The sequence below is a fragment of the Erpetoichthys calabaricus genome, chromosome 4 (assembly GCF_900747795.2).
Source record: "Erpetoichthys calabaricus chromosome 4, fErpCal1.3, whole genome shotgun sequence".
NCBI lineage: Eukaryota > Metazoa > Chordata > Cladistia > Polypteriformes > Polypteridae > Erpetoichthys > Erpetoichthys calabaricus.
In genome coordinates this window covers 37,882,379-37,954,467 of record NC_041397.2, presented here as the reverse complement: position 1 = coordinate 37,954,467, position 72,089 = coordinate 37,882,379, and the positions used below count along the sequence as shown (strand labels likewise).

The following is a 72,089-nucleotide window of genomic DNA, read 5'->3' as shown; positions in this document are numbered from 1 at the left end:
GCCTGGGTCAATTTCCACATCCTCAGACTAAAGGCAGGAACTCATTCAAGTCAATATTAGAGTTGTGTAATAATCTAACATGGATGTCTTTGTCAAATTAATCTTTCATTGAATTTATTAAAAGCATGTAACGTTCCATACAATCAAGTCAAACTAAACAAAAGAAAATTAATTTCAACACCTACCCATGAGAAAGAGAGGAAGGCCAACAGCCAAAGTAAAACATTGTGAGTAGTAAAAAGGGAAATAAGTCATTTTTCCCAATATAAATGCTTATTCTAAAATGTTTTTTTTTTTCCAATTTCAAATAGTATATAACATTAGTTACCCACTGACTTAAAAGAGGTGGGCTAGGATTCTTCCATTTGAGCAAGATAAGTCCACGTGCGAATAGTGAAGTAAAGGCAATTACAATTTGTTTGTCCTTCTCCACTTTAAGCCCACCTGGGAGTACACCAAACACAGCTGTTAGTGGGTTAGGAGTGTTTGTGACACCAAGGCTGTATGATAGACATTTAAAGATTTTGGTCCAGTATGATGGTAATTTGATACATGCCCAAAACATATGACCCAGTGAGGCTGGAGCTCGATTGCAACATTTGCAGGTTGGATCTTGCCCTGGAAACATTTTGGACAATTTAAAATGAGATAGATGTGCTTCATAAAAGGTTTTAAATTGAATAATTGAATGCTTTGCGCATATGGATCTAGAGTGAATTTTGTGCATGACTTCCTTCCACTCCTTTTCTGTAATGTTGAAAGAGAGATCCTTTTCCCACCGTTCTCTGGGATCTTTGAAAGGAAGGGGCTTTAAAATGTTTTTATATATTATAGAAATGCTGTCTGAGTCTTCAAGACTGATCAATATTTCTTCTGGAATAGAAATAGGAGGGAGGTGAGGAAAACTGGAAAGATTTTGTTTAACAAAGATTCTAATTTGGAGATAGGGGAAAAATTGTGTTGATGGGAAGCTAAATTTGGAGTGCAATTGTTCGTAGGATGCAAAGACATTATTTATTTACCAATCTCTAAATGATTTAATCCCACACATTTTCAAAACATTAAAAACTGTGTAAGTTTGAGAGGGTGGAAAAAGGTGGTTATCATGTAGCGGTGCCACAGATAAAATATTCTCTAACTTGAAGTGCTTCCTACATTGGCTTCATATTCTGAGTGAATGAAAGACAATTGGGTTGTTAGTATATTGACGATACCTTGTATTTATTGGTGTACAAAATAAGGAATATAAAGAATTGCTGCAGGATTTCATTTCTATTGCGGACCAAGCTAGTGTGTGTTTATCTGTTTGTGTCAGTGTGCAGGTTTTTATAGCTTGTATATTCACTGCCCTGTAATGAAACTGAAAATTAGGGAGAGCCATGCCACCTTCTGATTTAGATCATTGTAGGGTTGCCCTTCATTTATTCCAAATAAATGAAGTTATGATTGAATGTAATTTCTTAAAAATGATTTGTTAATGTATATGGGGATGTTTTGAAATAGAAACAGAAGCTTAGGGACGATATTCATCTTGACAGTGTTAGTTCTCCCTGCTAAAGTAAGATGGAGGGTAGACTATCTATGCACATCTTGTTTTCCCAAGCAGACAGCATAACCTACACGCAATTCTAGTCTGTATCTTTTTTATTAAATGTTCTTGAATGACAAAAATATGTTCAAACCTTTCACAGATTTACAAATACAAAAAAAGTAAAAGAAAAATGCATAGTCAATTCAACATTTACATACATAAGTAAAGAATGTCTGTGCTAGGCTTCCTTAGACTTATGACTTATGTGCAGTAGGACCCAGTTAGCAAACTACTGTAATACTCTTAAGAGAAAAACATGCCAAGAAAATGGTATGTCTTGTCTATATATTTTAAATTTTTGAAGCATGCCAAGCAACTGCACAAGTTTGAAAATTATTTACTATGTACGTCAACCTGGCAACCACTGCCAAGAGCCAATAGGTAGCATACATTACAATCTCCCATTGCCAATAGAGACACCAGGCATAGCAGAATTCCAGAAATCATGCTAAATGCAGTAAAGGTAACTGGCCACCGCGAAAATAGGAAAATCCTGAGGTAGGCTGCTGCTTATGCTGATTCACAATATTTAATTGACCAGACAAAGAACAAGCATTTGTATCATAGTTCAAGAAAGAACTTCAAAACGGGGTAATAACGGAGGCACTGATTAATTGATTTTTTTAAAAACAATTTAAACTAGTAACACCAATATACTACAGTACACAGTAAATAGTATCACTGCACAGTAGAAGACCATACTACAAAAATCTGCAATATAAACAAAACAGAAATGTTGCAGCTAATGGTGGGATTTAACATATTTGAGTGTCTTTTTGAACATTTTTTTGAAGATATACAGAAATAGGTTAGAAATAGTGCTTACAACTAAGTAAGGACCTTGATTTCCTAGTTTCTGAACCATTCATCATCTCTTCTTATCATTTAAAACAGCTTGTTCTGGTGAGAGTCAGGGTGGCAGCATGCCAAGCAGACAATCCCAGACTTCACAGTACCTACCCATAGATTCTATTTTTTTACTGGGGCAGTCTCAGGCATTCCCAAGCCAGTCAAGATATAATCCCTCCAGCATATCCTGGTACTGCTCATTTGGACATGCCGGGAGGCATCCTTACAGCTTGCCCAAAGTGTGTCAACTGGCTCCTCTCAATCCAGAAGGAGTACCAACTCTGTTCTGAATCTCTCCAATGAGCTTTCCTCCCTGTTTTCGTCTCATGTAATTTGTTCAGCTTGTACTTGGAATCTCATCCTTTTGGTCATTACCTATACAATGTTAGCTCCTGACCATAGGGGATATACATCGCCCGGTAAGTTGTGAGATTTGTCTTTAGAATATCTGGTCTCGTCTGTTGTGAGAGATGGACGTCTGAAGTGGAGCTCCGTTAGCAGCGGTGTTATTTTTTAATATTATTTTTTTTGTTATCCTGAGATATGCTGTATTTATCCAACCCGAGGGTTCTATTACAGTATATACAAGCATATATAAACATGGCATGGCAAGGAGATATCACCTGCTGGCTGATCCACTAGTAATGATACGGGTATTATAATTATACATTCTTTAAATTACTTGGACACTTTCTGTTTATGTCTTAATTAAGGTTATAGACATGTGTGTGGAAGCAATTTTTTTTTCTTTTTACTACCCTAAAGGGGACTGTTTACCATCATTCCCTTGGTTTATTGTTATTGTTATTACTGCATTAGGATTTACTATGCATATCCAGGACCACTTTCTAACACCATTCCCTGGGTTTATCGTCTTAATACTTTAAGATTGCTGAAGAGATTATATTTTAGGCATATAGTATTTAGACTATATTGGCAATAGATATCTCTACTTTCTAATCCTGAAACGCCGCTGCGTAGGGGCTTGTCTTGCTTTGGACATGATCTGTCTCTAGGTATGTCAGAGGACCGGGATTTTGTGAAGTGGGGTCCAGCCTCACGTAGTGAGGCAAAATGGGTAGGTGGGGGGATAAGGGAGGGAGAGAAAGAGAGCAAGCTATATCTAATCTATCCTTTTAATCCATATAATTATAACTACCAACGTAACAATAGGCTGCATGGCAATTACCCGTGAGGAAATAGGAAATTAAGGTTAAAGCTGTCTCACTTCCAGTTAAGACTATAAAATGACATCAAAAATTCAGAATCAATGTCTCCATGATGGGACAGTTAACTTTGTGAGCTGGAATGTTAAAGTCCTGAATCACGAATTAAAGAGAAAGAAAGTATTCTCTCACCTAACAGGTTTAAATGCTAAAGTAGTATTTTTACAGGAGACGCACTTACTAAGCAAGGATCAGTTCCAGCTGCAAAAAGACTGGACTGGCCAAATGTTCCACTCTAACTTTACAAAGAAAACTAGAGGTGTGGGAATCCTCATACATAGAACAGTCTCATTTGTAGCATCAGATGATAGTATCTGATCCTGAAGGGAGATATGTGATGGTCATGAGTAACTTATTTAACTGTAAAATGATTTGATAAATGTTTATGCACCGAATGTTGATGATAAGGAATTCATGCAAAATGTATTTACATGCATTCCCAAAGTGAACACTCATAAAATTATAATGGCTGGGGACTTTAATTGTGTTTTAAATCCACTCTTAGATAGGACTCCTGTCACAGGGGGGATGACATCTAACACTGCAAAGACAGTTATACAGTTTGTAACTGACCACAACTTATCAGACCCCTGGAGGTTTATAAACCCAAACTCAAGAACATAGTCTTTCTACTCACCAGTACATCATTGCTACTCAAGAATTGATTATTTCTTTATAGATAATAATTTCTTGCCTACAATGAAATCTTGCAAGTACGATGCTATTGTTATTTCCGACCATGCACCTCTGATCTTGGAGCTAAAGTCACTATGCCCCACACACTCACCTCGCACATGGCGCCTTAACCCGCTTCTATTAGCAGACGAGAACTTTACTGAATTTATATCCAAACAAATCAGTTTTTTCCTAGAGACAAATACATCTTCAGAGGTTACTTTAGGAATACTCTGGGAAACTTTAAAGGCCTTCTTAAGAGGACAGATTATTTCATATCTTTCCCACAGGAATAAATTAGAAACCAAGAAAGTATCAGAACTAAAAAACAAAATTACTAGAGTAGACGAAGAACATGCCAGGCTTCCAAGCAATGCTCTACATAGAAAAAGACACACTCTGCATTCAGAACTCAACTTCTTGACAACTAAAGAAACTGAACAACTAATTTATAAATCCAGGCATCATTACTATGAACATGGAGAGAAAGTTAATAAGCTTTTAGCTCAACAAATCCACAAGCAAGAAGTTTGCAATGCAATCCCAGTAATCACCAACACGAACGGAGATGAAATCATTGACCATAAAAATATAATGCACACATTTAGAGACTACTTTAAATCCTTATATTCTACTGAGTTTAAAAAAGACAATACACAATCTAATGTATTTCTGGATACATTACATATGCCACAAATAGGTACTTTTAGTGCGGAGGAACTGGATAAACCTTTGGCGCTATCAGAATTACTAGATGCTATAAAGTCACTTCAAGGTGGGAAAGCAGAAGGCCCTGATGGCTACCCTGCAGAATTTTATAAGAAATTCTCCACTCAGCTAGCTCCCTTCCTATTAGCAACATTTACAGAAGCTAAAGACAATCAAATTCTACCTCAAAGTTTTCGCCAAGCATTAGTCACCATCTTTCCTAAACAAAATAAGGACTTATCACAAAGTGCATCATGTAGACCAGTTTCACTTCTGAATAATGATGTTAAGATACTCTCTAAAATCATAGCTAGAAGGATGGAGAAAGTGCTGCCTTCGGTAATATCACAAGATCAAACTGAATTTATCAAGGGTCGACACTTATCTTCCAATCTTCAACGCCTGTTTAATGTAATATACTCACCAACAAAGTCAAACAGGCCAGAAATATTATTATCATTGGTTGCAGAAAAAGCATTTGACAATGGAAATACCTTTTCACTACATTAGAGAAATTTGGGTTTGGCCCGAACATTTGTGCATGGATCAAACTACTATATACCAATCCAGAAGCTTCAGTTTGTATTAACAACATTTGTTCAGACTAATTTAAACTAGAACGTGGTACCAGACAAGGTTGCCCCTTGTTACCACTGCTATTTGCAGTCGCCATTGGACCACTGGCGGTCCACTGTCGAAATTCTTATCAGATAAACGGGATTTTCAGAGAAGGACTGGAACAGAAAATTTCTCTGTATGCAGATGATATGGTACTGTATATATCAGATCCACAAAATTCTGTGCCTGCAGTCTTAACAGCACTTAAAGAATTTCAAAAGATCTGTGGTCTCAGAATTAATTTGAATAAAAGTGTGATCTTTCCAGTGAATTCTCAAGCACACAATGTTAGATTGGACACCTTCCCTTTTATCATCGTAGATCAGTTTAAATACCTAGGGGTAAACATCACAAGTAAACATTAAGCTCTTTATCAACAAAATTTCGCCATCTGTATGGAAAAAATTAAGCAAGACTTGCATAGATGGTCAACCCTTCATCTCACTCTAGCTGGAAGAATTAACATTATTAAGATGAATATTCTTCCTAAGCTATTTTTTAATTTCAAAACATTCCAATATACATTAATAAATCATTTTTTAAGCAATTAGATTCAATAATAACCTAATTTATTTGGAACTCAAAACACCCACGTATCCAAAGAGTGACCCTACAAAGATCTAAGGCAGAAGGTGGCATGGCTCTACCCAACTTTCAGTTTTATTACTGGGCAGCAAACATACAAGCTATAAAAACCTGGAAGCAAATAGATGAACATACACAGGCTTGGTCCGCAATGGAAGTAAAAGCGTGCAGTACTTCTTTATATTCCCTGCTTTGTGCCCCAATAAATGCAAGTTATCACCAATATACTAATAACCCAATTGTACTTCACTCACTCAGAACATGGAACCAATGTAGAAAACATTTTAAGATGGAGAATTTTTTATCTGTGGCACCTCCGCAAGAGAACCACCTCTTTCAACCCTCGCAAACATATGCAGTTTTTAGTATCTTGAAAAGATTTAGGATTAAATTGCTTAGAGATCTTTATATAGACAACATCTTTGCATCTTATGAACAATGATATTCCAAATTTAACTTTCCAGCCACACATTTCTTTCGCTATCTTCAAATTAGGAACTTTGTTAAACAGAACCTGCCCGATTTTCCTCATTTTGCACCCTCCTCCATGCAATTATCTTGTAGTCCCTCCCTTTTAAAGATCCAAGAGGACAATGGGAAAAAGATCTCTTAATCAATATATCAGAAAAGGAGTGGAAAATAGCAATGCAGAGACTTCACTCGAGCTCCATATGTACAAAGCATACAATTATTCAACTCAAAATTACATATCGAGCACATCTGTCTCGCCTAAAACTGTCCAAAATGTTTCCAGGGCAAGATCCAACCTGCGAACGCTGCAATCAAGTCCCAGCCTCACTGGGTCACATTTTTTGGACCTGCACCAAATTAACATCATTTTGGACCAAAATTTTTAAGTGCCTTTCAGACAGCCTTGGTGTCACAATCCTTCCTAACCCATTAACAGCTATGTTTGGTGTTCTTCCAGATGGGTTTAAAGTGGACAAGGACAAACAGACTTGTATTTACTACACTTTTGGCACACAGACTTATTTTGCTAAACTGGAAGAATCCTAACTATCCTCTTTTAAGTCAGTGGGAAACCGATGCTTTATTCTATTTGAAATTGGAAAAAATCAAATATTCAGTTAGAAGATCTGTACAGAGTTTTTTCAAAACCTGGCAAGATCTAATCAATAATATCTTAGAATAAGCTTTTAATGCACCAAGGAAGCAATTATCTCCACATTTCTTTTTCTTCTCCATTTATCTCTATTGCCCTATTAAACTCATAAAGCCTTAAGTTTTACTCTGTTGGCCATGCTCTTTCTCTCAGGGGTGGGGGGAGACTTGTTTTCAATCCTATCTTTTGTAAAAATTGATCTATTTGTATGGAATGATTACAATAAAATTAATATAATTAAAAAAAAAGAAAAAAAGAACATCTGTTTGTCAATCCGTGTTTCTTTCTTCCATTATGCATGGATAGGATCCCAAGATACTAGGACTCCACCACTAAGAGCAGTTGTTCACCTCTCACTTACAGAAAGCAATCCACTCTTTCCCAAGACAGGACCATGACCTTAAACTTATAGGTGCTGGTCCTCATCCCCACCACTCTGCAATGATTCACTCAAGTGGATGCTGAAGGTCTCAGTTCAATGAGTCAAAGAAGACAACATCATCTGCATAAAGTAACAATGCTACCCTCAGCCTCCCAAACTGGACTCCCTCACATCCTTGGTTGTGCCATAATATCCTGCCGATGAAAACCACAAACAGAAGTGGTGACAAGACACATCAACAATAACAACAATGTAGCTCAAAGTGATATATAAGATGTCAAAAGGGAAGTTACTGGAAAAGAAAAAACAAAGATTAGGTAAGAAAATAATAAGTAATAAAGAAAAAAAACCATATCATCTTATAAAATATCTTATATATAATTCATCAGCCTATTCACTCACTCACTCAACGTCTGTCCGAAGCTGAATGTGCAGTCGCCTTCTGCACAGCAGCCCGAAAAACCTTACGAGACCAACATCGCGGCAGGCAGAGGATTTACGGCCGCAAAAATTCAAAGAGAAAGGCGACTTCGATTAAAGCTCTAGAGGCCTGAAAGGCAATTTCGACTACAGCTCGAGGCCTAATTACACATTCATTCAATACACCTATATCAGGTTTGTGGTGTTTATACTTATTACTATTCCATATTGTACTGGAACATTCATCATTCAATATTATACTATAGGCCTGGAAAATTCATCAACTAACAGTACAAGCATGTACAGTAATGAGTAAAGCGGACTACAATCATTACAAAACAACTTCTTCGTTACTTATCATTTGTTCTTCATACACTGCTGACACAAACTCATGCCCGTTTCATCTTATGTTGTCGAAACGGGCTCTTTGTCTAATAGATATATAATTAGTAGAGGAGTAGCATCCTTATACTGTATACAATATCATATTGTAAGTCCCTAAAGATGAGTCCGGGAGTTAGGTCATATGGCTGGGAGAACAGATAAAAAAAAATCTCCAGTTAAGCTGGAGACAAAATAAAAATCTTCAGGGGTTCCAAGGCCAAAAAATCACCCAGTCCCCACTGGGTATTCTGCCTATCATACATTACAGGTGGCTGCAAAGTGCCATGCTCAGGTGGTGGTGGAGCAAAATATCACCACAAAAGATCAGGAAAAGAAAGCAGAGAAAAGTAGAGACTAGTAAAGATTGCAGATACCTGAAGAATATGATAATTCGATGCCTAGACAGATAGATTGACTGACTGAAACTTATCAGGAATACAATGTTTTTTCAAGTAATCATTTAACTGCATAAAACTGCTTTTTCTAGAATTTGACTTAATAAAGGCAGGTTAGTAATTTGTCTAAAGTTAAAAAAGACAGAGGAGTCAAAGTTATTTTTTCTTGAGCAGGAATTTAACAACAGTCAGTCTGGGAAGACCCCCATATCTAATGATGAGTTCTCTATGTCAAGTACAGTAGTAATTTGGATATTTGAGATTTCTTTGAAAAAGCTTATTTATACTTGGTCAAAGATGCAATTGGAAGGTTTCAGTTGAGAAATTAGTCTCAACAGCTCAGATTGACTCATTTCAGTGAAGGAATTTAACTCGCTTAAAAGAGCATGCTGGAGTTCAAAACGATTAACTTTGGGGGGATGTACTATTATTTCTAAAATCAAGTCATTTTGTTTTTAAAAAAATATGTCAAAAGCCTTGCAAATTTTGCTAGTAGTTTTCAGGAAGCATTCCATTGAATGAGTTGGGTTTAGAAGACAATCAATAGTTGACAATAAAACTCCTGCATTTTCAGCATCATCATTTAAAATTTTAGAGAAAAAGGACTTCCTCTCAAGACTACTATCCATCCATCCATCCATTATCCAACCCGCTGAATCCGAACACAGGGTCACGGGGGTCTGCTGGAGCCAATCCCAGCCAACACAGGGCACAAGACAGGAACCAATCCCGGGCAGGGTGCCAACCCACTGCAGGACACACACAAACACCAAGCACACACTAGGGCCAATTTAGAATTGCCAATCCACCTAACCTGCATGTCTTTGGACCGTGGGAGGAAACCGGGGCACCCGGAGGAAACCCACGCAGACACGGGGAGAACATGCAAACTCCACGCAGGGAGGACCCGGGTAGCGAACCCAGGTCTCCTTACTGCGAGGCAGCAGTGCTACCACTGTGCCACCGTGCCGCCCCAAGACTACTATATTTAGTTATTTCTTCCTACAATACCTAATAGTAGATTGTTAGTTAAGTTTTTCTCCATTTATGCTGTTCTCTCTGGCATATTCTCTTTAGATCAGACACACTTTGGGTCTTCCAAGGTATGATAGTGTTGGTAGATTTCAGCTGCATTGCTTACCTTAGCATTCAAATTTTCCACCTTACTGGTTACATTAATAGGTTAATTAAGGCAAGAACTACATTCAGACTGATTGTTCAGAATTAGTAAAGCTTGAGGCAGCACGTGAATCAAAGTAACATTTTTTAGTAATACGTTCATTAGTTGTAGTAACCAGTATTTCTACATCAAATGATATGCAGAAATGGTCAGATATACCAATATCTATGACCTGCCTCGCGTCCACTTGTAATGCTTTTGAAGTGACTAAATCCGGCATGTGTCCTCCCTTATGTCTGGGCTGGCTGACATGTTGACTAAAATCAAGAAGGCAGTAAGTTCAGGAATTCTCTTGCTTTAAGTCATACTGGTTATCCACGTTACAAGTGAAAACTGAAATTGCCAACAATTTAGAAACTGTAATGTTTATTATTATAGATACTGTACTAGGTCTGAGAATACCTCAGTAAAAGATACATTATACTTTGGAGGTCTATAAAAGGTGAAAATGTGAAACTGTGATGCTCCTTGAATAACTACTTCAAGATACTTGAAAGACAAGAAAGTACCAAAACTAGCATCTTTACAGTTTGACTGCCTTGTAAAAATACTTGCTAAACCACCTCCTTTTAAACCGTGGTCAATCGAATGAATAAAATTGTACAGTAATTCGGAGGTGCAGCTTCAATTAACACTTCTGTACAATCAGAGCTGAGCCATATTTCACTCAGTGTAAGAGAGTCTATTTTCCTATACTGATAAGATTGTTAATGTAAAGGTTTTATTGGTTAAAGCTCTAATATTTAGAAAAGCCACATTTAAGGTCTTGGAAGAGCACAGCTGAATCAGAGTGTTACAACAGATTGAAATGGTAATAAAGTTAATTCAACTTACTGGCAAGTATCCGTGACTCTCAGTGCATTCATATAGAGAATCAATAGCATGCAAGAGTAACAGCACTTCCAAATATACAAAACACATGTAGACTGGGTTATCATACTCCCATATTCCAAATACATCTGGCATGCTGAGATTTCTACAGAGTTGGTGGGTCATTATTTGACTGTGACCTGTAATTGACTGACACCCCATGAAACAACAACAACAACATTTATTTATATAGCACATTATCATACAAAAAAGTAGCTCAAAGTGCTTTACATAATGAAGAAAAGAAAAATAAAAGACAAAATAAGAAATTAAAGTAAGACAACATTATTTAACATAGAAAAAGAGTAAGGTCCGATGGCCAGGGGTAACAGAAAAAACAAAAAAAAACTCCAGACGGCTGGAGAAAAAATTAAAATCTGCAGGGGTTCCAGGCCACGAGACCGCCCAGTCCCCTCTGGGCATTCTACTGAACATAAATGAAATAGTCCTCTTTGTATTTAGGGTTCTCACGGAAGGACTTGATGATGACGGTCATGCAAACTTCTGGCTTTTAATCCATCACTGTTGGAACATCACAGAGCTTTGAGTAGATGGTGGTGGCGCAAGCCACCACCAATAGGACACCGGAAAAGGAAACAGAAGAGAGAGTAGGGGTTAGTACAGATTTTAGAGCCACCACGAATAGTTATTATAATGAATTGGATATACAGAGTATCAGGATTAAATTGCAGTGAAGTTATGAGAAGGCCATGTTAAAATAATGTGTTTTCAGCAGTTTTTTGAAGTGCTCCACTGTATTAGCCTGGCGAATTCCTATTGGCAGGCTATTCTATATTTTAGGTGCATAACAGCAGAAGGCCGCCTCACCACTTCTTTTAAGTTTTGCTGTTGGAATTCTAAGGAGACACTCATTTGAGGATCTGAGGTTATAATTTGGAATATAAAATGTCAGACATTCCGATATATAGGATGGGGCGAGATTATTTAAGGCTTTATAAACCATAAACAGAATTTTAAAGTCAATCCTGAATGACACAGGTAACCAGTGTAGTGACATCAAAACTGGAGAGATCTGCTTGGATTTTCTTTTCCTGGTTAGGATTCTAGCAGCTGCATTCTGCACTAGTTGCAAATGATTTATGTCTTTTTTGGGTATTCCTGAGAGGATTGCATGAACTAATTTCTCAGCATCTTTCAATGATATAAGAGGTCTAATTGCCAATCACTAAGATTTCAGTTTTCTCTTTATTTAGCTTGAGAAAGTTACTACTCATCCATTCATAAATACAAGTCAGACATTGTTTAGTGATAAATACAGCTGTGTGTCATCAACTGTGTGTCATCAGCATAGCTGTGGTAACTCACGTTGTGCCCTGAGATAATCTGACCTAACGGAAGCATGTAGATTGAGAAAAGCAGCGGACCCAGGATAGAGCCTTGTGGAACACCATGTAGGATATCATGTGTCTTTGAGTTTTAATTATCACAATTAACAAAGAATTTTCTCCCTGCCAGGTAGAATTCAAACCAATTTAAGACACTGCCAGAGAGGCCCACCCATTGACTAAGGCGATTTCTAAGAATATTATGATCAATGGTGTCAAATGCGGCACTCAGATCTAAGAGGATGAGAACAGATAAATGGCCTCTGTCTGCATTTACCCGCAAGTCATTTACTACTTTAATGAGTGCAGTTTCTGTGCTGTGATTTGCTCTAAAACCTGACTGAAATTTATCAAGAATAGTATGTTAATTGTGGTGGTCATTTAACTGCATAATGACTGCCTTCTCTAGAATTTTACTTAAGAAAGGCAGGTTAGAGATGGGTCTAAAATTTTCAAGAGGAGAGGGGTCAAGATTATTTTTCTTAAGTAGGTGTTTAACTACAGCAGTCTTAAGACAGTCTGGGAAGGCCCCCGTATCTAATGACAAATTTACTATGTCAAGAATATTATCGATTAGCACGCCTGATACTTCTTTGAAAAAATTTGTTGGTATTGGGTCAAGGACGCAGGTGGAGGGTTTCAGTTGAGAAATTATTTTATGTAAATCAGGTAAATCTATCCTAGTGAAAGAGTTTAATTTGTTTATAATGGAATACTGGGGTTTAGGAGGATCCTTGGTGTTGGGGAGATATACTATGTTATTTCTAATATTAATTTTTTGATTGAAAAATACAGCAATAGCCTCACAGGTTTTACTGGAAGTACTTAGGAGGCATTCCTTTGAATTACCTGGGTTTAGCAGACGATCAATCGTTGAGAATAAGACTCTGGGATTACTAGCATTGTTATTTATAATCTTAGAGAAACAGCAGCGCCTCTCAAGATGGAATGTGTTATTGTATTCTGTTATTTTAACTTTTAATATTTCATGGTGGATAGTTAGTTTAGTCTTCCTCCATTTACGCTCAGCTCTACGGCATGTTCTCTTTAAATCAGACACTCTTTGGGTCTTCCATGGTATAACAATGCTAGAAGATTTTTAACTGTCTTTACAGGTGCAACTATGTCAACAGCAGCTCTCACTTTAGTATTAAATCTTTCCACCTTATTATTTACATTATCCTCACTATTATAGTTGGCACTATAAACTGACTGATTGGTTAGAATGTTTGTAAGTTTTAAAGCTGGTGATGAGTCAAAGAAGCGTTTTTTAACAATATGCTTCTCATGAGTGTTTTCTATCATTATTTCTATATTAAAAAGTAGAAGAAAATGGTCTGATAGACCCGTATCAATGACCTGCTTTATAGCAACTTTTAGTCCTTTAGTAATCACTAAGTCTAACGTATGACCTGCTTTATGTGTAGGCTGATTAACGAGCTGTCTCAGATCAAAAGAGTCCAGGAGGTTCATAAATTCTTTTACATTTTGGTCACACTGATTATCTATATGAAAATTAAAGTCGCCGACTATTAAGAGTGTGTCATAGTTCGTAATTAAAATTGACATTAAGTCAGAGAATTCCTCAAAGAAAGACGCGTTGAATTTAGGAGGTCTATACACGGATAATACTAGAACGTGAGAATCTCCATGAATAACAACGGCGAGATACTCAAAGGACTTGAATTTACCAAAACTGACATCTTTACATTTTAACCGGCTTGAGTAAATGTTTGCTAATCCGCCACCTCTCTTTCCTTGGCGATCCGCACGAGTAAAACTGTAATCCGGAGGCGCAGATTCAATGAAATGTTGGTTTACCTCATTAAGCACAGTAATGCTGAAATAGGTTCTGGATTTCACTTACCTCAGGGTCAAAGGCCTTGGTATTTGTTCAAGAGATGAGTTAATACAAAGGCTTTTTGGCAGTAAAAAGAGAGACCAGGATTTAGAGACTAACAGAAGAAAATGTTTGTTATACTACTTGAGAAAAGGGCAAGTTGGTGAGTTATCTTACTGGAAGATGTTTGTTCAAAACCTACACCCTGTAGAAGAAGGCCCAGAGTGGTAATAGGGTTAATTTTCTGAAAAGAAAAAAAATACATTCCCAGAATTGAGGGCAGATGGGTGGACTTTCAGAGGGCATGTACTTGGAAATAGAAGCTAACACAATTTATTCGTTTTAATAAAGTATGAATAAAAATGTATCTGAATTTTACATTTTGATGTTCTGAATGTATTTGTCATTTTAGCACTTACAGTCTTTATCAAACAAAGTGATTTTATAAGCATTCTTGATCCAAATGTATGGACCCCTTGGAGGGCAAGATAATAACTACATTGTATCCATTAGTGTTTCAGAATTTTTTATCAATCATTCAGCAAAAATTAAATACTGTATATTTTAATTAAGGCAGGACTTGATAACACAAATAATCTAGGTACTTTTTCAGTTTAAACCACTTTCCTGATTTCGTTTCATACTATCTCAAGCAAGTCACATTTATTTATTATCCTTTTAAGGAACCAATTAAAAATTTTTAGTATTTAATAGAATATTGATATAACGTTAAATAAAGAGTTTTACCATTGTGTATTGCAAAACCAAAATGGGAATGTCTGTGATCTTCAATCAGAAATACTATAATTGTAAAATATTTGCACAAGAAAACATCAATTAACTTTGACATCTTATATCTTGGGATTAGAACAGCCCTTTGTAAACATAAATGTCAAAGCAAATCTTAATTATACTCATTTCTTTTGTATAACTAATGAAAACCCTAGAGGCACCTTTGTGATGTGATTCAATTTTGCAGTTAAATATATACAGTCTGCTTGATATAAAAATACTTAACACACAAAAAAATGCAACTGGAAAAACTGATTATTGGATGTGATTCAAAAGTGGTAAATTAAGTTTCTGAAAAAAATGTTTTGGGAGTAAAAAATATAAAAAGAAAAAATAATTTTAAAATATGAACTGGAAATAATCAAACATTATGAATGATGTTATGCTAAAGCACAATGTATATTTACAAAGTATTTAAAAATGTAACATGTTTTAGCATACAATTTAATTGTTGCTTTGTTGTACAGTATATATTATAATTTAAGACTTTCCAAATACCCACTTACATCCTTTAAGATTATTTACAACTATTACCTGTAATAACATTGATTTAGACAGTATGTATAAGTTCTATCTGTCTAGTTTGAAATTTTTATAATTTTTTGTTCTTTTCAGTTTGCAGATTATAAAGAGTTCTGATCATGGATGCTCCCAATGGCAACATTAACAACAGCTCATTAACAGGAGGATTTCTTCTCACAGCTGCTGGTACACTTGGAATAAAGACTTATCAAGCAATACTCTTTTCTTTAATTTATGTAATTACCCTACTGGGCAATTTTACAGTCTTATTAGTAGTTTTCTTTGATAAAACTCTGCATACTCCCAAACATTTTTCCATTTGTAACCTAGCAATAGTGGACATTGGCTTAAATACTGTTATAATCCCTCAAGTAGTTTCTGTCCTAATCTTTACAGTGAATTTTATTTCATTTGATGGCTGTTTCTCTCAGATGTTCTTTATACACTTTTTTGGTGACATGGGATCCTTCTCCCTTGCTGTTTTGGCTTATGATCGCCTCATTGCTATTTGTTTTCCACTTCACTATTCCACTTTAAATACAAACATTCGTATGATGCTCATTATTGCAGGAACTTGGGCTGTGGTTTTCTGCTTGGATATGTATCAGGTATGGCAGGCTGCAAAACTGCCTTATTGTGGTTCAAGGATTATCAGAGGTTTTTTCTGCGAACATGGATTTGTATATGTGTTAGCATGCATGGATACCTCTTTTAACAGAAAGCTTGGAACTGGTAAAACACTTGTTGCTTTGCTTTTTCCATTATTTTTCATTTTAAGTACATATATGATTATTTTGTTTATTGTTCTAAAAATTGCCTCCACTGAGCAGCGCCAAAAAGCCTTTCAAACTTGTTTATCTCATTTGCTGTGTGCATTTGTTTATTATATTCCCATTATATTAACATATATTCTAGCAAATCTACGTTTAATAACATCACTTGATGTGTTGACATCATTGCTTATAACCTCTGTCATTTTACCACCCATGTTAAATCCAGTAATCTATTGGTTTAACACTGAAGAACTGAAAGTAAAATTACTACATTTTTTTAAAAGAAATAAAACATTTCCTAGGTAAGTGAAATGTCATTCATTACAAAAATTAAAAACAACAGTCATTTTATGTAATGTATATTTCCTTTTTCAGATCTGTATATTTGTTCAGGTTTTTCAAAAGACCTTTTTTGGAAAATAATAATTTTAAATCTAAAGTTAAATTATAAGATGATATAGATGTTTATTTTAAAATCCACTTCACAATTACCTGGAAATAATGTAATTGTTTATAAGAATAGATTCATTGTGATATATTTGAAAATTAAGATTTAATTCAGTATTTGTGTAATTCATTAAGGATATGAAGCATTAGTTTATTTTTTAAATGACAGTCTTTGGAAATGACTTGTAATAACATGTATTAATATTTCAAAAAGTATTTTTTTACATCTTACCTTAAAATGTCATATTTGCAGACATGCAGTATACAGAGTGTGTTACATGGACATGCAGTGGCAACTGCATTCAAATTGTAGCCAATCATCATTTGTGCCAAGCACCAACGTGTTTATGTGGATTTTAGCTGTCTGGTTTTCTTTTTGTATTGCAAAGTTGTGTGTAATCAAATGAGTAGTAATCCTGAAATTAAACTTCATTGAAAGAACATTAAAGTGTTGTGTGTTCCCTGAATGGGCTGGTATCCACTTGGGTGTTAGCTGTTGCCTTGCATCCACTCCTTTCGAAAGGAGCTTTTGCTCTCCTAGCCCTTAAAACTAGATTAAACATGCTCAGTGAACAAACTAATGGATTTAGCAGTTAGAAGAAATTGACTATTCCCATTGTTATTTTACTTTTCAAAAATACCCTGGTAAAACACATAGCTAAATGGATAATATTTGCATGATATTTTAATTTTTCATTATTTTTTCATCTTAATATATACAATATACAGTTGCACTTTTTATTTATGTATATGAAATGTTAGTAACAATTAACTAATTGTTCATTTTTCAAAAATATTCTAATACAGGGTTACAGGTAGCAAGAATGCATTTCTGCAAAACGTTGTATTAGGTAAGTACCAACCCTGGATGAGGCGCCATTCCATTGCAAGGCATACACACTCACAAAGGGGTAATGGAGAGTTGTATATTGGCAAAAGTCACATCTTCTGCTCATAGAGTGCACTGCTCAGCACTGCCACATTGTACCTTCAGGGACCCGGAATAGTATGTGTATAAATAACCAATAAATATTCTATTCTACAATTATTGCTTTATAGATGTAAGCATACTCTGCCCTATCACATATACACATTTACAAATATATTTAGTGAACAATTATACACATGCATCAGTGGCTGAAGTGGAAAAATTGAACTGGCAGAACTATCTGTTGTTTTGGGTTCTTCATCTTTCTCCCATTGAAATAATGTTCTAGACACATTGCCAATATTACATTTTCTTCAGAGACCACGGGTAGAGGTGGGTCCCTGTTGGAGGACAGACAACGTGCTAAATTACAGAAAATAATAATAATAATAATAATGATAATAATAAGTTTTATTTATGTAGCACCTTTCATAAACTGAAGGACACTTTACAATTCAATACACACATTAACAAGACAGTAGAAATTACATACACAAAAAAGAATAATACTCATTGAAAAGATGTGTTTTTAAAAGAAGTTTGAAATTAATAATAGATTTTTCCTCGCAAAGACTGAGAGGGAGAGAATTCCAAATTTTAGGGGCTATCACTCTGAAAGCTCTGCCACCCATAGTTACTAACCTGTATTTAGATAAAAATAAATACTTGGAGGGCATTGTTTTTCCCTCAGAAGTGCAACACCTAGCTGAAAGGAGATTTTTTTTTTGTAAATACGTGTATAAGTTGGTAGTGGGGCATGCACTGTGAAAAGTGCTGGACAACTTCAAGCACTGTCATGGGCGGCACAGATGCAGAGGTGAGTGATCCTGCATCATGGACCAGTTTCCTGAGTCTCAGTTGTGCCTGTAGGCATTGTATATAAATTTCATGCTTTCCCCATGCTTCGGTTTTTCACCAAGTACACATACATTAACCTGATTGGAGATTCTAAAATTGGCACAGTGGTTTTGTGCACGAGAGGGCCTTGTAATGGAATGACGCCCTGTGTTAGATTGCTTCCTGCCTTACAACCAATGTTGACAGGTTTGGCGTTAGCTTCCTCAGATGCAATGTTGCATTATGTAACCATTTGTCCTGAACTTACAACAATTTTTCAATTAAAGACAGAAGAAAAAGATGCTGAAAGTGTATATGGTATACTGTACATCATTATTGGAACAATCTTTACAAACACCATTTGATTAAGGCGATTGAAAAAGCTGCTACCTAAACCTGCTCTTGTGGCTCCTGCTATAGTTTTAGATGTTTATAATTTCATGTAGAATTATCAAGCCATTAACTCTTGAAGATCTTTCCTCTGAACTGAGTCCCTGGGAGTTGGTCAAAGAACCAAAAACATAGCAACAGTGCCTAATGAGACGTTTGTGTTTCTGTCACCCATTTTAGTGTATGAGAACATGTGGAAGAATGGGACTTTTAGTACAAGTCTTCTTCTTTCAGCTGCTCCCATTTAGGGGTCGCCACGCTGGGTCATACGTCTCCATCCATCCCTGTCTTTTACATAATTTTTTACTGCACCAAATGCCTTCATGTCCTTCCTTGCCACATCCATCAACCTCCTGTCTGACCTTCCTCTTTTTCTCTTGACTGGTGGTCCCATATTCAACATTCCTTTCCCGTCTCAATCTAGCCTCTCTCACTTGATCACTGAATTGTAGTACCTGTGTTGTCTCTCTAATATACTCATTCTTACTCCTGTCTTCCATCATTACTCCGAGCAAAATTCATTGCATCTTCATCTCTGCCACTTCCAGCACTGCATCCTGTCTTTTGACGGTGCTACAGCCTCCAAACCATACAACATAGCTGGTCTCACCACCATTCCATAAACCTTCCCTTTCATTCTTGCAGGTACTCTTCTATTACAAATCACTCCTGCCACTCTTCTCCGCAAAGTCCACCCTGCTGCACTCTCTTCTTCACCTTGCAAGTACAAGTATTAGATTAATTTCTGAGGGAATGCTCTGCAGAATACTCCTGGTTTGGTTCTTAGCCTGGTCACCATTACTTTCAGGTGTATACCTCAATATACCCAGGAATAAACTGGTACTCCATTCTCAAGTAAGTTGTTCCCACCTTTCAAGAATGAGAAGATCTTATTTAGTTGAAGAATGGCTTGATAAGCATTATGTTCTCTTCTCCTGAGTAAAGCAGATGTCTAATAAGAGTGTATTTTCTTGACATTGATCCTACCCCTAACTGTAGTTCACGAAATCCGTTCTGGGCAATATTTCTTATATGATGTGTCATTTTAGGGAAGTCACAAATATAATGCTACATAAAAGATGAAAAGAGTCAACACAAAAATACAATGTTATTAACTGCTAATAATGTCAATAAAGACTAACTTTATCTGTGCAATGCTTTTTTGCTGTTCATGTTTAGTGAAGGAATTAAACAATGCTTTTAATTATTACATTTGTGTGATTAGTGTAAAACAATTATTTAATTTTAACAGTCACTAGAATGCCTTAGGATTTGACTGTATATATGTAATATTTAATTCTTTTAGGCTTTAAAATTATTATTTTTGGGCTAAGTCTTAAGTAAGAGAAAACTTTGTCAGGATTCCATTAATGCTGAGGATGTGTTTACTATGCACTATCTAGCAGGCACCAACATTCAGAGGTTGCACCTTCTATCTTGACATTAAAAATAGATGTTGTCCATGTAACATTCTGGATTGAACGTAACTATAATGACAAGGGGCCTCATGTATAAACGGTGCGTACGCACAGAAATGTTGCGTACGAACGTTTCCACGGTCAAATCGCGATGTATAAAACCTAAACTTGGCGTAAAGCCACGCACATTTCCACGGTACCTCATACCCTGGCGTATGCAATTTCTCCGCTCGGTTTTGCAGACTGGCGGCACCCAGCGTCAAAGCAGTGCTACTGTTCCTGTGTGGTCACCCTTTCTTTCTTAGATCCACATTCCTGACGCGGCTTTATTGTTTATTAGTGTAATGCATCTGATTGTAATTAACCTGCAGCAATATAATGGTCCAGGGAATAGCCATAGTAGTCCAAATGCCATAACTGCTTTAGTGTTGTTACTCTCACTGCATCTTCTTCTTCTTTCAGCTGCTCCCGTTAAGGGTTGCCACAGCAGATCATCTTTTTCCATATTACTCTCACTGCACCACTCTGAGTATTTATATCACTGTATCTGAGTGGGGAATCACAGCAGCAGCTGATTGGAAAGAGAATTATCGGTATACAGCATGAAGCAGACGCTGCCTCAGCCACAGCAAAACGCTTCAGAGACCTTCCTGTACGGACTTCGCGGTTTAGAAAACGTTTCATCCCAAGAACTATAAGTGCACTCAATCAGTCCATCAAGTGCTCCTTGTAGAACTGTTTGTACTTATAAGTACAATTACCTCACTGTAAACTTGCACTACAGTTATAATATTGCATAACCTGCGCCACTTTATAAAGCGCGTATTTACATATGATGACGATATAATTTTCAAGATGAAATGCAGCAAAATATGTTGATTATATTATACAGATAAAACTTTAACTTCATTTAATCTGTATTGTTAATAATTAAACATGTGAGGACATGGTGCCACAGCGTTAGCTAGTTCAGGGATTGTTCCTGCATTGTGTTGTATTCTTGCTGGTGCTGACGCGACACTGGAAGGATAGACGGATAGAATAATTAAACATGTACTACGAAGATATTTCAATGTTCCTTAAAAGTTTTGAAGAATCGGTGTTCTAAGCTTACAAATGGCTTCACATCTATTACAGAGCTGATTGTGTGGTGATTGGGTATTTGGAGAAAGAAAAATAAGGGCAGGAATTGGAGGTTAGTACGTTTGAAAGAGACAGTACTTCTGTAATAAATTATTTCATCGAAGGTCGCGCATGGCGCAGCAAGCCTCTTGCGTGAGACATGAACAAGCACTGCGCCACCGTGTTCCCATGTTTAATAACATGCTTTAACTCCTATCATCATGAAAAAGATATCACGTATACATCTCAGTATTTTAATTATTCAGAGAGCTGTAATATCACGAATGTAATGGATTATGTGTCCTGTCGGAGAAAAAGAAAGCCTGTTTAAGAAGCAGGTAGTGATTCACACACATAGAAGTTCAAATACAGAACAAAGCATTTAATGTGCTACTTTAGTTAAAATGGGATTTGAGAAACTAGTAAATTAAACGATTTTAAGATGAAATTTATGATGTTCTACTTTAATGGCAAAATAAATTACGTGATTAAAGTTGACATTTCGTGCTTTTTTCCCACTGTGTGCCTATTTTTTTTGTCTGTACCCTAATAAGCTTTCATGTGACACTCAGATGGTGGGCTACGACTTGCCATTTCAAGGTGACTTTGATATGTGATTTCTTTTTTATTTCGGGCACTGTGCGACTTTGTGAACTTGAACTTTCGAGTTTCTCCAACACTCTGTCACTTGATCAACTTCATTTTGTTGATTATACCACTGTTTAAACCAACAAATAGTAGGTTTTTCCTTTGCCTCCACTTGGGATTCGCTGAAATTCTTATATTTTCTCCCGTGCTTTTCCCATTGTCTTTTCACAGAAGGCTATTTATATTGATTTGCATATTCAAAGAGGCGTAATTCTGGGAGGAGTTAGGGCGGGACAGAAGGCTCGTGCACGTGCGTTTCTTTTCACGGTGATTGGGATTTATGTAGCGGAAGAACGTGGAAGTTTGCGTACATACAGATTCCTGCATCTGGATTTTTCTGTGCGTACACACATTCCCGCTTTTGTGCTTACGCCATGTTATAGTGTGAGTTCTACGCACGCCATTATACATGAGGCCCAAGGTCTGAATATTCCAAATTGTGAGCTTTTGGGAAAGACATAGCATTTACAGAACTGTTTCTTTTTTTCTAAGGAATTATACAGGAGAGAAAGGTAACATACTTGGTGGTACAAATGTGACTATACAACATTGACAATTTTTCAAACAATTACTACTTGTAGCTATGTCAGGTAAAGGTTCCAACCTAATGGACCAAATTGTTCAAGAGATATAAATACTTCAGAATTTGTTGGAAAAACACAACGAGAAGCTAGGAATGTGGCCAGGCCTGCCAGCCATGATTTACAGCATGTAGATAAGGGAATAATAGTAAAGATTTTAAATCAAAGCCAGTTTCCTAAGCAATAGGACAAAAGTTGTAGGCTAAATTGGATGGGCTCATTGGAAAATATTGTTCAGTCTGTGAAATTCTCTGAATGGGTGGTTCCAATACTTCCTGTTGTTCAATAGTTAAAAGGGGACAAAAGTAATATGGAGGATATTAAATCTTTACAACTAGGTGGTAATTAAATGTAGGAGAAATAGAAGACCCCCTACTGTGTTCATTTTTAGGTGTGTTTACATATAATGCAATTTCCATGTCAGTCTGTCTGTTCATCCAACTATCTGTCTGTCTGTGTGTAATGGCTCAGTGACCATTGGACCAGTTTTATTCAAATATGGCAAACTTATTCTTCATGGAAGTTTATCAGAACAGCTTAGTTTGAATTGAAAAGCACTGGCAAATTTGCAAACTCACCTATTTTAAAACAGAAAACATTATATGTAACTTCAATTAGTTTACTGTTTAAAATTTACCTTGAGAAGAGTAATTTCATCTTGTATGTTTTCCTATTTTACTTAATACTCCTGATAGTAAAATGGATCCCCATTAAAAGTTAGTCATATGCCCAGGGAAAAAGGCCCATGTAAGCTGTGCTGCTGCTACACAAGCTCACTTCTTCTACTGTTACTATGAAAAAAAAACAGAAAGTAACTTACTATAAATAAATGTAAGAGAAAAAGAATTCTGCATCACTCTGTAATCACAGATTGAGTAAATAAATATTTACATTATAGAAAAATTTACCACATGGCAGCATTATCTATATATTATAATGATTTAAGATATCTCTGATACTATAATTTATCGACTAAACTTCAGACCTTCACTCCATCATGGTCTAAGGCATCCAACAATTTTACCTTTTATTGGGTGCTTATTTAAAAAATGTTGTTCATAAAATTTGAATTATATTTATTCACAGGCAATAAACAACTAACACATCAACTGATGAGATTTTAAAATAATAAAATAAACATCTGCACGTCAATTGATGAAATTTTTAAATTGCTTAAATTAGAATCTGATACCTATTAAAGCTGTTCAGCCACCACAATTTTAAACTACATGACATTTTAGTACTCTTAAAAAACATGTATTTAATGTATGTATCCATGGGACTGTATCCACTGGGACTGTTCTTAGGTGAATACAGTCATACCTCTTGGGCAGATACTACTTTGCCTTGGTGAGGAGAGATGACAAGGGTAAACCAAACAAGCAAGGTAATGCCCCCAGGATTGGTGCTGGGTTCTTTCCTCTCCTTTATATAAACCTCCTCACTAGCCCTATTCTCCAGTCCCTCTGGGACTCATATCAGTGTTATACTGATGATATTAAGTTGTACTTCTCATTCCCTCCTGAGAATCATACGGCATCAGCTAGAATCACAGCATTTCTCACTGATATTGCAACTGATGATGAATGAAGGAGCACCATCTCCAGTTTAGCCTGGAAAAGACAGACCGTCTTCTGATTCCTGCTTATTTATCTCTTCAGCTCCACATCTCTGATTAGCTCAGATATCTCTAGCACCCACTAAGTCAGCCTTCAGGTGCTGATCGATGACCGGGTATCCTTCACTAACCATGTTGCACCTGTATCTAAACCTAGCAGTGTCACTCTACACAACATTCATAAGATCAGATTATATTTGACAGAAAGAACTTTTGGTCTAGGCAATGTTCTTGTCACATCTGGACTACCACAATTTTCTGCTGGCAGAAGTACCAGCATGCGTTACCAATCTGCTGCAGATGATTCAAAATGCAGCAGCATGTCCGGTGCTTAAGATGCTGAAGCACTCATGTTTCACTCTTCTTTTCAGGTCACTACATTGGCACCCTGTAGCAACACATATTAAGTTCAAAACTTTCAAGCATGCGTACAGAGCAACCAATATAAAGATGGAGACAATTGTAAGGTTTTATGCTTCTTCTTGCCAACTCAGGTCTGTTGTTGCATGGTATCTGGTGATACCAGCCCTGTGTGGCATCAAATCTCAATCCATATTCTTTTGTTGTGTAGGTCCTAGCCGGTGGAGTGAGATGTCCACATCAAATCGAACTGCTGACTTCCTCAATGTGTTTAGGAAGCATTTGAAGACTGTTGTTTGGTGAATTTCTGCCTAATTGGTAATTGCTAGGATAGGTTCTTGTAATCAAAAAAAGGGTAGCTTGCATTTTGTTCTGATCTCTTAACTTGTGATGATCAATTTTGTAACAATGCCCTGTAATATTTGTTGCAAAATGGTCCCCCAGGCTGAGGTTTACTCAATTATGTTGACATCTTTTGTAAGTCATTTTGGATAACAGCCTCTACCCAACAAATAAATATGAATGTAAATGGAAGTCTTTCTATGCGGAGACATTGAATGCAGTTGATATTTAATATTCCACTTACCATTATCTTTACACCTCACACTAAGGCAATAATAAATACTGTGAACTTAAATGATAAATTACCAGTAACGGCGCACTGCACAATAATGTGCAATGAATACATTTGATTTGAGCATTCATAGTTTTCATCCTCTTTCTCTGTACGTTTAGCATTCGTTTGCTCAGAGGTTGATGCGCTTGCTGCTTCCTGAGCAGCTCTTCTTTTCTCCACCCTAGTGGCCCGCTTCTTCTCTTCTTTCATCAGCATTTTTTTGCATTAATACTGATTAAGTCAGTTTTTGTGTTGCAGTTACTTAGTATGTTTCCTTAATTTTTCACTTAAGCTGGCACAACACAACCATCAGCAACCTTCAGGGTCTTGTCACGGAAGGTCTCCCACATCATATTAGGATCGGCAGTCGCACCTGAGAACACAGAACAACCATTATTAACTGTAATGTTTATAAGTATCCATCTATCCATCCATTATCCAACCTGCTATATCCTAACTGCAGGGTTGCGGGGGTCTGCTGGAGCCAATCTCAGCCAACACAGGGCACAAGGCAGGAAGCAGACCCCGGGCAGAGAGCCAGCCCACCGCAGATGATTATAAGTATTTAACTCACAAAATACCAATGACTGAATTTTGTATTAATCATGCTGCAGAAAACTATGATTTTATATTTCTATATGATTTTATCTGCATTTAGATAGGAAAGGAATAATGTTTATGCACAGAATATGAGACTGATTTAATTTTTCTATGTGAAAGTGCTAACCTCTTGATATTAACAGAACACCCTGTGATATTATAACTCAATGTGATCTTTCTTTTTCTTGTTTAATATTATAAGAAAACAAGTCACTTATGAATTAATAAATAAGGATTATTAATCTAATCAAACAAATATAATCTAGTGAAGATATTAAAATTAAAAGATGTAATCTCTTTATAACTAATGCAATGAACTTTAAGAAAACTGCTTAAAATGGGTTTGTACTGAGACGGGCACATTCTTTAGATAATGTAGGCGCCTGGTACTGTTTTGTTTTTCTGTACTCCTGTATGTCAGAAATTTAAGATGTCCCCTAATCTATGGATGACCTCAAAATGAACTGTTATGTTTTTTTCTGTTCTCTCTTTAGCTAATGAACACGCTAGGAGATGAAAGGGGTGAACAGTTTTTTCTTTTCGAGTCTGCCAAAAAACTCAAATCAGTTAGCTGTGCTGGGGGGGGGGGGGGGGGTTGGGGGCAGTCTCACCATCTCTCACCAAGAATAAATAATAAAGAAATTGCTTTTAATTTTAAATTGGTGTTTTTCTCGTCTGCGTCTCGGCATGCAAACTCATTAGAAACAGCCTGATCTGGAGTCTGGCCAATATAATCAGGGACATGAAAAATGAAAAGGTATGAACTGATTTTATGGCATTGTTTCTTGTAATCTATTAAAACATCCAAAACCATTTTACCAGAGTAATAATACACTGTTATTATGTGGTAGCACCCCACAGAAAATATTAGAATTGTTGTATAGAACTAGCTGCCAAATATTTTACTGCAATTCAGATGTGAATTTTAATGTGAATATTGTGTTCAGTTCTTAATTTAAATCACATTGTCTGCTTGCTTGGTCAAATCACTATACCTTTCAAAACGAAGCAGAAATGTAGCATGCAGAAAATAGGGGAATGCACAGACTGCATCCACACATTAATTAAAGGCAACATTTAAAACCTGTAGTTGTTATGCAGCAACCAAGCTTAAATTAAGATTTACAGTATAAGAACTGCATTTTAAATAATAACAAAGCATTAAACATAATGACACTTAATTGGTTAACTGACAGTTTGGGTCAATTGCTAAATTCTATTTCACTTATGTAAATACACTTTGTAAACAGTTAAAGCAAATTCAAATCAAATATTCCTTATTGTTTTATTTTACCTGTATAGACAGAGGCTTCAACTGTGATACTGATGGAGGAAGGCAGCTTAAAAAATACCTACACACTCTTCTGAGAAATTCAGAAGTAAAATGAAATTGAAAAATTCTTTGCATGTCACTGAAGATGCTAGTAATGGTTGTAGCAAGACAAGTAAAGTAAACAAACATACTTCAAAGCCTACTAGAAGAGCAGAGATTGGATGAATACACAATGGTAAACAGGTCTGTGCATGAGGTGGTGGTGGGACTAGGAAACTTTCTGTTTCCAAAGTTCTTCCCTATACATGCCTTTCCAGAATGAACTGCCATACTGTTCCATCACCCAGTAACCTGAATGAAGTAATAGTGCCAGTGATGCATAAAGTAAACAGCTCATACAAAGGCTAAAGTATGCCTTAGAGATAGATTATGTCATACAGTATATAATGTAAAGTGTACTTCAAATGACACTTCCAACAGTGTCTGATTTAGAAGAACTGTACAAAATAAACACAGCAAAACATTCATTATGCAAAAAACTAGCTTGTGTTTTTTTGCTTGTATTTAGCAAAAAAAAATCTGCCAAAGGGGTAAGTGAAATTTATTAGATTTCTTAAATTAGTCTAAATAACCATAAATACAAATTCTTGAATTAGTCAATAATTATTACAATAAGGAAAACTAGATTTAATTTCATGATTTAAATACTTTTTACTTCTCTTAGAATTTATTTTTTGCAGTAAAGAAACTGACAGTGAAAAGTGTGTTAGGCATGGTTACTCCTGATTTTACAAATATTGCATAAAACACAACTAAAGATTATTTATGGCAGTTTATTTGATCCCTGGATGATGAAAGACTGCAGAAATGTATTCACTTTGTTTCAGGTGCAGAGGTGATTTGTGTGAACAAAATTGAAATTGAGTTTACAAGTGTGAGTGGTCTTCAAAGAAGACCTGTGGCACATACTTGTGGGTCACTATTGAAAATTCAGTTCATTTACAATACTTACACCGAATTCAGAAGTGAATTTTATACTGTTCCAAATGGCAACAGTTATAGTATGACTATACTTTGAAAAGTCTGATTAAAAAAAAAAATCAAGATTTGTAACCCTTTCAAAGAAATTCCTGTTTTTCATTACATTTTTTTCTGACCAAGTCAATTTAATATACAGTACAGTTGTTGAGGTTTCAAAGTAGATTGATTTGATCAGTTTTGATCAGTTTTGAATAACTATGGGGATCAGTTAAATTTGGCTTTATTAAAAGCTGGGTAATATTTAGGCAACAAAACTTAAATGCATTTAGTTTTATTATGTGTAAGCTTTTATTAGAAATGTATTCATTGTATTTACTCTTGAGATATTTACATTACAATTTAATGTAATTTTAGTCAAATTGTAATGTATTGAAAAGGTTGGACTGTTTTATGGTTGCATCATGAAGGCTTTTGTTACTTGAATTTAACAGGGACCCAGATGTTTAAACTTATGCTGTTTATGCAGTTAATATATTCCCAACTTTAAGAAAACAAAAATAAATGTGTATTTTAATACATTGCAAGGGGACTAAGCTATAATTGTAATGTGCCATTTTTAAACAATGGCACAATTTTGTCAACAATGTGATTGTTGGTTAACATTTTTATAATTTATTAAACTTAAAAAATTAAAACCATGTTATCAGTAAAGTTTTAAAGTTGTTTCCAGAGCTATGACTAGTTTATGGATGTTTTCCCTTACTACAAATATATTAATTCCATATTCAGGACTTTAGCAATTAATGTAGCCATTTTGCACCCAGTACCAATAAAAATGAAAAAAAAAAGGAAAGGAAATAATATACATGAAGTGTGTAGCTTGTTAAAAATAAATAATTACATTTACCAAGTTTATTTTAAAACTACTATATTTTGATATTTTCACAGTGGGATTTACTTAGACATTATACATGTACAAAGATTTTGATATTTGTAATAATCCATGCTAAAACCAGTGCTTCTTGCTCAATGCAGGCAGACTGTGGTTAAGATATAAGAAAGTAATAGACCTTACATCAGTATTGCTTGATTTTTGAAACAGAACAACAGAAACTGTTTATGCAATAGCACTGGTCCAGTAAAGTTTAATTGTATTAAAACTGATTTTACATATATCCTCTAAGAGATGGCTGCTACATTTTCCTATATTTAAGGCCTTGGATTTACAATTCAGACTTAGAGTGAACTACGTATTTATTTTCTCAATGAAACATAGAGATCCGTAGTTCCTTCTGCTTTATCAGGTGGGTCCAATTGAAGTTCATTCATCAGTAGGCAGCACAGTTCAAATACTGTCTGATCACATGGGTAATGTCTTGTCTGGCATTCTTCTTCAAATATCAATATCTTGCTATACTGTCAGGACAGAAGTGGTCTTCAGCACCATACAGGTTTGGAAGAGTATACATGATAATAGGTTTACCATGGGGGGAATTGTTGTTTCACTGTGCTCTAATGTGATGCACATTCCATAAGGCAGACACACACAATTTAGTTCCTCCTAAAATAAATGATGAAAAATTGTCTAGTTAAACTTTTATACCTGATCAGTATTCATTACTTAACACTAGAATTACCAGAGCCTACGAAAAAACTCATAGATCCGGCCCACTTTAAATCCGTTCGCACCTCTCAACGTCTTTTGTCCTGTAAATGTGCCTATAAAGACAAGCAGCAAGCAGCCTGGTATTCCATCCCTCCATAGCCGCAGAACGTGCACAAAGTTCTCCCAGCTCATACCTTGATTGATTATCTGGGAGTGAAGTGCTGGAGTTTTAGAGTGGAAATAATAGATCGTTATTTGGAACACATGCATTTCATGTGTGTTCCGTTTCTACAATAGCCTGTGTAAACACATTGTTAAAACAGAAACGTTTTTCATATTTTAGTAGTAAATGACAAAATGTTGGCATAAACTATATAATGTGTGAAGCCTGAAGTCCAAAGATCAAATAAACACTTTCACAAAAGGTTCAAGGATAAAGCAACAGCCTCCATGGCGTAGCAATAAGATTTGCTGACTTGTAATCATGAGTTCCCGGTTCAATCCCGACTGCCTCCTATTGACTTTAAAATACTGCTTATGGTTTACAAAGCCTTAAATAATCTCGCTCCATCTTATATATCGGAATGTCTGACACCTTATATTCCAAATCGTAACCTTAGATCATCAAATGAGTGTCTGCTTAGAATTCCAAGAGCTAAACTTAAAAGAAGTGGTGAAGCAGCCTTCTGCTGTTATGCACCTAAAATCTGGAATAGCCTGCCAATAGGAATTCGCCAGGCTGATACAGTGGAGCACTTTAAAAAACTGCTAAAAACTCATTACTTTAACATGACTTTCTCATAACTTCATTTTGGTTTAATCCTGATGCTTTGTATATTCAATTAATTATCATAACTATTCATGGTGGCTCTAGAATCCATATTAACCTCTACTCTCTCTTCTGTTTCTTTTCCCAGTTTTTTGTGGTGGTGACCTGCGCCACCACCATCTAATCAAAGCACCATGATGTTCCTACATTCATGGATTAAAAGCCAGAAGTCTACATGACCATCATCATCAAGTTCTTCCATGAGAACCCTAAATACAAAGAGGACTGTTCATTTATGTTAGGTAGAATGCCCAGAGGGGGCTGGGCGGTCTCATGGTCTGGAACCCCTGCAGATTTTTTTTTTCTCCAGCCGTCTGGAGTTTTTTTTTTTGTCCTCCCTGGCCATCAGACCTTACTCTTATTCTATGTTAATTAGTGTTGTCTTATTTTAATTCTTACTTTGTATTTCTTTCTCTTTTCTTCATCATGTAAAGCACTTTGAGCTACATTATTTGTATGAAAATGTGCTGTATAAATAAATGTTGTTGTTGTATATTTGCCGTTTTCAATAGTGAGCTGCTCTTATTGTTAATATTATACAGTAAACACGTACATTTGGTTTGCGTCTGTAATAGACGGTGTACATTTATAGTACTTGTGAAAGTTACCGTTTTATCCATCCATCCATTATCCAACCCGCTGAATCCGAACACAGGGTCACGGGGGTCTGCTGGAGCCAATCCCAGCCAACACAGGGCACAAGGCAGGAACCAATCCTGGGCAGGGTGCCAACCCACTGCAGGTTACCGTTTTATTTTCACTTTTATTCTCTCAGAAACAATCACGATACATACTACCGCCCCGCCACCCAGGGGTCTGACGCTGATAGTTTTTATTTAAAATTGGGAATAACTGTAGATGTGAGTGGTGTTTTGAGGCGAAATGGAACTGGACATTCTCTGATCTGGAGGGATAAAAACTGACACAGAAATGCTGATGAATCTGCCTTCTTCGTATCTCACCGTCACTTGATTTTTTTTTTATTCAGTTTTATTGAGTGTTCCTGCTGACGCTGAATTAGTATGCACCTTATGGTCTATGATGTCAAAGATGCACTGACAAAAAAAAAAACAGAGACATAGGTAAATATGATATTTGGAATTTTTCATTTTATGACCTGTATAGTACATTTCGGAAAACATCGTGGCACGGATGCAACATTATTCATATTATTCATAGTCATTCACATAACATCTTGCGCTTGTAATCAGTGACAACGTGTTTTTTTTTTTTTTTCTGATCTTGTCAGTCCCCACATGTTGCTGTACAGTATTTTGTTTCTTTTGTACTCCAGGACATGCAGAGGAAAGAACAGTACAGAGAGGTAAGTTCAGCGCTATATGCAATCATTAAATTCAAATGTTAACAGTTCACACACACGCAAGGACCATCCTTCCTACATTTACGACATGTGTACCTGTTGCAATGCATATCTGATTGACAGGCTTGAGTGTAGTACTAATATAGAGGCTGTATACAAGAATGGTTAGAGTCACTACTATTTCCTGAGGAGTTTAAAGTTGTTTTTTGTATGCAGAGACTCTTACATGTTTTCTATCAGCCTGTAGTGGCCAGTGTATTTTTCTATGCTGTAGTTTACTGGGGAAGTGGCATTTGTGCAGAAGATGCCAACAGACTAAATAACCTGTGGATAGTTGTGTCTTGAGAGTCAGGCTGAAATCAACGGAGGAAGTTGTAAAACAGAGGTCAATCAGGAAGCTGCTGGCTGTCCTGAACAATGATTTACAACCCCCTGCATGAGGATTTGGCTACAAGGAGTAATAGACTGAGGCAACTGTGTTGCTCTAAGGAGCGCTACGTGAGCTTGTTTCTATCTCAGCCATCAGGCTCTATAATTAGTCCCCTTTCAGTTGAGGAGGTCTTTTTGTCTGTTTCCTGAATGACATACATCTTAACAGAGACTGATACTATGAGCAATATACTGTGCCAATATACTCTGCCAATGACTGATATCCTATACTGTAAAACTGTAAATTTTAAGTATGGGCAATTCTAATCACTTTATACTTAGTAAATACCTACACTTTGTTAATCTATGTATGAATAATTAATGTTAAATATGTATATGTACCTTGTTAGCATGTCTAAGGTTATTATAATTCATGTTATATGCATATTTAGCCTTTTTCCTGTTTCTGTAACCCTGCAGTTAACTTTGTGACTACTAATGTTTGGACCAAAATCTTTAAATGTCTTTCAGACAGCCTTGGTGACACAATGCCTCTTAATCCGCTAACAGCTGTGTTTGTTATACTTACAGATGGGCGTAAAGTGGGTAAGGACAAACAAACAGTAATTGCCTTTACTACACTACTGGCACGCAGACTTATCTTGCTCAACTGGAAGAATCTTAACTCATCTCTTTCCAGTCAGTGGGTAACCAATGTTATATACTACTTGATATTGGAAAAAATTAAATACTCACTTAGAGGATCTGTGCAAAACTTTCTTAAAACCTGGCAGGATCTAGTTAATAACATTTTAGTATAAGCATTTAAATTGAGTAAATGGATTCTCTTCCCCCTATTTCTACTATTAAAGTTTCACTATGTTGGCCTAGCTCTCTTTCACATGGGCGTGGGTTGACTTGACTTGAACCTAGTCTCGTAAAATTTGACTTGCTTATATGGAATGTTTTTTGATTTTAATAAATTCAATAAAATAAAAAAAATGAAAATCTCCTGCAAATACATCGGTATAACTGCATGACATGTTTTTGATCATGCACTTCCTCAAAACACAACAAGTTTTAGTTTTATTTTCTTTCCCCATCATTCATTTGTACATTTCTACCTAACTTCCAGATATTTTCTCCAGCTTTATATCCAAAATACAACTGCAGTGCGCATGCTTATTTCTCAATGAGCAAGGTGCTGGAAGGCAGAAAAAGGATGCAGAGGAATGGGACAGAAGACAGTAAAACCCTGTAGAAGAGAAGATGTGTGACCTAGAAGGTACATTCAACTTTTTCTTTAAAATGTTTGAAAACAAATATTCAAATCTATACCAGGAATACTTGATTCTTCACCAAAAGTGAGAAGGACGTCTTGAATTGCTAACAGAAGTATGGAGCTGTACCTTGCACTGAAAGAGCAGTGCATGTATCTGATCCATGATGTCTGTTTAAAAGTTAGGACTGTTTAAAAGGAAGTCGTTTCCCTCCAGCCCATTACGGGGAAGAGAACAGTCAAAGAATAACAGGCATTACTCTATCTCTGCTTTTTTAAGTAAGGTAGCATTGAAATTGCCAAAGAGACATAGCACTTGTGTGGTCACAAGACCTTATAAACCTACCCAAAAACCCCAACAGTGAGTTCAAGACATGATTTAAAACTGCCTCAGACCAGAGGCTTGAGAATTAAGTCAAGAGTTAGTCTGCGAGAAAGGTTTTGTCACAGTTAGAAGAGAGACCTCAGTGAAGTAAAAGTAAGTAGTGCTTTCTGATATTTTTTAAAAGTAGGCAAGTGAGTAAGCTACCCAATTTGTAGACAGTGGTTCAAAATCTATGTAGGAATGCAAAGAGAGGCAAAAGATTCCTCTAAAAAGTTATATTCAGAAAACTGACAGGTGAATGTATGGATACATGGATGTACTTTCTAAATATAAGAATACAGAGAAATTAATGTTTAGGCATTTGTTTCTTGTAGGGTTGACTGCTGCAAATTGTTATTCACAGACTTCTCAAACTGTTCTTTATACAGCTTCAAAATGCTGCAGCAAAAATCATCATAAGAGTTAAAAGGTAGGACCACATAACTCATTTTCTTAATTCTTTACACAGCTTTTACATTTAGGCTTAGAGGTAATTTTAAAATCTCCCTTCTTATATATAAAGCCTTCACTAGACAAAGCCTTGCTTATGTTTCTGAATATTATTATTTACAAACCGGACAGTTCAATAAAATCAAGTTGCCTGCCTACTAAATATTCCAAAGATTAATAAAATGACAGTGGGAAGTTAAGCTTTCAGCTACAGGACACCAAAGCTGTTGAATGATCTGTCTGTTTATATAAAAGATGACTCAGTCGATCTCAGTATTTAACCTTCTTTAGAGCTACTGATTAGCCATGCATCTCTGATTGGTAGCTATTTGGATAAAAATATAAGTAATACATTAATTATGAACCATTAATAACCCTTGTCTATTGAATTTCTCTTCTTGGTATCTTATTGTGGCACTTGGTGCCACTGCTATACGTTCATGCAGTTTTTGTGCCCATGGAGAGTCATTGGAAATAATGAGAGCATTGGTATTATTGAATGAAAGATCCTGTTGTCAGATTAGAGAGCCCAGCACAGACTTGTGAATGGAATATCCAGGAGGAGCTGTTGGCCAAGGTCTCAGGAACTCTGACTGTGTTTGACTCTGTCTTTAACTTTCTTAGTTATAACTGGCCTTGGATCACTCAGGAGTTAATTTTCTCTATGGATGATGCTGACTGGAGTGTTTGTTTTTCTTGCCTCTCTTGTCATTTAGACATAATTCAACAATAATGTTAATGGACAGATTTTGTTAGGTTTCACTTGTGTTTATCTGCTTGGATCTTCTTTGCCTTCCCGTATGTTTAAACAAATGTGTGCCTTTCTGTGGACTCATTATGTAATTAGCAATTTGTAAAGTTTGTAATTCTGTTTTACCTGTAAGTCTGCTACAAAATTCTGAGCCTACACTCACTGAAGAGTGTTGTACAAATCTGAACTGAATTGAACTTTTTAAGTGCACACACTTAGAAATCTCGGATTAATGACATTTATTCTCTTGAACAAGGTACTGTACAAGCAAAATTTCACAAGGGTAAAGGTGATTGTTTGGATTGTTTGGAAATGTGCAATTTGACATTTCAATATAATACTTATTTCAGCATTAGGGTATTATCAAAATACACGTACAAGTGATTTCATAAGCATGCTTATAAGGATGCCTTTAGACAGCAAGATACTTATTCAATTGTACCTATCATTACATTGTTTTAGAAAGTATTGTTAATCATTTAGCAATAATATCAATATTTTTTACGAAGGAATTGTTGACAAGATGTTCCGCACATTTTCTGTTCAAAAGTCTTTCCTGAATGTATTTCTTCCTATTTCATGTAAGTATCATTTATTTTGTATCGTATATTGAGGAAATTAAGTGTGTATATAAAGTAAAATAAACATTTTTTTAGCAATACAAAACTGTTGTAAGTGACAATTTACATTCCTTAATGAGGAAATGCTATAATTGTAATGTAGGTGATAACAGTGAACAAATATCCTGGGATAAAAAAGCCCTTTGTGAATATTAAAGGCAAAGCAAACATTAATTATACTCATCTTATAACTAATGAAAACCCCTGAGGCCCCTTTAGTCCATGATTCAGTTAGAAAAATGACTGCCTAGTATAAAAATACTTACACATAGAGAAACTCAAAGGAAGCATAGCTGCTTATTGAATGTGATTCATTAAGTGGTAAGTCATTTTCTGGAAAAGAAACCAGGTGGTGAGAAATTTACAATACTAATATACAATGTACATTTAAAAAGCATTTATACATGTAAAATTTTTTTAGCTTAAAGTGTACCTATTGACTTTGTCAATTCTCATTTTCCTCCTTTACAGATAACTACTAATGTTAATAATGGTTTAGTATTGTACATGGTCTACTATCTATCTATCTATCTATCTATCTATCTATCTATCTATCTATCTATCTATCTATCTATCTATCTATCTATCTATCTAATATGTGATATTTTTGTTCTTTTTTTCTCCTACAGATTATACATAATTCTGATAATGAATGCTTCCAATGCCAACATTAATAATAGCTCATTAACAGGAGGATTTCTTCTCACAGCTACTGATGCTCTTGGAACAAAGACTTATCGAGTGATAATCTTTTCTTTAATTTATGTAATTACCTTATTAGGTAATGGTACAGTCTTATTCGTAGTTTTCTTTGATAAAAGTCTCCATACTCCTAAGCATTTTTCCATTTGTCATCTAGCTTTAGTGGACATTGGCTTAAACACTGTTTTTATCCCTCAAGTAGTTTCTGTCCTAATTTTTACGGTGAATTTTATTTCATTTGAGGGTTGTTTCTCTCAGATGTTCTTTATACACTTTTTTGGTGACATGGGATCCTTCTCCCTTGCTATTTTGGCTTATGATCGCCTCATTGCCATATGTTTTCCACTTCACTATTCCACTATAAATACAAATTTCCGTATGATTCTCATTATTGCTGGAACTTGGATTGTAGTTTTCTGCTTGGATATGTATCAGGTATTGGAGGCTGCAAAACTGCCTTATTGTAGCTCACGGATTATCAGGGGTGGTTGCTGTGAACATGGTCTTGTATATGTGTTAGCCTGCATAGATACTTCTTTTAACAGAAGGCTTGGAACTGCTAAAACACTTATTGTTTTACTTTGTCCATTGTGTTTCATCTTAAGTACATATATTATTATTATGGTTATTGTGTTAAAAATTGCATCTGTGGAGCAGCGACAAAAAGCCTTTCAAACATGTTTATCTCATCTGCTTTTTGTATGTGTTTATTACATTCCCATCATGTTAGCATATATTGTTGCAAATCTACGTTTAGTAATATCTGTTGATGTTTTGACATCATTACTTACACTGATTATTATTTTGCCACCTATGTTAAATCCAATAATTTACTGGTTCAACACTGAAGAACTAAAAGAAAAATTATTAAATGTTCTTAAAAGAAATAAAACATTTCCAAGATGAATGAAATGCTCAGCAATATATTCTGTACTTTTTAGAGTTAGAAAAAGAATTCAATTAAAAATATGAAGCATTATCTTTAAATCAATGTCTGGAAATAAAGTATGTAAAAATAAGGTGCATATAATATGTCATAAAGCATGTTTTAAAATAATTGTTTTAATTAATATTCACAGACAAATATAGAAATTAGTGGCATGGTGGGACAATGGCAGCTGTATTCAAATCGCAGCATGGTCACCATTTGTGTGGAGTTAGCCCAGTCTCCCTTCATGTTCATGTGGAGTTTACCTGTCTGATCTTCTTTCTGTATTTGATAGACTGATTGGCAGTTCCAAACTGATGCATCGTTGACTGAGTGCTGGTGTGTATGTTTGTGCCCTGCAATGGTCTGGCACCCTGTCAGGCATTACCTCCTGCTAAAAAGGACTCTAGCTTACCCTTAAACCTGGATTAAGCAGATTCAGTAAGTGGATAGATGAATGGGCAATTACAAGAAAATGGCTTAGTTAAACCTGTGTTTAACATTTCGAAAAATGCAATTTTGTATTCATCCATTTGAAATGCTAGTAACAATTCAGGGTCAAGTGTAACTGGAACCCATATGTTCCTCATCAGATGCAAGGTATTGATAAAACTATTCCATTGAGTTGCTATATACTATATGTTGTGTACAGTTTCATTTTTAAAATCACAATGTTTGCTCACTCTGATGCAGCTTAGGTCTTTCAGTTGACTGTATTTTAAAAAAAAACTTCTTCTATGAGAAAACTTCAAAGACTGATATTCAAATGTAAAGAATAGTTGCTTGTCTTATCTCTTGCTAACTTCAATATTAGTGCTACACACTATTGCAGAATTTTATAGATCTGTTGTTTGCACAATACTTCCAGGATCAGCTAGATCATATTTTTGAATAGTTAATTTATATTGTCTTTGGTATTGCCTTCTCAGGTCATTTTGAAAAAAGCCTTATCTATCCCACTGCCTTTTGTTGAGCTACAATAGTATTAAAAACAGATTTTAAATACTTTGCCAGCACTCTAAAAGTATTGCCCTCCTCCTGATTCCATTCCAATTAACTCTTAAACCTGTGGTCCCTGGTTTTATTGAAGAACTGTTAGGCATCCATTGCAGCCGGAAAAAAAGACATTTTCTTTTTACATTGGAAAACAGACAATGGAAAATAATTGTCAAATTTCTTTGGTTTTTTTTGGTTGTTTTGTTATTGTAACAGCTTTAAAATCATTATTTAAAGAGCATTTTCAAAGTAAGCAATGCTTATTGTAGCCACCTCAGCCAACACACAGTTTCATACATAGTCTGTGGATTCCTTACTTGACACACATTACCTAAAATAGTGAGGTATAATGAGACAAAAATATTCAGATCACCCGTATTATAATTCTGGGCAAGTATAAATTGGAAAAAAGAGAGACTCAGTTTAGTTTATTGCAAAACATTCTTCTTGACTGCTTGTTCCTTCTTCCAAAATTCAGGTAGTACAATGTATTAAGTCAGGTTGCACACATCATCTCTATTGTCCACCAGCTGAATTTTTTTTATAAAGACTGATATTTTTAATCTGCCCATGGAACTAACCTATACTCTTGTACCTCATTTAAAATTAACTTAGTAAATTTCTGCTAAAGACATTTTGCAGATTTTTTTTGAGCCATCTGCTTAGTAAATAATTATAATGAGGAGGAAATACATAATAATTATTATAATGCAAATATTTAGGGTAATTGAAAGTAATAATTTTGGGGTTTTATGTATTCAGTAATATCTGCAGAATTGCTATACGTCTGGAACAATGTATCCCAAGACCCACATATTTATTTAGGTTACAAGTTTAAAGTTTGGGAGGCAGGGTGGTATTATAGCTACTGCCTTGTGGATCTAATTTTGTGAGTTCATGTCTTGTGTCCAGTCACTTTTGTATAGAAACTGCAAATCTGCTTGGAAAAAATGGTTTCCTTCAGTATTCCAAAGATATAGTGCATGTGTTAGATTGACTGGTACGTTTGCCTAAGTGGGTCTTGTGATGGTCTTTCTCTAGTGTGCCTTCCTGCCTCGCACTTAATACTCTAGCTCTTCCAGATGACGCGTTTGATTACTGGGCTTTAAAATAGTACTGTATATACACGGATAAAAGTAATCAGATTATACGCAAGAACATGTTATTTAAAGTCAAATGATTTATGACACAAAGAAACATGGTTATTAAATATCCTTGCCAAAGACAGACTACAAGAAATGGAAGGAAGTTAAACTGAAAGTGGGATAAAATGTCCCAGTTTATACTGATTTGATCTGATCTTGCTAGAATTTTACATTAAAAGAAAGTAGAAGAGACTGGAAATAGATTGACTACTGAACTAATCTTGATAAGCATAATTTGAATTTAGTCATAACAAGAGCAGTATACCACATCATGCTCCTGTTGCAAAAACAGCTTGAAATCTGTCGTTTGAAAATTGGTGAAGAGTTAAGAAATTCACAAAAAAAACAACAAGTTTACTTATTCCCTGACCACACCATTATAGACCTGAGATTATTGTTTTGATAACTTGTCTCTATTGTTGCTTCTGTGTGGAAAGTCAATTAAACATTAAAAGTTATGTTTAAGGAGTTGTTCTATAAAGACTGGATGATTTTTTTTTGTTATTCTTTCACCATTTGTGGAGTGTGTGGAAGAATTTGGATTTTAGCTGCAGGTACAAGTAAAACCTCCACTTCTCCAGGTGTATGTACCCTCCAGAGAATACTCCTGGATTAGATTCTCAGTGTGGTCATCAAATCTAGTAACTCTGAATGTGTTCTGTATGGCTGAGTTTGTGTCTGTACTTGAATGTAGCATTTAATAAATCGGTGTTGTCACCTCAAGCATATTGCTGCCACAGTTCTGTAATTAGAAGAGCTTAGTCAGACAAAGAATTGTTTGATGGACTTTAACTGCTCCTCTCCTGTGTAACACAGATGTCTAATTAGAGTGAATCCTCTTGACACACTTCTCACCACTAACTGTTGTTCATTAAGTCTATTGTAGGCTTATTTTTCCTGTAGGTTGTCTGCTGTTTACTTCCATAAAATACTATTCCAGGTGAGACATTACATTTCCATATCCCCATGCTCATTTTGTGGTTGAAAAACTGTATAACAAATAAAACCTAAAATTCCACTGAATCCAGTGATGACAAATTATTTTAAAGAATTTCTGTTCACTGTTAAATGGTTACTATTCCTTACAAACACCAGGTTCACAGAACAGTTATTAGAGGTTTGTCGTGTGCACTGGCTGAGCTCTGGTTACACGGTCAAGTATAATGGGGCATCTTTACTTAAAGATGTGTACAGCAGTGCTTGTCCTGTACTTTTATGATTTAGGACTTTAACTTCTATATTCTATAAAGGACTATTTGTGGTATGTACAGCATATATTGTGAAATTGCTCAGATGTGAAGATTTTAATAAATTGTGAGGCAGAATTCCTTTGAAGCTAAGCAAAAGGATTGTTAGACATAGCCTAATTTGTTACACAAAAGCACATTAATTCATTGAAATTTAAAAGTGTTAACAAATGTTATTAAAATATCAACAAGGTTTTAATAAATGCTAATTGACTAATAAGTGATTTGAATTTTAATAGAGAGAAACAGAGAATATGTGTGGTTACACACAGGTTTAAAGAATAAAATATTTGCATAAACTGCTAAATAACCTACCTGGTAGAAAGGAAAAGGAAAATGATAAAAATGAGACTGCTAGGACAACACATTTACAACATAATAATTACTGTACATTGTATGGTCCCTTGCTTTTTGTGATGCTTTTTAACTTAAAAGAACTGTGTATGATTTTTGCCAGTTGTTAGCATGTCATCATTTTCACTTTAACCTAATGAAGGCACAAAAATGATACACTGGGAAATCATTTATGAAAGGACAGCACAGTGGCACAAGGATTAGTGCTGCTGATCTGACTACAGGTTGAATTCTTAGCTGAGTGAGTGCCTGTGTTGAACGCACATTCTACCAATATCCATATTGCTTTTCTCCAAGTACACCAGTTTCCTTCCACATTCCAAAGATGTGTGTTTTAGATTACTGGTGGTCCTACTATATGTTGCCCTCTGTGAGTAAATATAGTATGACAACCTACAACTCGTATTCTGCCTTGTGCCTGTTGTTGTCAGGACATGGTCAAATAAACTATAATTATGTAATAATTAAAGTGATGTGTCTGTGCGGGTTGGCTCGTCGCTATCTCTTTGTTTTTGGGAGTCTCTTAAACCCGACACCATCATTGGTCATGACCAGGATGAGCTGAGCAGATGAGGACAGACACACCAAGCAAGTGGATGGTGAAAAAGTACAAGTGCTTTTATTAAAAAACTCAAAGTGTTGAAAAAAGTGCAGTGCTTCAAAATATCTATAAATAATCCATAAAATAAAGTGCACGGTGGAGGTTAAACATGCAGTTAATAAATCCATTAAAATGATGAGGTTAAATAGCCAGGGACAGACTATAAAAACAGTGAGCCCCAATGCTTCCCTTTAAAAACTCCTCCACTTTTCCCGTTTGAACCTTGCAGTGTAAAGAGACACCCACCAACAGCTGCAGTCAACTTTTGTAACTGGGCCCTGTTCCCTATCGCCCTTCCTTCGGCGTCTGCAGGGCAACCTGACGAGCCCCACTCATGTCTCCTGCCACTCACCCTCATCCCTTGCAGGGAGACTCCATCACTCAGGCCGCTCCTACTCCCAATAAAGTGCTCATTAGGAGCGCCCCTATCACCGCCTCCGCTTTCCATGGCCCTGAGCCTCACTTCACACCACCTGCCTCACTCGATAAGCTTGGGCGCTCTCTCTCTCCATCTCTGCCTGTTTTCCATTTCCCTTTCATGATCACTGGCCAGTCTGTTTTCCTCTGATCTTTTTTTTAATTTTCTCTTTTATTCTTCCTGCACTCATGCTTCCCTCTTTAAAATGGGGACGTGGCACAGTTGCGAAAATCAGCAACTCCTGGCGCCAATTAGGGCTGCGGGTGATCCTTCACCTGTGCACTAAGTGCAGGACCATCAGCTCCCGCATTGTGCACGGGAACCGCTCTCGCCCCGCTACCACGACCCCACCTGAAGATGCAAGTCTGCAGATTATTTAAAAGGCAACAATCAGCTGCAGACCTATCTTTACCACAAGTGGGTCCTGGAAAAGTTTGGATAGAAGATATTGGTACATTATTGGTTGATTTCCTTATAATTCAAGATGTGATAAGTATGTAGCTCTTTATGTGAGATTTGTCTTGTCATTTTCAATGAAGTTGCATAAGATAATTTGAAAACCTGTTAAAACCAGCACTAATGTAAGAGCCAAATCTGATAAGCTAATATTAATGGTAAATTTACCTTAGTTTGTTTAGTTTTTGAACTTGATAGATAGTGAGAGATTCAGTTCATCCCCCTGTAAGTTACAGAAAATGAAATGTTCGTAATATTAACTGTGACAGTAGAACAGCCCTTAGATTGAACAGTTAGATATGCATCAAAGGCATATTGTTTTCTCACTGTAATGTTATGTTATGTAAAGTTCTTTATGTACATGGTGTGGTGAATAAGATAACACATAACAAAATTAAGAAATGTAACCTAGATCCTTAATCCTCAAGCAGAATACCATAAATTTCCCTTTTCCCCCTTTTTGGGTGTATTATGATCTTTTTTGATTTATTTTTGTGTAAACGGTTTGCTTTGAATTTTACTGAAATCTTTTAAAAGAAGACACAGCTTTGGAGCTATTGCTGGAGTGGTTGTCTATTTGGAAACCCTCACAAATGCAGCTACAACTAATGTAGTGAAACTTATCCTTCCATTCGCCAATTTTCTAATCTGCATATTCATTTCAGGGCACTTGGGTGAAATCAGTCCATATCAGAAGCAAATCACACAATTAAACATAGAATTTATAATAACACTTTTATGCAGAAAAACAGAACAGCCAGTTGTAGAAGAATGATAATACGTTAATCAGCAAAAATGGTTTGATTACAGTAATGAAGAGTTGCAGGTAGAGGGGGCCTCACCCTTAGTATCATGTGCAAAGTAGGAACAAGCCCTGGGTGGGGTTCCAGTTTTTTATGGTTCTGCGATTAGAGTAGTGAATTAAAAAGTACATGAAGTAAAGAAAAAAGTTAAGTGGAGGAGAAGCAATACTGCAGTAACTTCTACACAGTAAGAAAATGTGCTGTAAAATGTTAGCTATAGACGTCATGCTACATAGCAGACGAAAGCCTTCTTTGTACCAGAGTGACACAACAACTTGTTTATTAATGGTCAATAAAGACTGACTTTCTCTCTGCAATGGCCCTTTGTCATTTATTTTGGTCAAGGAAAAAACCACCTATTTTATTTTTGTGTAATTAGTGTAAAACAATTATCGCATGTAAATCTATTTCTGACAACATATTGGATAAACTTGATACGCCTTTTAAACTTTACCTACACATTTCACTTTATTTCCTGTGTTGATGAATACTATGAGAAGTGACCACTGATTTCACTTTTAGCGCTGCTGAGGCTCCTTCATACATAATGCAATACACAATAATAATACCCCACATTTCATGGTGACTGCTTGTTTTTATTGAGCCTAGCCAGGTCTAAAATTTCTCTGTGTAGAAATTTTGTGTGTCCTCTGGTACTGGGTGGGAGGATGTTTGTTGTTGTAATATCATTGAGCTTCTGGAATGCCTACATTTTGCCTGGTTGACGAATGAAGTACCATGTAATACATACTGAAAAGCACTACCTCATTGTGTTATAAATGTTATATATGTATTATTATCTTTTGTGGTTTTTGAGGTCATTTCGTGTGTGTTTTGTTCTTCTATTGCTATTATTGTGTGGTAAGAAATTCATTTTTATCATTTTTTGGTCCTTTAAGTTATTTATATTCAAAGGTAAGTACTGTAATTCAATGTTATATTTTTATGTGACAGCATCTGAGATCATGTGATTCTGCAATCGTACTGGTCTATCCCTCTAAACAATCTTTGTGTTCAAAGGTGTTTTCAAAAACAAGTAGTGAGGTACAATTTAGTTTTCAACTTGACTTCAGTTTGTTCTTGTTTCCCATTCTTCCCTTTAACATGGCACTTGGTTGTCCTGTCCTTTTGGTTACATTCAGTGCCTTTCTTGTTACATGTTTTCGTTTCCATGACCTTTTCCTCTCACAAAAAATTAATGTGTACTGTCATACACACAACAGATTGATAAAGTGGTTTAAACTGACCTGGCCCAACTTAACAGTGAGTTTTGTTACTGAAAATGTATTTTCTAACTAAGAAAATCAAATGCAAACATTGCTAAGCTTAATTAATTTTTATTTGATATGAATATGAAATCACACACTTCATCTGCTGTTGCAAATTGTTAGTATTTAAACAGGACATGGAAAAACAAAATTTCACTTCATTGCTCAAACAATTATATCATATTCTAATGAAAGCAGAATTGATTTCAAGCCCTGGGCAACACTGGCAGTAGTTGTCCCTTAAAAGGAACAATTTGTGCCTTTGAGACTAAACTCACCCTCTGTGTCTTCAATAGCTCTGCACACTCCACCCTGACCTTGAATATATTCCTGTTAGTCAAACCTCACACCACTCGCCTAGAATCAGTGGAAACACCATCTGCCACATTTTATTTCATGAGCTGATCCAAAGCTAGGATCCTAACCGAGGCTCACTAGTGACCATGCACCTACGATTATGGACTTTTTTTTTTGTTCTTTATTTCGTCTTATACGATTTCTCGTATTAGAAATTTGTTAGTTTTCGCATACCCCTTGGGGTTAGAGTGCAGGGTCAGCCATTGTACAACGCCCCTGGAGCAATTACAGGTTAAGGGTCTTGCTCAAGGGCCCAGCAGAGTAGGATCTCTTTTGGCAGTGACAGGGATTCGAACCAGCAACCTTCTGGATACCAGATCCTTAGCCTCAGAGCCACCACTCCGCCCCACTTACTGTAGTAATAGAGGATTGGTCTTTATTAAGTGCAACCTCAACATTTTACATCAGATAGAAATCAACCAAAAAAAAAACCCCAATCCCATCCAACAGCCTCAATTTTGCATTGCACGGAAACTGAGACATCTCTGGTAATTCAGTATAGCTTCTGCCTTATGTAACTAACGTTTAGCATCCAGTAAATTCTGCAGAATCACATCAGCCATCACTGTCAATATATTTAGCAGATTACCAGTTTGGTTTACAACAATATAGAAATTTGAAATTCTTTACATTTTTTCTCAGGCATTTGAATCACAGAGTAACAGGTAGATTTTCAGAAATATAAAAGTCACATTAGAAGTCTGTTGGAAACATTTTTTTTGCCTATGAAGGAGAAAAACTGAAGGTTTTGATTATCTATTATAATATGCAATTTTTAACGTATCCATCAGTTTTATTTGTTTGTTTATAGCTGCTTTTGTATTTTACCTGCTTGCATCTCTTAAATTTACAAATTCAAATATTTTGTGATATTGCCCTTATCAGTGCTAAAGTATTTCTTTGTGCTTGGCCAGAGAAAGAAATGAAAAAAAAACAGAACTTCTACAATCATTTTTATAAAAATATAAGTAATACATTAATTATCAACCATTAATAACCCTGCTCTATTAAATTTCTCTTTTTGGTATCTTATTGTGGTACTTTGTGCTTTTGACTTAGCTGTCACAGTCACAATGAGGAATTATGGTATAAAGGAACCCTGGTAGCAGTTCTTGACACACTTCTGCTCAGTAATTCGTTGGCTAAAAGTACTCAGTGTTAGGGTGTTAGAGAGAGGATTTGCAGCATTATTCATAATGGCAATCAGTTTTGTTTTAATTATCCACTTTGCCACTACCTCCAGGGGGTCCAGACTGTGTTCAATAACTGAGCCTGCTCTTTTAATTAGCTTGTTGATTTTATTATCTCAATAGATGATGCTGACTTTGTGACTCCGTGAGGTCGTAGAACCACATGGATTTCTCTGAGACAATCAGCGAAGATCAGGCTACATTACAGTTAGTGACATCATGGCATCTGAGCATTTCAAACTTTGGAATTCGTGTTCACCCCCACCTACTCCCACACCTATGGTCATAACATCAGAACTTACAATGATAAGGTGATAAAACTCATACATTATATGGTTGAATAGTTGTGTTAAATGTTGAGATAGGTTTTGGTTTGCATAAAATTTCTAGAAATTAGTGAAATTTTTGGCATTAAAAATGGTAAGATATATTTGATCATACACTGCATTCACCCAAGACTACCACAAGTGACAATAAGTCAATTTTTAAACATGTGCCTGATACATCTAATAAGGCATACTTAGGGTATATTTTTGAAAATAGCACATTTTAATGTAGGAACATAGTACTGAGTAGTGCATTCAATATTCCCAAAGGTCTGAATAACATTACAGTATACAGCAATCCACTGAGAAATTGAACCCATTTGTAGAAATTTTTGGCTATAAATAGTAAAGTATGTGTGACTTTGGACAGTTTTATGACCTTATAACAGTTTTTTATTATTCTTAAATGGCATATATTGGTGTTTATTTTTATTGTGAGTTTTATTACTGCTAAAATTGATTTAGTAATTCAATATTTGTGATTTATTTAGTTTTTCTGATTGAATTATAAGAAAAAATACATGGTACTACCAATGCTTGTAATGCTATTTTTCACTTCTTTTCATATATTTACAATGTGTATGTCATTTATATTATATACAGTATTTACAATTTATATGTTAATATTCTTCATTTTCAATAGATATTCACTTCACTGTTACTGTTTTTCCTTCACAAATAACACAAAGTGGGCTTGATATTGACTCAAAAACATATTCTTTTTTCTTTTACAGCTGTCTACTCAGCTGTTTTATAGAATTTAAGATGGAGATTGTTGTTGTGTCAGCCCACCCCGCCATTAATGATGATAATGGCTCAGAAGTGGAAGACAACAACATAACAACGTAGCAAATCCTGATTTCATCCCATCCACCCACAACCTATACTGCCCAGTCCCAAATGACATGGGCCCTCTGCCAAGAGGAAGTGCATGTGGCCTGTAATTGAGGTTTATGAGGATGAGGACGACAATGATGACGAGGATGAGGACAAAGGCCAGCCAGCAACACAAGCCAAGACACCCACCAAGAAGAGGAAGCCAGCAGCCAGGCTTACCACCTGGTAGAAGGATGACCTGGATAACCCAGCCATGTCTGAGTACCAGCATTCTCCTAACTGACTTCACTGAGGCTCCATTCAAATAGTTCAGCAGGTACTTTGGCCCCCACCTCATCAAGCAAATAACGTACCAGACCAACTTACTTGCAACCCAGAAGGACTTCAACCCCACCTTCACCACCACTGAAAACAAGATGAAGATTTTTGTGACTATCCTGCTGTACATGGGGATTGGTGAGCTGCCCTCTTTTGATGACTTCTGGACAATGGAAACCAGCCTCCCCTCAAGTCGTAAAACTCATGTCATCTAAGAGGTTCAGGCTGATGAAGAGGCTTTTCCACTCAGATCCCTGGCACCATCAACCGATTCTTCAAGATATGACCACTGATGAGCCACATGATTATTGCCTTCAGGAGTGAGCCATGGACTCCCAAGCAGTCTGTGGATTAGGTCATGGTTACCTACAAACGAAAGACAGCTGGCAACCTGAGGCAGTACATCAAGAACAAGCCAGACAAATGGGGCTTCAAGTTGTTTGCCAGGGTTTCTGAGAATGGCTTTACTCATGATAGTGTGATATACCAGGGAAAGACTATGCTGGAGGCTCACTGTGTCCCCCTCACACCTGAACAAAAAGCCACAGGTGCCACCAACCAGATAGTCACCATCCTGCCCCACACCACGTTCTCCTCCACCACCACAGCCATCTTTGGAGAAAACTTTTTCACCAGCCTGGAGATGGTGTGGTAACTCAAAGAAAAGAATTGCAGGTACGCGGGGACAGCCACAAACAACAGAATAAGCAAGCCTCCATTCAGGTTCTTCAAGGAGATGGAGAAGAATGATGTCTCTGGCAGTATGTGTGACTACATCACCAGTGAAAATGGGATCCTGGCCCTCAAGTGGAAGGAAAACAAGATCGACACTCTGCTGTTAACAAACATGGGGCTGGAGCCTATGGTGGTACATGTGGATGTTTGCATATGCAATTGATGTCATCCTCATGCCTGGGTCATTTGCAGGCAGGAGTGAAAGGCTCTTTCTGTGGATGGCCTGTCACTACAAAACTTCAAGATCATGCTGTTCAGGGGTGCCAGCACCCAGAAGGCAGTCATATCTCATCCCTGAAGGAGCTCGGCATTTTCAGGCAACTTCATCACCTCTGATAATGACCCCAAGCCCGTCTGGGGACATTGCAGCCACATCATAGATGATTCTGTGTGGTTTGACCCGTCCCTGTTACAAGCCTCTGTCTAAACCAACAGCCAGGCCTGCAAGTACTGCCGCAGGAAAGGAAACATCTTGAGGTCAAACGTGGCCTGTAAGTGTTTCAATTACTGCCCTATAAACAAATCTGTCTTTATGTGTACTCATTATGTAATTAGCAATTTGCAAAGTTTGTAATTCTATTTTACCTGTAGGTCTACCACAGCATTTTGAGCATACACTCTGTGAAAAGTGTTATATAAAACTAAACTGAATTGAATTTTTTAAGTGCATGCTCTTGGAAATAGTAGTTAATGACATTTAATCTCTTGAACACAGTATGGGCAAAATTTCACCCAAACTGGCTGAAGGTGATTGATAGAAATGTACCGTTTTACATTTTAATATACCATTTTTTTCAGCATATTACCAAGACAAGAGTGCATGCCTTTAGGCAGTAAGATAAATGCTATATAGTACCCATCAATGTTTTAAAAAATATTGTCAATCATTCAGTAATTATATGAATATTTTTAAGAAGGAATTTTTAGCAGGATGTTCCACATTTTTTCTTTTTTAAATGTCTTTCCTGAATTTCTTTTTTTCTATTTCAAGTAAGTAATAATAATAATAATTCTTTACATTTATATAGCGCTTTTCTCACTAACATTTATTTTGTATGGTATAGTGAGGTAATTAATTGCCTACATATCGTAAAATACACATTTGTTATTAGCACTGCCAAGCCGTTTTAAATGATGATTTACATCTGCCATTCATGTTCCTTAAAGACAAAATAATACAACTTTGATGTTAGTTATAACAGTGCACAAGCATCCTGGGATAAGAAAAGCCCTTTGTGAATATTAAAGGTAAAGCAAACATTAATTATACTCATCTAATAAGTAATGAAAACCCCTGAGGCCCCTTTACTCCCTGATTCAGTTAAAAAAGCCTGCCTAGTATAAAATACATACACTAAGAGGAATTCAGCATATTGAATGTGATTCATTAGTGGTAAGTAATTTTCTGGAAAAGAACCTGGGGTTGAGAAATTTACTATACTAATGCACAATGTACATTTTTAAAGTATTTCAACATGTAAAATTTCTTTAGCTTAAAGTTTACCTATTGATTTTCTCGATTCTCACTTTCCTCCATTACAGATATTTAGTAATGTTAATGATAATTGTTCAGTATTGTATAACGTCTGCTATCTATCTATCTATCTATCTATCTATCTATCTATCTATCTATCTATCTATCTATCTATCTATCTTAAAATGTGATATTTTGTTCTTTTTTCCTCCTACAGATTATAAATAATCCTGATAATGAATGCTTCCAATGCCAACGTTAATAATAGCTCATTAACAGGAGGATTTCTTCTCACAGCTTCTGATGCACTTGGAACAAAGACTTATCGAGTGATAATCTTTTCTTTAGTTTATGTAATTACTCTATTAGGTAATGGTACAGTCTTATTAGTAGTTTTCTTTGACAAAAGTCTCCATACTCCTAAGCATTTTTCCATTTGTAACCTAGCTTTAGTGGACATTGGCTTAAACACTGTTTTTATCCCTCAAGTAGTTTCTGTCCTAATTTTTACAGTGAATTTTATTTCATTTGAGGGCTGTTTCTCTCAGATGTTCTTTATACACTTTTTTGGTGACATGGGATCCTTTTCCCTTGCTATTTTGGCTTATGATCGCCTTATTGCCATATGTTTTCCACTTCACTATTCCTCTTTAAATACAAATTTCCGCATGATTCTTATTATTGCAGGAACGTGGGCTCTGGTTTTCTGCTCGGATATGTATCAGGTATTGGAGGCTGCAAAACTGCCTTATTGTAGCTCACGGATTATCAGGGGTGCTTGCTGTGAACATGGTCTTGTATATGTGTTAGCCTGCATAGATACTTCTTTTAACAGAAAGCTTGGAACTGCTAAAACACTTTTTGCTTTACTTTGTCCATTGTGTTTCATCATAAGTACATATATTATTATTGTGGTTATTGTGTTAAAAATTGCTTCTGTGGAGCAGCGACAAAAAGCCTTTCAAACATGTTTATCTCATCTGCTTTTTGTATGTGTTTATTACATTCCTATCATGTTAGTATATATTCTATCAAATCTGCGTTTAATAGTATCTTTTGATGTGTTGACATCATTACTTATTCTTTCTGTTATTTTGCCACCCATGATAAATCCAATAATTTACTGGTTCAACACTGAAGAATTGAAAGAAAAATTACTAAATGTTCTTAAAAGAAATAAAACATTTCCAAGATGAATGAAATGCAAGCCTGTACTTTTTAGAGTCAGAAAAAAATTATATCAATGTCTGGAAATATGTAAAAATGTGTATATAATGTCATAAAGTATTTTTTAAAAATAAATATTTTAATTAATATCCACAGGCATATAAAGAAATGAGTGGTACAGTTGGACAGTGGTGACTGAATTCAAATGGCGGCATGGTCACTATTTGTGTGGAGTTTGCCCAGCCTCCCTCTGTTCATGTGGCTTTTATATAACTGATCGATGCCTCAGTGAGTGAGTGCTGCTGTGTATGTATGTGCCCTGCAATGGACTGGCACCGTGTTGAGTGTTATCTCCTGCTAAAATGGATTAAGCAGATTCAGTAAATGGATAGCAGTTAGCAAATTACTTAGTTAATACTTTATTCAACATTCTGAAAAATGCGCAGGGAAGCAGATTTTTTTATTCATCCATTTTAAATGGTAGTAACAATTTATTTATCAGTTCTTTCAAGCCTACAGGGTCAAAGGTAACTGGAACCCATACCTTTTCTCAATTAACACAAGGTATTAACCAAACCATCCAATTGCAGGACAAATTCATTCCAAAAATTCTAATTCAGAGTTGTTTTGTACTATATTTTGCAAACAGCTTCATTTGTAAAATCACACTGATGTAATGTAGGTCTGTCAGATTGAATGTATTTTAAAAAATCTTCAAAGGCAAAAAAATTATATTCAGCTATAAAAGAATCATTGTTTGTCTTGTCTCATGTAAACTTCAATATTATTTTTCTCCAGAAATGGTATGCAATATTATAGACTTTTTCTCATCTGGTTTTACACATCACTTCCAGGATCTGATAGTTCATGTTTCTGAATAGTTCACTTATATCATCTTTGGTATTGCCTTTACAACTCATTTTGAAAGAATACAATAGTATTAAGAGCAGATCTTTAAATACTTTGCCAAAACTCTAAAAGTATTATCCTCCTCATGATCCATTCCTATTCACTCTTAAACATATGGTCCGTGGTTTTATGGAGGGATTGTTAGGCATCCATTGCAGCTGGCAAAAGTGATTTCTTTCTACATTAATGACATTAGCAAATAACTCAGATTCCTTTGATGTGTTTTTTCTTTGTCACAGCTTTAAAATCACCATTTAAAGAGCATTTTCAATGTAAGCAATGCTCATTCTAGCCAGCTCAGCCAACACACAGTTCCACATATAGCCTATGTCTTTCTCATTTGACACAAATTGCCTAAAATAATGAGACATAATGAGCACAATTATTCCTATCACCTGCAATATATTTTGGTGCAAGTATATAGTATAAAAAAGAGAGGCTCTGTTTACTTTATTACAATATATTTTCCTTGACTTCTTGCCCCTGTTTTCAGCATTCAGAGATTATTATACTGATAACTTGTCTGTGTGGAAAGTCAATCCAGCTTTAAAAGTTATGTTAAGGGAAGTTGTTCTCTAAAGACTGAATGTTTTGTTTTTCTCTCACCATTTTGATTGGAGTGTGTGGAAGATTTTGGCTTTTAGCTGAAGGTAGAAGTAAAAGCTTCACTTCTCAGTACTTCTATGTACTCTCCAGAGAATACTTCTGGGTTAGATTCTCAGTCTGGTCATACAGTCTTGTCAATCTGAATATGTTCTGTATGGCTGAGTTTGTGTCTGTACTTGAATGTGACATTTAATAAACTGGTGTTCCCATCTCATGTACAATATATTGCTGCCACAGTTCTGTAATTAGAAGAGCTGATTCAGACAAAGAATGGTTTGATGGACATTAACTGCTCCTCTCCTGTGTAATGCAGATGTCTAATTAGAGTGAATCCTCTTGACATCTTCCCTACCGCTAACTGTAGTTCATTAGATTTATTCTAGGCTTATTTTCCTGTAGACTGTCTGCTGTTTACTTCCACAAAATACAATTCCAGGTGAGACAATACATTTCCATATCCCCATATTCATTTCCTGGTTGAAAAACTATATAACAAATACAACTTAATATTCCAGTGAATCCAGTGATAACAACTGCATTTATTTTAAGGAATTATTATGATAATTATTAAATAGTTTCTATTACTTACACAGATCAGGTTCAGAGAACAGTTTTTAGAGGTTTGTGATGTGCCAATCCTGTCACAGCTGTAGCTTCACAAGGCCAAGCTCTAGTTTGTCACGTATAATGAGGCTTCTTGACTTAAAGAAGTGTACAGCTGGGCTTGTGCTGTATTTTTACAAGTTAGAACTTTAACTTCTATATTCTATAAAGGAATATGTATGTGTGCACAGTATATGTTGTGCCCATCAAGAACATTTGACAATTGCTAAGTCCGGCTTATTTGATTAAATTGGGTGGAAGAATTTTTTGGAGCTAAGTAAAAGGATTGTCAAAGCAAATTAATTTATTGAACTATAAAACTGCTCACAAATTTTACTCTTTAGAAACAGTTTGCTTAAGAAGTATCTCTTGGTCTTTCATTTATTTTTAAAAAATGCAGTGCTGGTAAACATGCATGGCCATATTTTTTGACATCAAGCAGCACACACATAATATGCCTAGCAACATGCAATATTTTAGTGACCTCGGGCCTCATGTATAACGCCGTGCCTAGAACACACACTATAGCATGGCGTAAGCGCAAAAGCAGGAATGTGCGTACGCACAGAAAAATCCAGATGTATAAATCTGTGTGTACGCAAACTTCCACATTCTTCCACTACATAAATCCCGGTCAGCGTGAAAAGTAATGCACGTACATGCTCCTGCTGTCCTGCCCCAACTCCTTCCAGAATTATGCCTCTTTGAATATGCAAATCAATATAAATAGCCCTTAAGCTCAGCCTTTTCCCATGAAAAGGCAATGGGAAAAGCACGGGGGGAAAATAGAAGAATTTCAGCAAATACCAAGTGGAGGCAAGGAAAAACTTACTATTTGTTGGTTTAAACAGTGATATAATCAACAAAAAGAAGTTGATCGAGTGACAGAGTGTCGGAGAAACTCGAAAACTCAAGTTCACAAAGTCGCACAGTCTAAATGAAAGGTATAACTGGGTATCATCTGCATATGAGTGGAAATTAACATTATGTTTCCTAATGATAGATCCCAGTGGAAGCATGTAAAGTGAAAACAGTAAAGGTCCCAGTATTGAGCCCTGCGGGACACCATATCTCACTTCTGTATATAATGATGGAGTACTGTCAGCACATTTCTGTACATATTGGAATTGATTTGATAAATAAGATCTAAACCAAGCGAGCACAGTGCCTGTAAGCCCAACATCATTATAGCCTGTGCAGTCAAATCTGTCAAATGTTGCGCTTAAGTCTAACAACATAATTACGGTGAAGTTTTCTTTATCAGAGGATATCAGAATGTTGTTTACAACCCACGTTAGTGTCGTTTCTATACTATGACCAGTGCGGAAACCAGACTGGAATTTCTCAAATAAATTGTAATGCGTAAGGTGTGACTGAAGCTGATTGGCAACTACTTTTTCTAGTATTTTAGAGAGAAAGGGTAAATTTGAAATAGGTCTATAATTATTAAGTATGTGTGGGTCTAGGTCTGACACTTTTAGTGCATCAGGTACTGTGCCATGCAATAATGAACTATTGATAATGTTTAGGATAGGTGCTGCAAGAACATCCATTGCACTTTTTACTAGTTTTGTTGGCACTGGATCTAGGGAACAAGTAGTGGGTTTCATTTTAGAAATTAAAGTTAAGACTTCCTGCTCAGTTACAGGATTAAAATTACTAAAGTGCTGAATGCACTCACTCATTCACCTAGGGTGAGTGGCAACACCATCTGCCACATTTTTCTCAGTTTCATGAGCTGATTCAAAGCCAGGATCCTATCCAATGCTTGCCTGAGGCCACCCACCCAAGTCTATAGTCTTAGCTGAAGAAGCAATGTTCCTTAAGTGCTCTCTCTCAACCTTAACGTTTTAAATCAGGTGCAAATCAACCAAACCCACCCCCATACAACCCATCCAGCAGCCACAATTTTGAATTGCACGGAAACAGATGCTATCTCAGGTAGTTTAGTAGCCTTCTACCTTATATAACTAACTTTAGCATCCAGTAAGTCTGCAGAATCAAGTCAGCCATCAGTGTCAATATATTTAGCAGATTACAATAATATTGAAATTAGATATCCTTTACATTTTCCTAAGACATTTGAATCACAGAGTAACAAGTAGATTTTCAATAACATAAAACTCTCAGTCTTTGTTTTATTCATCTCCTTATTTAACATAACTAGCTTAAAACTGTGTATATTTCATGCTAATACTTTACACTGACAGTCATTAGAGGTCTGCAGGAAGAATTTTGTTTTTTATGAAGGAGAAAACTGAAATTTTTAGATTATCTAGTATTATATGCATTACTTAATGTATCCATCATTTTTACTTGCTTTTTTATTGCTGTTTTTATATTTTAAAAATCTATTTTCAAACTAGGAAAATCAAATACAAACATTGCTCAGATGAATTTAGTTTTATTTGATACAAATATGGAATGCATCTCTTAAATTCTGTAGTTCATATATGTTGTGATATTGGTGATAAATACCAATGCTATAGTATTTCTTAGTGCTCGGCCAGAGAAAGAAAAAAGTTTAAAAAGTTTTTACTTTAATCTTACACTAGGGGGCTTCGCCCCCTGCTCGCTTTAATCGTCCAACCCCCCCACCCCCCACCTGCGCTACGCGCCAATAACTTTGCGTCATTGCCACTCGCATTGTGAAGAGGGGGGCTAAATGCACCCCAAGAAGACGCGATCGCTCCTCCAACACCCCTCTTAAACAGTGATACAATGGGAAACACATACAGTTTTTTTTTACCTACTCTTTGCTCGATCAGCTGCTGGCTTGCTGCTGCTGCCGTGTCGCGTGATCTGCATTTCGTGTGGCGCACTTCTGTCATATCACCTATGTCCATATATTTGATTTCTTTTCGCTTTTACCTTTCATCAATATCACATTGAATTTTGATTTCATGCTTGGAATTTCATTGTGACAACGCAACATATAACTGCCTGTGAGTAAATCGTTTCTTTTCTCTACAAGAAATGTGTCTGACATAACCACGCAGGACTTCTCCAAATCTCTTTGCATAAGCTCTTGTCTCACTGGGCTTTTGACCCTGGGCATGGTTACATCGCTTGGCACGAAGACTCATTTTGTGGGACGTGAAAGTGTCTCTGAAACAATCACGTCTCATCACCTTCCAAGGTTTTTTTTTTATAATAGAGAGATTTGTTTGTTTGTGTGTTTATTTTCACAGCAATTTTTCATCCATTTTAAAGATAGATAGATAGATAGATAGATAGATAGATAGATAGATAGATAGATAGATAGATAGATAGATAGATAGATAGATACTTTATTAATCCCAATGGGAAATTCACATTCTTCAGCAGCAGCATACTGATACAATAAATAATATTAAATTAAAGATTGATAATAATGCAGGTGAAAAACAGACAATAACTATGTATAATGTTAAATGTTAACGTTTACCCCCCCCCCCCCGGATGGAATTAAAGAGTCGCATAGTTTGGGGGAGGAACGATCTCCTCAATCTGTCAGTGGAGCAGGACAGTGACAGCAGTCTGTCGCTGAAGCTGCTCTTCTGTCTGGAGATGATACTATTAAGTGGATGCAGTGGATTCTCCATAATTGATAGGAGCCTGCTGAACGCCCTTCGCTCTGCCACAGATGTAAAACTGTCTAGCTCCATGCCAGCAATAGAGATTGCCTTCCTCACCAGTTTGTCCAGACGTGAGGCGTCTTTCCTCTTAATGCTGCCTCCCCAGCACACCACTGCGTAGAAGAGGGCGCTCGCCACAACTGTCTGATAGAACATCTGCAGCATCTTATTGCAGATGTTGAAGGACGCCAGCCTTCTAAGGTAGTATAACCGGCTCTGTCCTTTCTTGCACAGAGCATCAGTATTGGCAGTCCAGTCTAATTTATCATCCAGTTGCACTCCCAGATATTTATAGGTCTGCACCATCTGCACACAGTCACCTTTGATGATCACTGGGTCTATGAGGGGTCTGGGCCTCCTAAAAATCCACCACCAGCTCTTTGGTTTTGCTGGTGTTCAGGTGTAGGTGGTTTGAGTCGCACCATTTAACAAAGTCATTGATTAGGTCCCTATACTCCTCCTCCAGCCCATTCCTGATGCAGCCCACGATAGCAGTGTCATCAGCAAACTTTTGCACATGGCAGGACTCCGAGTTGTATTGTATAAAGACTTCTTAATAGTAAATATTGATAAATAGAGATCAAAAAATAGTGAGTTTCTAGAGACACAAAAAAGCGAATAAGATTACTGTTAATATGTTATGGACCAGAGCACCTCGAGGAAACCCATGCAGACATGGGGAGAACATGCAAACTCCATGCAGGGAGGACCTGGGAAGCAAACCCAGGTCTCCTTAATGCAAGGCAGCAGCGCTACCACTGCGCCACCGTGCCACCCATACTGAATTGCCTTAATTTTAATTGACTTTTGTTTTAATTGTTTCATTCGTTGTTTAATGAGCAGCCAAACAATAATGAGAAGCAAAGCGAGCCAACAGATGACCAGGCTAACTTAGAGCTCATGTAAACCTGTGTCTTTCAGACAATGGGTTTGTTTCTCAAATGTCTTACACCAGTGAGAAGACTGTGCAACACTCACTGGCTTTCTCAAAATGGGTTACACTTATAAATGTATGTGAGAGTTGGTGTGAGCTCTCACCATTTAGGAGGCAGTGAGAGAAACTTTCACACTGTTGAATCTATACAATTCTCATTGTGTCAGCAGACAGAATACTACTGTTTTAATTCTCTGCTTAACACATAAAAATATTTCTCAACAGAGGAAAAGACACACCTCAGAAGCAAAAGAAAGGAAAACATGTTAAATGTATGTTTACAAAGTAAGTAATAAGGAAATAATAAAATGTTTTGTTAAAAAAAATAGGACATTTTCATTCCAACCTTCTGCTAAAATGTAAAGCTTTCTCAGTCAGCCGCTCAGTTACTAGTGCTTCCAATGCCCTGATAGTCAAAGCACCAAAATGTAGAATCTTATTTATAGATAAACTGTTACATTTGTAAGTTTAATATTTGAATGTTTGTGTTTTAAGTTTGTAACTAGATTTAACTTAACAGTTGCACTTCCTATTCTGATAAGTTGTGTTAGGGATGCAAGAGAATAGAGGAGAGAGAAAATGAAAACCAGACCTTATCTGAGCTGTAAGGTGAAAATGTAGCTGCAAAAATAAACTGCTGAGTTGACCTGCTCATGTCTGTTTTCTGTGCTGTGTATCAAACAAATGCTAATTTTTACAGTACTATATAACATGTCCCTCTGTCAAAGAAGGTTTTTTTTCACAGTGAAATAATGAAACTCTTAAATGGTTGCTTTAACACTGTAAGAGTTAATGAAGCACTGGCAATTTGTTTTTTTTTTTTTAATAGTATGATTAGTCTGTTTAATGATACAGGTATCGGGATTAAATCACTCACTGCTGAACCTCTGTTCTGTCTGCACAAAAAGATTTCCTTCTCTGTGACAAATTTATGCATTGTCCAGGGATTTTTCCATCATGCACCTGAGGCTTCCCGAGATTTTTCCGTGACCCTGTTATAGATATGCAGGTTTAGAAAATGAGTGGATTTCCTTTGCTTAATGTGTAAATCATCTGAGTATTGAACGTTATCAGGAAGTAACCAGGAGCTACACTAGATGCATCATAACTTTGAATCAGTCAGATCGTGGCCTACAATATTCTCTGAAAATATGTGATGCAACTGCCGTGATCGTTCCATTTTTCCCCTGATATCAACTAATCAGTTTGCCATAATGACTAATCTGTTGCCGTCAACAATTTAATTTTTTTTTTTTTGTGGGTGCTTTTAAGATTAATGTCTACAGACTAGACCTCAATTTTCTTCTAGATTTAATGCATACTTTATTTACTATAATTTCCCTAAATTCATACTTTTAAAGCCCTTGTCATTTTCTATTTTACTTTTTACTGTTTATCTTCGGATCCCTATTTTAAAATGTTGCTTTCACCAAAACTTTATAAGACCATGCCTAAGGCTATTTGAGGTGTGGTTTTCTTTCACCAGTGACAGATTCCAGATTCTCACCAATTTTGTTGAAAGCCTTTGAGAAACAGATGGAAGAGCTTGGTGAGAGACTAGTGAGAAATGCATGACTCTCACTGTTTGTTATTGAGAAATTGTTCCTAAATCTGCCTCAATAAAATATATGAAAATGAAGGTCTGAGAATTATTGATCTGCTCTGGTGTAGAAAATATTTCAAAATCAGTTTTGGAAATGACTGGAGTGACAAAATGAGAACATCAACAAGAAGTAGAATTAAATAATGTGGTTCATTAACAGTTAAATAGGAGATTGGTTGAAGTACAAATCGTGAACTTCCAGTACCCCTGAGTTAGCGGGTCTTCTATTGGCTCAGTTTGTAGCTGTTTATTGTTTGACTGATGCTTAAGGGTAAAAACAATTAAGCAAGTCAATCATAAATAAGGGATATGCATTATGTTAAATTACAGTAGCAGCAGTAACAAGTTACTAATTAACAATGTGCATAAAACAAAAATCTGCATCCACTACAGTCCTCCAGGATCTGAGCTGGACACACCTGAACTAGACAGAGGCAAACAAAGACATAGGGGCTTGAAGTGTGAGACTCAGAATTAGATCATAGCAATGATTTCTGCATCAAAAATCTGCGAGAATAGAAACAGAATGAAATTTTCCTTAAACTTGTACATACATTTTTAATAAAGGTCCTAGAATCAACAATTTCCTTTTTTTCTCATTTACCAAGACAAGTCTATCTTAGAATCATGTAACCTTATGTTTTTGCAGGACATTCAGGGAGAGGAAGCCCAGAATTGATCTTGAGCAGGTGGTGACAGGAATCTTTGTGAGTTATAAAGAAATTGACCCTCACCTGATTATGAATTAGCTGTTTTCAATTGCATCTGCCTGTGTCATAGCTTTTGGTCATATTCATGCCCTTAATCTGAAACATTCAAGGTAGCTGCAACCTGAACGAGAAAAGATACCTAAGAAGCTAGACAGTGGCGTAGCTAGCTTGCTGAAGGACCCTGTGCATCCGCGAACGTGTCACTATCAGATTACACACTGGTGACCAACAAACCAGCTCACTAAATGGATTTTTTAAGCATTTTATTGAATTTATTAAAAGCAAATAACATTCCATACAAGCAAGTCAATTTTTACAAAAGTAACTTCAAATCAAATCGGCCCCCACCCTTGAGAAAAAGAGCTAGGCCAACAGAGAAAATTTTTAATGGTAGGAAAAATAAATAAATAAATAAAAATACTTAAAATAAATAAGGGAAGAGTATCCACTTCCTAAATTGAAATGCTTATTCTAAAACGTTATTGATTAGATCCTGCCAGGTTTTAAAAAAAGATTTGCACAGATCCTCTAAGTGAAAATTTGATTTTTTCCAATTTCAAACAGTATATAACATCAGTTACTCACTGACTTAAAAGAGATGAGTTAGGATTTTTCCAGTTGAGCAAGACAAGTCTACATGCCAATAGTGAAGTAATTACATTACATTACAGTGTTTGTTCTTCTCTACCTTTAGCCCGCCTAAATTAAATTTGTAAAAAACGATTAAAAAAACTTATTACAGCCACTGTAAGTTAGCAAAAATAAAATAAATTGTGGGAATGGAATGTGGGAGGTGTGGGCAGTAGTAGTAGTACATAAATATATGTAAAATGTGGACCCTCTTACTTTTCTAAGACAACTTTGTAAAGGAAGATGATTAAAATGTAATGTAAGCTAGAAAGTAGAAACTGTTCTGTGCAATAAAATGAAGTAATTTTAATTTGTAATGAATTAAAATGACAGCACTGGCTGACAGGATACTACTATGCAATCAACCTGTTTTACATGAGTTCTGAGAAAAAAGACGTCATAAAGTGGTGACGCTCACAAATCCTCACAGTAGTGACACTAATGCAAAATAAGCCATACTAATGTACACAATTAAAGATAGTACAGATCTGTTAAACTGTTAAAGCTTACAAAAAAGGAACTGACTAACAAATTAGAAATCATATTACTTATAATAGAAGTAGCACCTTAAAATACTCGCTTGCATGCCTTCTGTTGTGTAAAACTCTCAACAATGTTTGACACGTCAAGTTGACTGGCACGCTCATTTTCGATTGAGAATACAGCCAACCCACTAAGTCTGTTTTGCGACATTGCACTTCTGAGGTCATTTTTGATGAGTTTTAACTTGGAGATCGATCGTTCACATGCAGCAACAGTCACTTTTATAGTCAGCAGTAAATCTAAGCCGTGCAAATGTCACTGAAAGTAGACGACAGTGCACAGTGATCCATCAGCAACAGTTCAGCTACTTTGAAAACCGTCAACTTGATTGACAGGATGGATTGAAAACATGTACGAAATGACAACAATTGAGCGGAAAAATGTTGGTGCTATAGCGTTCAATGAGAAGATCAGCATCAGCATACAATTTGTAGTCGGCCATCAAGGTCAGAATTGATGGTAACAAGACATCGAACGTTGAAGCCACTGCATTGAGACTGTGAAACCACTGTTTTGGTCAAGTCATTAAAACTTTAAAAAAAATCTATACTGCCCTGAGTGGCCCCCCAGCTTATAGACCCTTGTGCTTTGCACAATCTGCACAATCCATTGCTACACCATAGAAGCTAGAGTAATGATAGTTATGTGGTCCTTCTGCAATGAATTACCTCAGATCTTTATTTATATTAGAATTTTCTTTTTGGTACTCTGAACTAAAAAAAATGATAAAATTTAGACTGAAAAAGTTAGTCTTGTTTTAAATAAGGGTTAAAATGTACATTTTTAAATTTGACAATAAATGGAAAAAACATAAAAGTGATTTGAGTCATTTAAATATTTTGGTTTCAAAATACTGCACTAAACCAAGTTGGCAATAAAAACAAGCAAGTATACTCATATACTGACAAGAAAATCGGAAGTTGGAAAAATTAATAAGAACAGGTGCAATAAAACTCAAAATCTTTTTTGAATATTTTTGAATACTTTTAATTAATTCAGCTTAAAAAGTTTAGATGTGATACATTGAAGAAGAATTTCTTAGTTGATTAAAAGTTTCAGTTTAGTTGCTTTTATTCCACTGAAGACTTAACCAAATGCACTTTTATATTCTGTTACAATATTATCATCTTATGTGCTAGCATTAGGAAAAAAATGTAATAGTTACAGCCAGAGATTTTTCTAACAACTAATTACTTCTTCATGGAATTTCCAGCAATTATAATTTTCCACTGAAAGATGAAATAAGAATATATATTATAATAAACTACATCTAATGAAACTAAGTGGTAATTTCATCTCTAAGGAATACAGTAAATATTATGGCCTACAGTATTGCCTATAAATATGCTGATTTTCAGTAGGAACAAGCCAATAGTAAAGAAAAATCTTTGTGAACACTGCTCTGGAAAGAGAAGTAAGTTTATTTGCATTTAGCACATAGAGTGTCAATTGCAAGACGAAAATTAAGGCAAAATATTATACAGGATTTTTGCATTTGTTGTGAATGAATGAATGAATGAATGAATGAATGAATGAATGCATCAGTAGTTACTAAATGTATTTTGTAAGAGGCTCCTACACATAAATAGGTAAGACAATTGTATATAATTCTTTTTATTTTGCTCCAATAAAAGTGCATTAACATCTTTTGTTTATTGTGATTGAAATAAAACATTGGTTAAATACACATTAGGATTAGTACCGATGCTGTTGTATAAATGTAATGAATATCTATTTCTAATGATCTTCATTCATTTTAGGTTTGCCTGAAATTAAGTAAGGCGAAGTCAATGGACCTCAGCAACTTCACACATCCATTAGGATTTTATATTCGAGGCTTTTATGCTTTGCAGAACACAGAATACTATTTTATTTTTTTGTCAGTTGTCTACATTATTACACTTTTAGCCAATTTTTTGATAATGTCCATTATCTTCTTTGCTGAAAGTCTGCATACGCCTAAATATTTTGCAGTGTTTAGTTTGGCTGTTGTTGATGTGAGCTATAGTACTGCAATAATTCCAAAAGCAATACATACATTTTTATTTAATTCTAGATTTGTATATTTTGATACATGTTTAACACAGTTGTTTTTTGTGCATTACTTTTGCTCATTAGAGTCATTTGCTCTTTGTGTATTAGCATATGACAGGTTAATTGCAATATGCTTTCCACTTCGAAGCAACATACTGAATTCAAACTCAAGAATGACTCTGATTATTATGATATCATGGACAGTCCCGTTAGTTGTGGTAATAATCATGGTTTCTTTAATTCCACGTTTACCTTACTGTAAAACAACTGTTGTTAATAGTTATTTCTGTGATCATGGTCCTGTCTTTAAAATAGCTTGTGGGGATTACTCACCCAACTGGTTCATGGCATGCTTCTATACAGTTGCTTGCTTTTTTGTTCCATTTGCTTTTATAGTAATCACTTACATATTTATTGTAAATGCCCTTTTAAAGATTGCATCTTCGGAGAGCAGGTGGAAAGCATTTAAAACATGCAGCACTCACTTAACCCTTGTAACTATTTTCTTCACACCTATTTTAGTAACGTATCTTGTAGCTTGGGTGAATGTCAATATTGACACAGACACCAGAATTCTGAATACGTCGTTATCAGCAACTATTCCACCACTTCTGAATCCAATTATTTATACATTAAAAACAGAAGAAATTATGGAGCATATTAGGAAATTTGCCAAGAAGAGGAAAACCAATGCTTTATGTTAATTAGCAATTTATACTGTATGTTTAATTTTTGAATGTAACTTTTTAAAATTGTTGCAAAAATATAAAATTACATTGCTTTATTTATTTTTCCAGTTTTATGCTTTGCCATTATATAAGCTTTTCGCTGTTAAGAACAATTTTATGCATATTTTTTTAAGGATGAAATGTTTAGATTTTGTGCTTTTAAATTATTTACATTTTTAAAAAAAGGCATTCTATTTAAAGAAACACATCCATAATGATTATTACGCAATTAATATTTCATGTGAATTCTTTTGGGATTACTTTAACAGGTGGATGGAATTATAAAAATATCTGTAAACAATATATTTAGTTCATGTTCCTTTTCTAATAAATTACAGCATTTTTTTCCATAGTCATATTTTTACAAAAATGGATTCATTATACAATGCATAACCGGTCATTAAAATATAAAGAACAAGAAAAACATGAAACAAATTTTCATGATGTCATAGTGAGAATATTAAAATAATTCAAAAGTGTGGCATGGAGGCGCAGTGGTAGCACTGCTGCCTCGCAGTAAGGAGACCAGTGTTCACATCCTGGGTCTTCCCTCGGTGGAGTTTGCCTATTCTCCCCATGTCTGCATGGGTTACTTCTGGAGGAAGTTTCCTCCAACAGTCTAAAGACATGCAGGTTATGTGAAATTGCAACTCTGAATTGGTCCTGGTGTGTGGTTTGTGTGTGTATGTGTGTGTGTTCACCCTGCGATGGACTGGGTTTGTCCAAGGTTTGTTCCTACCTTGAGCCCTACGCCAGCCAGAATAGACTCCCCCAGTGACCCTATACAGGACTAAATGGGTTAGAAAATGAAATATTCTAGAATCAATTAATGTTATCTGAAGGGATGTTAAAGAATAAGAATGGAACATTGTAAATGGAAAAATAAACAATATCTCTGCTCTCTCTGTCTTTCTCAATGTAACAATGCAATTCTTCAATGTAGTTGAAGCAGCCTAGTCATTAAAATCTGTTTTTGTTTTATTAAATTATAAAGGAGTGAAGATAAATCTACTTAAAATGTAATAGATTTCCATTACAGAAAAATGGAAACATACATATGAAAATGTAGGTGTGTCACTGATTCAAAAGATTATGTATTTACTACCAAAGTCAGTGCATTATTTCATGTTTATGTGAATTATTCTTTACATCGCTCAGATTTATTAAAGAAACATCAGAATTGAATATGTGCATTTCTTTCTAATCAGTATAAAGAGTACATATTATAATTTTACTTTGTTAAGCTGCTGGGGCAACGATAGTAACATACCCAGTTGCAGGGAGGTGAGTTCAATTACTGACCATGTTGCCGTAAGTACATATTTTTCACATTCTCCCTGTGTCCACTTGTTTTTTTATACTTGGTTTTTTTTTCATTATCCCAAAAAAGGCATTCTTGACTTGATTAAGTGACAATTGTAAATTATCCAGTTGTGAGTGGTCAGACTTGATTAGGTTAGATTACAAAATCCTATTCCTGGAAGGCACAATATTGCTAAAATTATAATGTTCATTATGGGTTCATACAATGTTAGTCTGTCCTTTCTATTTTATATTTATTATGATTTTCACTCTTTGCAAGCTGGACTAAACATATTAATCACACCAAGAAAACATGTTCCTTAAACCAGAGTATCTAACATGTTTTATCTTTTACTGAGAGAAGAAGCACAGTCTTGTATATTTACTTCCACTGAATGTGAAATAAAAAATAAAAGTGTTTGCGATATGTAATCCCTGTTTTTTTTATATTTTCCATCACCTTAATCATGACCAACAGCTTTTGGATGCTGCTGTAATAAAGTAATGGAGGCCATAGTTTGTATGCCACCAAAAGAAGCATTCATACTTCACCCCTTAGATACTTTGTTCCAGAAAATACATATTACAAACATGTTATAATGTTGAATAATCACCCAGTGCCCATTACTAGGTTGGGGTAAATTAATGTAGCAGCAAACAGACAGTTCTTTACAGTCTGGACTCTGAAGCTGTCTGTAAGCAACTCACAGGCTGCTCAGGGCTCAGTGCATCTTTTGAGAAGCATCAAGCTCATAAAAAAAAGTCAGAAACTTCCAAAGAAAAGTATAACAGGTGTCTCGCACAGACGTTAGTACCTGTCTTGGCCTCAGTGATGCTGAAGAATGTGACAGTAGATGTTAAAAGCTTATGGAGCTTCCTTGTACCAACAATATTCATTTTGTAAAGGAGCAATGCATTACTGTCTAAATGCTATTTGTCTACTTTCTGTGCTTCTAAGTAACTGGACCTGAAGTATTGATCTATGGTACGTTGATATATTAGTTCATGGTGGAAAAGTACCTTAAAGTGCATGATGAAACAACCATTTCTGTGTTGCACACAAAAAGCACCAGAGCATACATGTCTTATGAAAAGTGGCTTTTCTGCATGATGCATAGTGCTTATCCATTTATACTGTGATTTTTCTTCTTAAGGTAGATATCTTAAGTGATATCATTCTGCATAGTTAATTTTTTGTTTATTGCACAGTACTAGTATAAATATTCAGTATTCAGCCAACATTGGATTACTAATGGGAGCCTCTGATTATCATGAGGTATGTCACACACTGAAAATGAGGTATAGTCTACCATCAAGGTACATCACAGATCACACTTTTTGGGACTGAAAGAAAATCCTAAAGAAAGAAAATAACTCAATCCATAACAATCATTTCCCACAATTTCCTGAATGGCAGAATGGCAAGAAATCTGAAAATTGCAATCATACTTATTTGTCATGGACCTACAGATCCACCCGAACTCTCTGCTCTAAGTTTAAAATATTGCATCTGACATGAACCCTATAGAGTTGCTTTGTAGAGGAGCAGGCAAACGTGTTACCACTCAGTGAAGAGAAATGGTTTATATCCCAAATGGGGAATCATATCAGGGGGAATTGCATGTGTTCTAAGTATTCTTGGGAGTTTGTTCCCTCATTTCAGAGATATATTATTAGGTTGATTAATAACTCTATATTGATCTGCTGTGAGTTAATGAGAACATTTCTATACCCTGCAATCCTTCAATGGCATTCCAATGTGGATTATGTCTTAGAGCCTGTTTGCTGTTGCTATTAGAGGCTCCAGATGATCATAACTTTAGTCTGATATAATGGATTAAAATAAGGATGGATTAATGCATAGGGAACTCTAAATGCTAAACATACAGCCCACTCAAAATTTTATAATCTATTGGTGGCAGTATTATTTTGTGAGATTTCCCATAATCACCAGGGACTAAGAAAGCTCCAAAAAATGAGAGTAGTAAAGTTCAAGTAAATATTTCTGGGTAAACTGATGCAGTGTAAAGCTAAACTTAAAAGTAAACTGGAGGTTATTATTTTATTGACTGTACAATCAAAATTCACATTTTACCTGAAAACAAATAAACTACAGGCAGTGGTCACCCTAATATTCTTTTCAAAGCAATGGTTTAATCCCCGTATGCACAATCTTCCATTTGAGTATTGGGACGGTCTGGGTTAGCTCCTGGTTGCTTCCAGGAGCCTCCTGACTCCGGAAATGTTAATACTCATGAACAAATATGAGCCAGGTAAATGAGGACACACACACAAGGGGTTGGTGAAAAAGTGTTCAGTGCATTTATTAAAGTGTTCAAAACCCAGTGCAGTGCAAATTCTTCACAATAAATAAATAATCCATAAAAAGTGCATAGTCCGTGACTTAAAATCCAGAGCTAAAATCCATATGTAACAACTAGTCATCGGGTCCTTAATCTTCCTCATTTCTTCCCACAGGAGCCCAGCGCAACTCACTTTCTACCTAAAATTGAACCACTAATATTATATGGAATAACAGAGTGAAATACAAATTGCATGTGTATTGATTCTTAAAAGGCAGTATTGTGGGACAGTGATGGCACCTAGGGTTGTCTTAACAGAATTATAGGCCCCCGAGCAAAGCAGTGCACCTACACAACCACTGAGCAAGTCACAACATTCATAGATTAGCATGGGGCCCCTATGCTTATGGGGCCCCCGGGCAACTGTCCAGCGTGCCCATGCATTAAGATAGCCCTGGTGGCACCTCTGCCTCACAGTTTACGTTTTGAAATTCTCGTTCACTGTCTTAGTAGAGGCTGGACACTCTACCCATGACTTCAAGGGTGGTACACCCATTTACCTCCCCATACCGGAAGCATTGGCAAACTACTATTCCTGTCATGAGAAGAGACAGTGGACAAAATTGGAACTAATCCTAAATTCTTTATCTCCAGAAGTTTATGTTCTCCATGAATGCTATTGACTAGAATTTTTATTTTCTGTCTCTTTTTGTTAAATGGCAGTATTTCTCTTATAATGTTAATGGAGTTTTTATTGTCTTGCTCTGTTTTACTATGAGATATATGTTTTTCTAGACAATTTATGGTTTAGCACTTTAATGTTAAAGCAATGCATATGCAGATTTATGCATGTGCTTTGTACCCAGTATACAAAAAATAAATTAAATGAAATGAATATTCCCAAAGACATGAGCGCTATGGTAATTAGTGACTCTAAATTAGTTTGGTGTGCACTGGTTAGGGTGCCAGGACTAATTGGTGCCTTGTACTTAGTTCTGTCATTTTGAAACTGTATTAAGTGAGATCAATAATGGATGTATGACTCACACTGTCTTTTTTACCTGCCTTCAAGTTGCTTCAAATGCAATTAAAACTTGTACAATGTTATGTTTGCTTTTCTTGATTGTGCTTATTACTCATCCTTTATTATAATACTATTGCAAATAAAATGATCGAGGAATTGTCTGTCTCTGCAGACCTAATTATTCTAAATTATTCTGTGCAGGCATCTGATGTCAAGCCCCTATTCCTTTTAATGGTCTCCCTCCTGAAAAGACTTCAGTGGTTTACAGTTTTCATATAAAGACACTGGGTTATGAGAACTTATAAAACATAACTGAAGTAGTAGTTTCTGTTAGCAGTAGTTTATGCTAAGGTTCAGTTTTGGAAAAGCTTGGTGAGTTGAATCATAATCTATATAAATATATGAATTAATGAATAAAAATTTTAAAACATTAACTTATTAATATTTGCCTAATTTGTTATATTATATTATGTTATATCTGCTTTCCCACTGTTATTGAAAACCTAATTTAAAAAATGCAGTTTTTCATGTTTAACACATACATTCACAGAAAATGCAATATGTTTTCGTGTAGCTTTATATAAAGTGTATAGATAAAACTAGTGCCACCTAGTTTCGCTTTCATATGAGTTATGCAAATAAGATTCATCAGGAAATTAATCATAATTGTTAATCCAAATGTGTATTTTAAAAAAATATTATTATATGTTTTTATGGAAAACAATGTCCAAGTATGATGTTAAGCCTCAGATCATTACTTGATGCTTTCATCTATTTAATTTAATTTAATTTAATCAGTTTAATGATTGCTGTATTTTTTTATGTTAGCACATTGGCCGAGTAAGCATCCATAAAATGTTGGTATTCAGTCCTGGGGCCTACTGTGGATAAAGGATTTTGTTCCAAATGGTTTCAAAGTCAATATGTCTTTTTACCTCTAACTGATCTCATTGTTTAATTTGCTTGTCTTTTTTCCTTTTACTGTTAATTCAGAAAAACAGGTAATGTGAGAATTACATTTATAAAAAAATAGAAACATTCATATTTTGTTCTAATACTTCATAGTTCTAAATTCCTTAATCTCTTCTGTCATTTTCCTATCAACATTTTATATGGTGGCTGCTCCCTTAATTGTATCTTAATAATGACAACAATGAGTGAAGCAGACACTGAAAGGTAAAAGGCTTCCGCCACTTTAGTGTTATATGTATTAGCATCTCTCTCAGTAAGTAACGGCATAAATAATAAGAAAATGAGAAAAAGCTGAAAGAAAATGATAATGATGATGGTAATGAAAACCTTAAAATTAAGATTAAAAAGACTAAAATGTAAATACTATACATTAACATTTCATACATCCCAGTAAAAAAGTAGCACCCCAGCTATACCATCACAGTAACTGAGAAATAACAACTTGCTCGATTATTGGTCAGAGCTGAATTTGAAAAGAAGTTGGTTGGGATGAAAACCGGAAGCCACAGTGGGACCTCAGGACTAAATATGAGAACTACTGCTCTAGATCACACAGTAATTGCTTAAATAAATTAAAACATTAATGAAATATGAAGTACCTTTAATTGAGGGGCTGTAAATGTCTTTGCTGGTTAGGAAAAAAGTGATTTAATTCTCAATGGTAAAAAAATTGATTGCCATTCATTCAAAGAAAATTAAAGAAACTTTTAAAGTTATACTCACATTAACTAAAATGAGTAAAATTAAAGGAAGGTGACCAAAAATCAACCTGTCAATGTTTTCTTTGACTGCAAAAATGCACAAATATGATAATATAAGCTGTTATTATTTCTCTTTTTTCATTTAGATGTATATATCCAGTGATTGTCCTACATCAGAATAATCAAAGAGGAAATATGACGCTGCTGAATGATACCATTGCTCAGCCTGTTGGTTTTTTCATTGCTGGATTTACAGACTTACCATATGAAATTAGTTTTTGGGGATTTTTAGCTGTTATTTACTGCCTTACAATTCTGTCCAATGGCTTGATAATGATTATAATATGGCTTGAAGAATCACTGCACACTCCTAAATATTATGCAGTTTTTCATATGGCTGTGATCGATGCTTCCTGCAGCACAGCTATTATTCCGAAAGCTATTGATACTTTTATTTTAAATAACAGGTTTGTAAAGTATGAAATGTGCATGTGCAGTATTTTCTTTGTGCACTTTTTTGTGGGGATGCAGTCTTTTTCTCTTATGATATTATCTTACGATAGGTTAATTGCTATTTGTTTTCCATTACATCAACACAGAATTAATACTCCATATAGAATGCTCCAGATAATAACATGTATTTGGTTATTTATGTCCATTTACTTGATTGTATTAGTTAGGCTAGTAAACAAATTATCATTTTGTAGCTCTCTTGTAGTAAAAAGTTATTTTTGTGATCATGGACCGGTTATTTATTTGGCATGCAATGACATTACACAAAACATTTATGTTGCTCAGTCTCATATTGTTTCTGTCCTATTTTTTCCACTTACTTTCACACTAATAACATATGTCTGCATTTTTGTAGCATTAAGAAAATTAAACACTGCTGACTGCTATAAAGCGTTTAAAACATGCACCTCCCACTTAATTCTTGTTTTGCTCTATTACACACCGCAACTGTTGACCTATGTCACTGTAATGGCTGGATACAGTATTTCTACAAATGCAAGAATACTCAACAATTCTTTGTCAGTTACTATTCCTCCTTTACTAAATCCTGTTATATATACACTAAAAACTGAAGAAATAATGACAAAGATAAGAAAGTATTACAGGAATAGAGCATTCCCTCAAACAATATTAAAGTCTTAAGACAAAGACAATTAGCTCTGCTTCAGTTTTAGGTTCTCTTAGTATTTCTATTTTTTTTTTTTTACAAAGAATTAATTTAGAATTAGACGGTAAAGTTTAAACATTTGTAAAAAAAAAAATGCCCATGGAAATCTTCACTTAAATTAGATTTCTCTGTTGTAGTGTATATGTTTAACACATTTTAGTCGGATGGCACCCTGTTTAACTCACAACCTCACGGTATCAGGAGACTGTTTGTTTCATGGCCCAAACACTGCCTGAGTGGAGTTTTTAAATTTTTCTTCCGTCTTTAGAGTTTTTCTCTGGGTGTTTTGTATTTCCTTTCATGTTCTAAAACATTCCCTAAATTAAGATAACTAGCAGTTCTAAATTGGCATGGTGCCCAGGGCTCGGGTATCAGTGTGAGTATGCCGTGCAGTGCACAACAGTTGTACATAGCTCATTCATGTTCTGCACCCAATGCTGCTGGCTGCTAGTATAGGCTTCAGCTTCCCATGACACAAAACAACAGAATCAGAAAGAAAAAGACTGAATGCATCGAATAATACCAAAAAAAAGTTGTAAATTAAGACAAACAAGAATAAGAATACCTATGAAGACGTTTATAGCACTCAATAACAATGCAGTTATTTCTGTGCTGGACAAGCATTTCCACCTCTCTTTGGAGAATTTCTTTGACGACTTCAATTTCTACACTATATGTGTA

At 35.6% G+C, this 72,089-nt stretch overlaps 4 protein-coding genes across 4 annotated transcripts; all 4 read left to right on the top strand.

The window, feature by feature from the left end:
• Positions 1–15,613: 15,613 nt before the first annotated feature.
• LOC114651002 (olfactory receptor 8H2-like) lies at positions 15,614–16,585 on the top strand. The gene has a single exon (XM_051926148.1). It carries the CDS (start codon positions 15,626–15,628, stop codon positions 16,583–16,585), a length of 960 nt encoding a protein of 319 aa, XP_051782108.1. The 5' UTR covers positions 15,614–15,625.
• A 19,750-nt stretch (positions 16,586–36,335) lies between these two features.
• Positions 36,336–37,295, top strand: LOC114651001 (olfactory receptor 8H1-like). Its single transcript, XM_028800955.1, has one exon. The coding sequence runs from the start codon at positions 36,336–36,338 to the stop codon at positions 37,293–37,295; it is 960 nt and encodes a 319-aa protein (XP_028656788.1).
• Positions 37,296–50,078: 12,783 nt separating this feature from the next.
• On the top strand, positions 50,079–51,038 carry LOC114651000 (olfactory receptor 8H1-like). The gene has a single exon (XM_028800954.2). It carries the CDS (start codon positions 50,079–50,081, stop codon positions 51,036–51,038), a length of 960 nt encoding a protein of 319 aa, XP_028656787.2.
• Positions 51,039–62,930: 11,892 nt separating this feature from the next.
• Positions 62,931–63,927, top strand: LOC127527498 (olfactory receptor 1509-like). The gene has a single exon (XM_051926492.1). The coding sequence runs from the start codon at positions 62,955–62,957 to the stop codon at positions 63,900–63,902; it is 948 nt and encodes a 315-aa protein (XP_051782452.1). The 5' UTR covers positions 62,931–62,954; the 3' UTR covers positions 63,903–63,927.
• Positions 63,928–72,089: the final 8,162 nt, after the last annotated feature.

Bases quoted from the DNA above. Each gene is read 5' to 3' on its own strand.
- LOC114651002 (XM_051926148.1), top strand. From the start codon at position 15,626: ATGGATGCTCCCAATGGCAACATTAACAACAGCTCATTAACAGGAGGA.
- LOC114651001 (XM_028800955.1), top strand. From the start codon at position 36,336: ATGAATGCTTCCAATGCCAACATTAATAATAGCTCATTAACAGGAGGA.
- LOC114651000 (XM_028800954.2), top strand. From the start codon at position 50,079: ATGAATGCTTCCAATGCCAACGTTAATAATAGCTCATTAACAGGAGGA.
- LOC127527498 (XM_051926492.1), top strand. From the start codon at position 62,955: ATGGACCTCAGCAACTTCACACATCCATTAGGATTTTATATTCGAGGC.